General features: G+C 32.0%; 7 protein-coding genes and 1 non-coding gene across 12 annotated transcripts; 6 read left to right on the top strand and 2 right to left on the bottom strand.

The window, feature by feature from the left end:
• The first annotated feature begins 13227 nt into the window (after positions 1 to 13227).
• LOC133801450 (putative E3 ubiquitin-protein ligase XBAT31) lies at positions 13228 to 16385 on the top strand. 2 transcript variants are annotated; one of them, XM_062239660.1, is made up of 8 exons: positions 13228 to 13536; positions 13667 to 13726; positions 13841 to 13912; positions 14017 to 14138; positions 14230 to 14370; positions 14456 to 14563; positions 14867 to 15122; positions 15625 to 16385. In XM_062239660.1, the coding sequence occupies exons 1-8, from the start codon at positions 13357 to 13359 to the stop codon at positions 16006 to 16008; spliced, it is 1323 nt and encodes a 440-aa protein (XP_062095644.1). In that variant the 5' UTR covers positions 13228 to 13356; the 3' UTR covers positions 16009 to 16385. The 2 variants fall into 2 exon arrangements, with proteins under 2 accessions (XP_062095644.1, XP_062095645.1); XM_062239661.1 differs by having other exon boundaries at positions 13386 to 13536; positions 13663 to 13726.
• Positions 16386 to 16453: 68 nt separating this feature from the next.
• On the bottom strand, positions 16454 to 20313 carry LOC133801451 (uncharacterized). Its single transcript, XM_062239662.1, has 7 exons — positions 18523 to 20313; positions 18335 to 18425; positions 18101 to 18258; positions 17945 to 17996; positions 17757 to 17836; positions 17583 to 17676; positions 16454 to 17482 (listed from the first exon to the last, which is right to left on the bottom strand). The coding sequence occupies exons 1-7, from the start codon at positions 20191 to 20193 to the stop codon at positions 16743 to 16745; spliced, it is 2886 nt and encodes a 961-aa protein (XP_062095646.1). The 5' UTR covers positions 20194 to 20313; the 3' UTR covers positions 16454 to 16742.
• A 2508-nt stretch (positions 20314 to 22821) lies between these two features.
• LOC133801447 (dol-P-Glc:Glc(2)Man(9)GlcNAc(2)-PP-Dol alpha-1,2-glucosyltransferase) lies at positions 22822 to 27513 on the bottom strand. 2 transcript variants are annotated; one of them, XM_062239657.1, is made up of 10 exons: positions 27365 to 27513; positions 26366 to 26450; positions 25893 to 26072; positions 25681 to 25769; positions 24762 to 25095; positions 24325 to 24598; positions 24000 to 24137; positions 23716 to 23920; positions 23255 to 23397; positions 22822 to 23160 (listed from the first exon to the last, which is right to left on the bottom strand). In XM_062239657.1, exons 3-10 carry the CDS (start codon positions 25980 to 25982, stop codon positions 22901 to 22903), a joined length of 1533 nt encoding a protein of 510 aa, XP_062095641.1. In that variant the 5' UTR covers positions 25983 to 26072; positions 26366 to 26450; positions 27365 to 27513; the 3' UTR covers positions 22822 to 22900. The 2 variants fall into 2 exon arrangements, with proteins under 2 accessions (XP_062095641.1, XP_062095642.1); XM_062239658.1 differs by lacking the exon at positions 26366 to 26450 and having other exon boundaries at positions 27365 to 27510.
• A 44-nt stretch (positions 27514 to 27557) lies between these two features.
• Positions 27558 to 31214, top strand: LOC133801449 (pectin acetylesterase 5-like). The gene is made up of 12 exons (XM_062239659.1): positions 27558 to 27927; positions 28029 to 28111; positions 28199 to 28328; positions 28413 to 28492; positions 28572 to 28661; positions 28826 to 28950; positions 29360 to 29420; positions 29713 to 29769; positions 29898 to 29975; positions 30056 to 30161; positions 30604 to 30749; positions 30909 to 31214. The coding sequence occupies exons 1-12, from the start codon at positions 27702 to 27704 to the stop codon at positions 31014 to 31016; spliced, it is 1290 nt and encodes a 429-aa protein (XP_062095643.1). The 5' UTR covers positions 27558 to 27701; the 3' UTR covers positions 31017 to 31214.
• An 854-nt stretch (positions 31215 to 32068) lies between these two features.
• On the top strand, positions 32069 to 36015 carry LOC133801446 (uncharacterized). Of its 3 annotated transcripts, XM_062239654.1 has the most exons (6): positions 32073 to 32194; positions 32291 to 32379; positions 32708 to 32893; positions 33002 to 33075; positions 33194 to 34703; positions 34878 to 36014. In XM_062239654.1, exons 3-6 carry the CDS (start codon positions 32737 to 32739, stop codon positions 35558 to 35560), a joined length of 2424 nt encoding a protein of 807 aa, XP_062095638.1. In that variant the 5' UTR covers positions 32073 to 32194; positions 32291 to 32379; positions 32708 to 32736; the 3' UTR covers positions 35561 to 36014. The 3 variants fall into 3 exon arrangements, with proteins under 3 accessions (XP_062095639.1, XP_062095638.1, XP_062095640.1); XM_062239655.1 differs by having other exon boundaries at positions 32069 to 32379; positions 32713 to 32893; positions 34878 to 36015; XM_062239656.1 differs by lacking the exons at positions 32073 to 32194; positions 32291 to 32379; positions 32708 to 32893 and having other exon boundaries at positions 33004 to 33075; positions 33172 to 34703.
• TRNAK-CUU (transfer RNA lysine (anticodon CUU)) lies at positions 35904 to 35976 on the top strand. Its single transcript has one exon. It is a non-coding gene; the product is annotated as a tRNA-Lys (tRNA).
• A 5997-nt stretch (positions 36016 to 42012) lies between the features above and the next one.
• LOC133801445 (metallothionein-like protein type 2) lies at positions 42013 to 42871 on the top strand. Its single transcript, XM_062239653.1, has 3 exons — positions 42013 to 42195; positions 42345 to 42425; positions 42528 to 42871. The coding sequence occupies exons 1-3, from the start codon at positions 42131 to 42133 to the stop codon at positions 42616 to 42618; spliced, it is 237 nt and encodes a 78-aa protein (XP_062095637.1). The 5' UTR covers positions 42013 to 42130; the 3' UTR covers positions 42619 to 42871.
• A 19813-nt stretch (positions 42872 to 62684) lies between these two features.
• LOC133801444 (metallothionein-like protein 2) lies at positions 62685 to 63427 on the top strand. The gene is made up of 3 exons (XM_062239652.1): positions 62685 to 62851; positions 63002 to 63082; positions 63185 to 63427. Exons 1-3 carry the CDS (start codon positions 62787 to 62789, stop codon positions 63273 to 63275), a joined length of 237 nt encoding a protein of 78 aa, XP_062095636.1. The 5' UTR covers positions 62685 to 62786; the 3' UTR covers positions 63276 to 63427.
• The last annotated feature ends 7260 nt before the right edge of the window (positions 63428 to 70687 follow it).

The raw sequence follows: 70687 nt of genomic DNA, 5'->3' as shown, positions 1-70687 counted from the left end.
GATCACTGCTGCTGTGTTAGGGAAGCGGGTTAAGTAATAGAACACGTCGCCTCGCCCCCGCTGGTCCGGGCTGGCTTTGAGGCAGAAGAAATACAAGATATCAGCAGGAGTGGGGACCTCCCACTCATGCTTTTGGAACAAATACCTCAGTCCCGCCAGCAGACGGTAGGAATTGGGGGGGAGCTAAAATGGGGCCAACCCCACGTAGTTCAGAAAATCAGCAAAATACTGATCCAGGGGGAGGAAGGCCCCTGCCTTGAAGTGTTCCCCGCTCCAGGCCGCGAACGACTCGTCGAGCGGCGTGCAGCTCCTCTCCCCATCCGCAGCAGGTCGGGCGATCACGGAGGTCTTCCCCAGAGGAATGTTGTGGTTAAGGAAGATTTTGGTGATCTTTGCCTGGCTGGTTATCTTCGAGACGATTCTCTCCGCCTCGAAAAACGCGTCAGGAGCCACCTCGGCCTGCTTCTCCACCGCCGGTCCAAAGTGAGGAATTGGCGAGCTGGTCACCACCGCCTTTCCTTTATCCTTCTGGGAGGCCGAACTTCCCACATTCTTCTGTGGCAGATTTCTCTTTGGAGCCATCTGGTCGCCTATCGAACAAAAGAAAACACTTTAGAAAAGGCGACCCAAGCAGGAGAGTGAGGCAAGCATTAAGTACACGAGCTGGGGTAAGCCCAGCCCGTGGAGAGTGGTGCCACGCGTTCCAAGGAACACGCGCCTATGCCCTCAACAGATCCCAGATTACTCGGAATTCGTGTGTCAGATGGCTCAGAGTAAGAAAAAAATAAATTTTGCCTTGGGGGGAAAGTTTCAACAGGCAAGGCGTGGCAAAACCGCTTTTAAGGCGTATTCCCTAAGCTACCCGGTTTTTGCACCCAAAGTTCCTACGGATCCTACCAGAAATTGTTCCTAAGAAAGAATCATGGAACCCATGTTCTAAGGCGATGTCCCATGGCAAATGTGCCCTAATCAAAGAAGGGCCATCACCCTCCATATCCGCGCGACCCAGAAAACCTCTGCATGTGGCTACAGTAAAAAATTTTACCTAGGCTACAGTGGCATGCTTTCAAAAATAAATAGGGACAGAAGACTTACAGTATAGGGTTGGATGGTGAGCGAGGTTGCTGCGCGGGTAGGGGCTTCGTTGGCACAGTAGTCTCCAAGGCCTTGAAGGAACTCGCACGCTTAAGCTTCGTGAACGGAGAAGATGAGAGCAATGGAAATGAGGGTTTTGCTCTTCGGAAGGTCAGAGAGAAAAGAAGGAAATTTGAGAGGTTCTGAATGGTAAGATGGTCCGTGCGTGGGATGACCACCCCCTTTTTATACAAGGGGGGATCACGTGTAAAAGGCTCCTGGGAGACCCTCCACTCGAAATGTGAAACGACGGCTGGACAGTAGGCTAGGCCATTTAATGCGGTTCTCGTAGAATGTACCGTCGCCACCCGCGGCGTTCCACGTATCAGACGCATGCGAAAAGCATGGAATGCGAAGGGTTGTGGGAGAAGTCTAAAAGCTCCAACTGTGGTCTCCCATGTCTGACGTCATGGACCACGAGCAGGAGCTTGGGGGGCAGATGTACGCCCTGGATTTCCCACGGGCTGTTTAGCAGGACGATCCTCGGACTAAACATGATTTAGCCCGAGGCTCCCACAGGCCAGAGGCTTTATCTTCAGGACGGGCCCTTTCTAGCTCGAGGGGATGGAGTTTCCTGCTCCTTCTTGTTGTTCCAGGAGCTGGGAACAACATCCGACGACCACTGAAGGATCAGCTCGGGTTATGGATTGCTCTGGTAGCGAGCTTCTCAGGAAGCTCTGACCCTATGGAAGGTCAACACGCAAGATAAACGTGCATAATCCTGCCATCACGTGTCCGATATCCCCCTGACTTCTCGGACACGCCGCAGGAACGTGCGTATTCAGACACCCACGGATGGGTTGGGCCGTGCGGCCCATTATCTCCTTCCATACTGATTAGACCACACTTGTGTGTCAGGTTTAGGAAGTAATCATGAATATCACAGACTTGATATGACAAATGGTAAGGTCACGGGATGACCTCCCTACCAATTTCCAGGTGCCTTCTCCTATAAATATGGAGACCCTGGGAATTGATAGGGGTTGGAAAAAATAGTCTTGTAAGAACTATATATTTTGTAAACCAATTACCCAGAAAAGATCAATAATATTGACTAGTGGAGTAGAAGGATTTTAACCTTCGAACCACTTAAAAAACGTGTTTAGGGTCACCTAGTTCTTCTCACAAAGATTTCATATCTGCGGCGGTTCTACTTTTAAGTACTAATCTCTTTCTCTTCTTCTCTTAATTACCTGTTGCCGAAGAACCGCGTCAACACCGGTTTAGTAGAATTTGAGGTCCCGAAGACTAGAATTAAATTCTGATGTTTTTAATTGATTTAGACTATGATGAATATTTATTAATACATTGTGACTAGGTTTTAACGCTCAGGCTCAGGATTAGGAATCGTGCTTAGGATCGCTTTAGGTTGTCAGCTTGGGACACCAGGTAAGAAAAATGTTTGTACCCGTAGAGTTGTGGGGAGTATAGTGTTGTATGTATTGGTTATAGATGTTATGTCATACACGTGATTGTGACTGATCGGCAAAAGCCGGAAGCGGCAAGAGCCGGGAGCGGCAAGAGCCGGGAGCGGCAAGGGGCTGAGATCAACGTTAAGCATTGAATGCAGGCCGCCAGGGCGAGACCCTCTAAGGGTGTTGTACACACCCATTCGATTAAGGCCACGAACTTGGTACCTGATAGTGCACCTCAATCGGCGAAGGTCGCAGCTATGCTACTATGCTGCTATGTTACTGTGCAGCTGTGATATTGTGCTGTTATTGTATTACCGTGCTATTGTATTACTGTACTGTTGTGCTGCTGTACTATTAGGCTGTTATGCCATTGTGCTATTGTGCTGTTATACTGCTGTGTTGTTGTGCATTCCAATAGGAATTGGTAATTGTTTGTTGTTTGATTAAGTATGTATTTGTTGAAATATATTATTGTATGTTATGCTTGAAGTTCTCTTGCTGGGCCTCGGCTCACGGGTGCTCTGTGGTGCAGGTAAGGGCAAGGAAAAGTTCTAACAACCATGAGTTGGAGGGCATGGAGCAGTGTGTACATGTTTGGCCTACCTGGTCTCCACGACTGTGGTTGTTTTGAGGAACACGTGGTAAACATTCGATTTTGTCACTTAGGTCGATTGTACCATACCTTTGGGTTGTAAATATATTTCAAAATAGTATTTTGGGATCCCAATGTAACATTTTTTTGAAGTTTAATGAATGGCCAACTCTTTATATTTAATATTCATTAAATGAGTCTTTATTTTCATTTAATCACACTTTTTAACCTAAAATCTCGATTAGCGAGCTAATGTCACATTTATAAATCACTTGGTAACGACTTTAAGGTAGTAGGGCGTTACAGGTGTTACCCCTTGAAATGCTACAACAAGGCGGCAAGGTCTTAAGGATAATGGTCGTATGCTCGCATAAGGTTAGAAATTATCCAAAGAATGCATAGATTTCCTACTCATATATGTTGTGGGGACCATTACCTTTCTTGTCATCATGTTAAGCTGCTTGCGATGGCATAAATGGACCTTCTCGCTGTTGGGAATAGTGCCCTTAAAACGATTGTAGTTGACAATGATTTTAATGAAATGAATAAATGAATTGAATTATTGCGTATATGTAACTTATGTACTATATTATTGTTAATAATATTAAGTAAATATCATAAAATTCCCACGTTCGTCTATGTGGTCTCAATCTCATATTGATATAAGAGGATCGAGATTGAGATAATGGACTTTAATAGTTCGCAGTAAAATAAAGTTGTGGAATCTTTAGATTAATTACTGCTAGCACGGTCCACTAATATTATGAATACATGTGACCTAGATCCGAGTTACTAGTGTAGTAGGACACTTTAGTGGAGGTACTTTGCATGCTGAGAGTATGTAGAACTGGACCAGATGTGATTTGATAATACTTGTTTAAATATCATTTCGTAGTATTATAAAACACATCAACTGATGATCATATACAAACTGATCTTAATCCTGAAGTTACTATGAACTCCTATATATGTCATTTGATCCTTTGATTCATGCATTACAGTTTGTCAGAATGGTCAGGCTAACAACTATTGTTTTGGGGACTCAATGATGTATATGGCTGGGGACATAGTTTAACAGACATGGAATCTATACCTTCTTATAGATTGAATGATGGTTCCCTATTGGGTTGACTTTTGGAACTGAAAATGTTATTGACGCCAAATTCATAATCAGATTATGAATTAACATTCACTAGTAAAGTCAATGGTACACTAGGAAACAAGATATAATTAAAAGGGTAAGTAGGAAACAAGATATAATTAAAAGGGTAAGACAATAATTTTATTTCCACTTAATTATGAATCATTAATAAATGATTAATTTGTATGTAGTGATTATATCAATGGACACTTTATAGTTACAATAAAGTACTCAGTAAATATATGTCTTTAATTCTCAAGAGTGCAGTCTCATATTTATAGTGGAGTAATCACGAGATTAATAAATATGATTATTGAATCAAAGAGTTTTGGTTAATAATCTATTATTTATTGGAGCTTGAAATTATTGGTCCATAGGTCCCCGGGGCAACTCTATCAACACTATTCAAGGTAAGAGTTGATACAAGGGTCAAATTGTGAATGAGCTACTTGAGAGAATATTTATTCTTCGGAATAAATATACAATTATGTGATAACTGAAGTTGCACAATTTATTATTGCATTAATGCAATTTTTGAAATTGTATGAAAATAAAAGAAATTGATTTTAATCAATTAGTTTATTAAAGTGAGAGATGATAAATATGGATAATTAAAATTGGTTTTGATTATTATATTTATTTAATTAATAATAAAATTCAAATTCAAATTCAAATTTTGAAATTTGAGTTGTTGTCTTTTCCTTAAATAGATGATACCTTATTTGAATTTCTAATTATTGATTAATTAAAATAAATATGTATGAAATAAATTAAATCCCCTTATTTTAGGAAGTGTTACACGCATAGGGTATCCTGGATTGTCCTACGCGTGTACCACTACTGATGGTGATTAGTTATTGATTTTTTATATTATTTAATTAATTAATAAAACATTTTGAAAATGGTTTTAAAATGGAATGTAAGGCTTTATCTTCAATTATCATTTATTTTTATTTAAATGATCACTATTATTATTATTATGATGATGATATAATGCCTATATATTATAAATAATAGAAAATAGGTGTAGAAGTAGTTTTTGAAGTATTAGTCAAAGTGATCACCATTTTCTCACAAAAGAAAAACATCTCTTTCTCTCTAGCCTATAATCAAGAGTCTCATGTATTGAGAATATTTTTTATTCACAAATTTGATTCTTGTACTCTATGTGCCCACCTACATCTTGAGGTGTAGAGAACGTCTTGTAAGATCTTGGTGTGAGTACTCTAGTGAGTATAGGAAGATCGAATTATATACTAAAATATTTAAGGACTCTTGATAGGCTACAAGAGGTAAATCATTTCGTATCAATTTTACGTATACATATTTTGTTGATTAGCATTTTCCATATTAAAGGATTCACATATAAAGTTGTTTATATGAAAAAAAATTGTTGTAAACAATGCTACCATTACCGCAATTTCCGCTGTGCACTAGGAACAATTCCTTATACTTGCAAGCTTCGTAAGGCACATGTTAAGACGAGTTATTTGATTTGTGAGACCTCAGCTGATCGCTTTGGACTTTAATAGAATAATGGGATCGCTAAATGCTTGTGCTGACGAGAGCATGTAACTTAAGATGTGGCCTTAGCTAATTTCAGGGTTAACACCATAATATAAAATTTACATATACAATGCTCATCAAATAATTAAAATTCAATCATATACTTGAAGATAGGAGTGTAAATGAGGCGGTCAAGCTCGCCCTGCAAAAGATCCACCCCAACCCAATAAGACCTTGCCCCAACTCGATAATTATTTTGAAGCGGGTTGGGTCAAACCCACCTCGAATGAGTCGGGGCGGGTCATACCTGACCCGATTTACTTTTTTTTTTTTAAATGAATTTTTTCAAAAGATTTTTTTTAAGTTTTTATCATATATCTTTATAAATTGATTTAAAGTAATTGAGTTTTATATGAATGTTATTTTAAAACTTTATTTTAAATTTTATTCTATTATAAACTATGAGATTTATAATATTCAAATAATACTAGGCATAAATCAAATTTACATGTAAATTTATATTAGGCATACATGTATCATTATTTATTGATTGTAAAAATAAAATAAAAAATAGTAAACGGAGTGGGTCGAGTATCGCTTGAATCAATAGTGGGGCTGGGAGGGTCGGCGCCCTGCCCCGAACAAACCGGGGCAAAGCCACCTTGTCGAGTCGGGGCTCCGACCTGCCCTGACCCACCTCCCCATTTTGCCATCCCTGCTTGAGTATACATTGGAAGTAAAAAAAACCCAACATAGATACATCATTACACAAAAATAGTTGGATCATTTTATGTTAGAAATAATATAGTGGAGAAGAACAAAACATATATATTAATATATTTAATTGGAGAATAGAAATACAAAAATACAATACAAGGACTAATCCAAAGTCGAGGCACACAAAACACGATTTCCTTAAAGCAGATTTGCCCCCTCTATCTGAACGGTGCTAGAGGATTCGTGAGCAACTACTTCCTAGGATACAACAACTATCAAGTAGAATTAAAAGTACCACTACGTCTGCTTAGGCAAACTCGAAACAAACCTTTCTTCTATCACCAGAAAATACTACAAAGACTGAAGAGAGAAAGAGACTAAGACTATTGTGTGTGATCCTCTGTATATGTGTGTCCTAGAATGAGAGGAGAAACCTCCTTTTATAGGCTTCATGGAGAATTAAAAATGTGTGAGAATCAAGTGCATTAATGCCCAAATATCCAACAAATCTGGAATCTTAATTTATGAAAATCAATCATAATTAATCACATTTATTCTAGTAATATCAACAGTTACCTAAAGTAATTTTCTTAAAATCAATCAGAATTAATCACACTTATTATGGTAATATCAGTTGTTACTAAATGTGATTTTTTGACAATCAATCAGAATTAATCGCACAATATCCTGATATCTCAATTTTGACCAAAGTGATTTGCCAAAATCAATCAGAATAAATCACACAATATTAAGATAATCTCATCTTTAATCCTGAATCATTACTATTTTAGGCATCAATTTCTCATCCAATCAATTTTAATTGGAGACGTATACATACTTCAACCTAGCCATAACTATTTTGCTCGAACCCCCAAAAATATTAGGATTTTCTTTTTTGCCATTACTATTTACTATTTACCTAATCTTTATCAATAGTTTGATTTCTAGAAAGACAAAAATTGAATCGGTGAGATGGCTCACACATACATACCTTTTTCTTTTTCTTTTTTTCAAATATAACAAGCTATCCATAATTGTTGGTTCCTCCCAGCATCATCGTTAACCTTTTACTTTTTAGAGTTGTAATTACTTGACTAAAACAAAAGGAACATTTGCGTTAGTGCTCCACTGACGCAAACCTGATATTTATGGTAGTTCTCCACTGACACAAATGATATATTAAAAAATATATTTTAAAAACCACCAGTAAACAAAACTATATTTATTTATTTCAAAACCAAACTTATAATATAAAAAATACAATATCAAACTCAAAATTGATTGAATACAAAATACAAAACAAATTTACAAACTCTAAGCAAATGACAATTTATATAAAAATAAGATATTCCCATAGATATTACAAGTCTCAATACCTCATAATTTTTACATTTTTTTTCCATATATAAAGAGTTTACAAACAAAAAAAACATCAAACAAAACAGAAAAATTTCTCCACTAATTGCCTCCACCGAGCACCCACCACCACCACCCTAATCATGAGCCATAACCATGACCACCACCTGCAATGGAAAAGATTTAGAAAGAAAAAAAATGAAAATGAGAGAAATTGACCCACGAACCAAACTGTTGAGCCCAGCCCAACCTCGCGACCCAACCTTTGCGCGCACCCAGCCCGCACGCACTTGGCCCCACGAACCCTCCCCCCCCCACACACCTAGCCTTTGCATGCACCCAGCCCCTCAACCCCCTGCGCACACCCAACCCTCGCCCGCACCCAGCCTTGCGACCCGAGCCTCACAACCCCGAACCCAACCTTGTCCCTAGTCGAGCCTCTATTGAAACCCACCACCACCAAACCTAAAAAATCAAAGGAAAGAGTGAGATGAGATGAGAGAAATCAGCAAAGAGAGTGACCACAGAGAGAGACCATGAGAGGGTGAAGCTAAGAGAGAGAGAGAGAGAGATAGGGGAGAGAAAGAGAGAGATGGGTTGCGAGATTGAGATTGAGAGAGTGTGTGAGAAGGAGATGAGGGCGGCTGGTTGAGAAAGGGAGAGAAAAAAATGTTAGGGTTAAGGTTTTGGGCTGATAAGGTATGGGCCCATATTTAGTTAAACATTAAAAAAAAAATAGCATTACGCAAACAAGTTCATTTGTGTCAGTGCAAAACTGACACAAATGAACTGGTTTGCGTCAGTTACAAACTGACACAAATACTATTTTTAACAGCGTCAGTCTTATCAATGATGCAAATGCCCTTTTATTTGTGTCATTTGCCAGCTGACCCAAATGCTCAAATTGAGTCAACCACGCTCAATTTGAGTCAATCGCGTCAGTCAATGACTTTGACTGACATGTTTGACTGACACAAAATGAGGATTTTGTAGTAGTGGTTACACGTATAGGGTATCCTGGACTGCCCTATGCATATACCACTACTGATGGTGATCAGTTATTGCTTTTTTTATATTATTTAATTAATTAATAAAACATTTTGAAAAGAGTTTTAAAATGGAATGTAATTCTTTGTCTTCAATTATCATTTATTTTTATTATTATTAAAATGATCACTATTATTATTATTATTATTATTATGCCTATATATTCTATATGATAGAAAATAGGTGTAGAAGTAGTTTTTGAAGTATCAGTCAAAGTGATCACTATTTTCTCACAAAAGAAAAACCTCTATTTCTCTTTAGCCTATAATCAAGAGTCTCATGTGTTGAGAATACTTTTGATTCACAAATTTGATTCTTGTTCTCTATGTGTCCACCCACATCTTGAGGTGTAGAGAACGTATTGGAAGATCTTGGTGTGAGTACTCTAGCGAGGATAAGAATATCGAATTATACACGAAAAGATTAAAGGACTATTGATAGGCTACAAAAGGTAAATTATTTCATATCAATTTTACGTATACATATTTTGTTGATTAACATATTGCATATTAAATGATCCACATATAAAGTTTTTTATATGAAAAAAATTTGTTGTATATAATGCTACCATTACCGCAATTTCCACTGCGCATTAGGAACAATTCCTTACACTTACAAGCTTCGTAAGGCACATGTCAAGACGAGTTATTCGATTTGTGAGACCTCAGTTGATCGCTTTGGACTTTAATAGAATAATGGGATCACTAAATGCTTGTGCTCTCGAGACCTCGTAACTTAAGATGTGGCCTTAGCTAATTTCAGGGTTAACACTATAATATAAAATTTACATATACAATGCTCATCAGATAATTAAAATACAATCATATACTTGAAGATAGGAGTGTAAATGAGACGGGTTGGGCTCGCCCTGCAAGAGATACGCCCCAACCCAATAAGACCTCGCCTCGACTCGATAAGTATTTTGAAGCAGGTCGGGTCAGACCCGTCCCGAATGAGTCGAAGCAGGTCATACCTGACCCGATTATTTTTTTTAAATGAATTTTTTCAAAAGATGTTTTTAAGTTTTTATCATATATCTTTATAAATTGTTTTAAAGTAATTGAGTTTTTTTATAAATTTTATTTTAAAATTTATTCTATTATAAACTATGAGATTTATAATATTCAAATAATACTAGGCATAAATCAAATTTACATGTAAATTTATATCAAGCATACCTGTATCATTATTTATTGATTGTAAAAATAAAAAAAAGAGTAAATGGGGTGGGCCGGGTATCACTTGAATCAATAGCGGGGCTGGGCGGGTTGGCGCCCTGCCCCGAACAAGGGCAAAGCTACCTCGTCGAGTCGGGGCTCCGACCTGTCCTAACCCACCTCCCCATTTTGCCATCCCTACTTGAGATAAATTGGAAGTAAAAAAAATGTTTATACATTTTTTGACCCTGTATTTTTCCCAATTACCTAATTGGACCTTGTATTTTAAAAAAATTATTTTTGGACCCTATACTTTGTAAAATTGTTCAAATAGACCACTAAACTCAATTTTGATGAAGAAAAAATTGAATATAACAATACAGTTTTTAAGCAGAATGATTTATTTTTGTTCTGAATTGTTTGTTTGGTGAATTATTTGTGATTTCATTTGAGAAAACTTTGATCAAAACCAGATTTAAGGTTCTATTTGAATCATTTTACAAAATATATGGTCCAAAAATTAATTTGTCAAAACAAATAGTGTAAAAAATAATAAACCCTAAAAAAAAACCAACATAGATACATCCTTACACACAAAAAAGTTAGATCATTTTATTTATTGAAAATTGGGGACATATACATACTTCAACCTAGCCACAACTATTTTGCTCGAACCCCAAAACATATTAGGCTTTTCTTTTTTGCCATTGGTATTTACTATTTACCTAATCTTTATCAATAGTTTGATTTCTAGAAAGACAAAATTTGAATCGGTGAGATGGCTATACTATTCACAAAGACAAACCTTTTTCTTTTTTTCAAATATAACAAGCTATCCATAATTGTTTGTTCCTCCAAGCATCCTCGTTAACCTTTTTTTACTTTTATAGAGCTGTAATTACTTGACTAAAACAAAAGGAACATTCAATAATTTTGTGTTTGATAACTTAAATGGGAACATTAATAATAAGCATTGACCAAGTCTAGACACTTAAAGGTAAATGAACACGTCAAAATCAAAGACTAAAAAGGAAAATAAAAATCCCAAAATCTTAATGAGATAAATTTTCTTCTTTCGGCTCCAACAAACAATATTGCTCTATTTGGATTACTTTACCTTATTTATTAGAATAATGATACGTGCACACAAAATTTGTATTTAAATATTATACACAGTAATGTTACAGTAATTTTTAAAATATTAAGTCTCAATTTTAAAAAATATAATTTGTTAACCTAGTTTGTCATGTCACTTTATGTAATATTTAGTACATATTTTGGGCGCACGTATCATTACTCTATTTATATTTTAAAAAATATAATTGATTAAGTTAATATGTTATATTACTGTGTATAATATTAATATTTATGTATATATATTAATCTATTTACTATGTACGCATTTTCAACCAATTTGAATTCCTAGTTTTGTATTCCACTACAAATATCAGAAGTTTTTAAATGAAAATATCTTCATTATAGAAACAAATAATAAATAAAATAAGACTACAATGAAGACTTGGTCAATATATTAACCTTGATGATATACTGTACAGTCTGTCCTCAACTAACTTGACTTTGAATTATTCAGAGTAGTCTTAGAAAGAAAAAAATTTGACAAAAATATCATATTTGGATAAGTAATAACACAAAAATGGTATATTCTAGATGAGGAAAAGACAAAAAAAAAAGTATAAAAATTAGAAGCACAAAAAAGTTATAAATTAAAACCTTATTATGGTTTTTTTTAAAATGAATCTTTTTAGTAATCTATAATTATAAGTGTAGTTACAATTAAAAAATGAATTTTTAAACATGTGTTATTTTTTTAGTTTAAAAATATGTTATTTTTCCTTAAAAGGACATATAACTACTAATAAAGAAAATAAAACCTAATTATCAAATTAATTCCATGATCCTTTCAAAAAAAAAAAAAAAAATTAATTCCATGATTATGTGGCACCTCGAAAGGGAAAAATTAACTAAAGAAAAACACAAAAGTTGACTGCCAACTGTTTGAGAAAAATAAGTGTTTGAAAATTTGCTTTGAGAAAAATAAGTGTTTGAAAATTAAAAATAAAATAAGAGTATTTGAATCATGTGTGAAATGAACTCCATTTTTGACAATGAAAGAGACTCAAATAATAAATTAATATAAAAATAATATAAAGCCAATATGGATGGATCTGATTGGATGCTTTATTAATAGGATTTGACATTGACTACATAGCCTTTAATCTCTCTTCAGCCAAAATAAAAAAATTAAAATTAAAATTAAATGTTATGTTCGGAAATTTTTTTATTTTAAAAGTGTTGTTTGGTAGGACTTAAAATAATAGTTTTTTATTTAATTAATTAAAAATTTAATAATTAAACATAAAATGTGTTTAGTAATTATATTTTTATTTATTATTTTTTTAAATTTTAATTAAAATTTTGAAAATATAATTTTTTCACTTTCAAATATTTTTAATCAGTTTTTAATTTTTCTTTTTTTTTCTTCTCTTCTTCAAATCAACACATCATATTGTTAAACAAAAAAAATAAAAATAAAAATTATCAAACGTGTTTATTATTATTTTTTTTAAAAACAAAAAACAAAAATAGTTACCAAATATATTTTTATTTTTTAAAAATAAAGAAACAAAAATAAAATAATATTTTTATTTTTGTGTTTAAAAAATTTAAAAACAAAAATTTTACCAAACGGGCTCAAAAATTTTTAAACATAAAAATAGAAATATTATTTTTATTTTGTTTTTGATTTTTAAAAATAAAAATATGTTTGGTAATTATTTTTTGTTTTTAAAAACAAAAAATAATAAACTTATTTGATAATTTTTATTTTTATTTTTTTGTTTAACAATATAAAATAATATATTAATTTGAAGAATATAAGAAAAAATAAAAAAACGGTTTAAAAAAATTTTAAAAGTAAAAAATATTTATTTTTAAAATTTAATTAAAATTTTTAAAAATAATAAATAAAAATAGAGTTACTTTTAATTATTTAAATAAAAAATTATTTTTAAGGTGACCAAACAGATCCTAACAATTTCAAAAAAAAAAAAAAGGAATAGATTGGAGGTACGGTCAGCTGCCCGAAATCGCGGTGGGCAGGTCCAAACTCCAACCCGCTCTCGCTGCCCATTACTTAGATTGCCTTTTTCTCTCTCACTAGTCTCCCCTCAACCCAAGCCAAAGTCCTGACTCAACCACACCAGCGTCGACGGCGGCGCGTGGGGGAACTCTTCCATGTACTGCTGACTTCAGTTCAGACTACACAGCGAAATGGGTCAGGGCTTGAGTTGCAGAGAACGCCATGAAAATGCTCTATTTGGAGCTATCAGAGATGGTGAACTGGAGCTCGTCGAGACCCTGGCGGAGGCCAACCGATCCTCATTGGTGCAGACCATCGGTCGAGGCAAGCTGTCTCCACTGCATGTGGCGGCCGCCAACGGTCGATTGGAGGTGAGTGATGAGTTTTGGGTTCTTTTGTTTCATTTCTTCTCTTGACTGGCCATGATCGCAGATTTTTTTTCCGTGTTTGTTTCGCGGGAAAATAATGACATGGGTTGTGTTTGGTTCGTTGACAAGGTAGGTTCTTTCCATGATCTTGGATCGGTGTGGTAACCCAGACGTTCTGAATCGTCACAAACAGGTATGCTAGTGTATATAATTTTCACGCTATATGAAATCAAGGAATATACTTTTTTGTTTCTTTTTTTTTTTGCAACTTTTGTCATTATAAAGAGTTGTTCTATGCTTGGTTTAGACTCCATTAATGCTGGCTACTATGCATGGAAATATCGCTTGCGTACAAAGGCTTATAGAAGCAGGAGCTAATGTAAGTTCAAATATGATATCTATTTTTACCCTTTAAACGATTCTTTGGATCAATAACCATTGATCAAGTACTGATCATCATGGGTTGGGTGTATAATGTATTAGATATTGATGTTTGATTCCGTAAATGGAAGAACCTGTCTGCATTATGCTTCTTACTATGGTCATTCAGATTGCTTGAAAGTCATTCTCTCCGCTGCTCGCTCCAACACTGTTGCAAATTCGTGGTTAGTTCTCTCTCCCTCACACACTTTTTCTCCCATTTTTTTTCATTTTTTAAATGATTAACGTTTGACTTATGTTGTATGGTAATGGCAGGGGATATGCAAGATTTGTGAATATAAGAGATGGAGGTGGGGCTACCCCACTGCATTTAGCAGCACGTCACAGACGACCTGAGTGTGTTCATGTCCTTTTAGACCACGGAGCTCTTGTGTGTGCATCTACTGGTGGATATAGGTAATAGCCCATGTTGGTGTGTACTGATCTTTCATCTTAACTAGTGATGATCTGCCATTTAGATTGATGGAAGTTCCATTTGCAGCTATCCAGGAAGTACGCCACTTCACTTGGCTGCTCGTGGAGGTTCTTTGGAGTGTGTTCGCGAGTTGCTTGCATGGGGAGCAAATAGGCTTCAACTAGACTCATCTGGGTACCCTCTTTCACCCAAAATGCAAATATATAATTGCTTGCACCTTATGTTCTAAAATGGATGGAATCCCTACAAAAAAATTAATTACCATCTTAACATTGTGATAAAGTTGGTTATTTTAAAGGCATTTTAAAATAATTTTGTTTAATTGAATTTGAGACTTAGCCTTGATGTATAAAAAAAAAAAAATGAGAAGCTTTGTTTCCGTCCAATGGAGTTTCAAGCAGAAGAAATTGCTTTGTGAAGAGTGGACTAGTTTATGCAGGATGACTTGTATAGTAATGGACTATTGGACTATTGCAGGAGAATACCATTTACAATTGCTTTAAAGCATAAAAACAGGGCTTGTGCAGCTTTACTGAACCCCTCAGCCGCAGAGCCTCTTGTATGGCCATCTCCTTTGAAGTTCATCAGTGAGCTTAATCCAGATGCAAAAGCATTGTTAGAGAGGGCTTTAATGGAAGCAAATTTGGAGAGAGAGAAGGTTATATTGAAGGAGGCAGTCTCAGAATCATCTCCTTTGAATTCTGATGTTGAGATGGATGATAATGCCTCTGAGGTAATGTGTTCTCTTTCTGCTGTTGGCTTTCTGCTTTTATTTTATATAATCTACACCTTTTACTTGAAATTAAATTAAAATTTAATGCAAGTCTTATTTCAGTTTTGTTCAGGAGATGTGTGAACATAGAATGTAATTTTTTAGACTATTTTATCAAGGCATTTGTATACATTTGAATTCTTCATTTAGGCTCCCTGAGGACATCCATAGCAGAAAAGTTTACCCTTATATAAACAGTTACCAACACTCAAGCTAGACAGAATCTGCCAAAATATTATATCAACCAGAACTTTTTAAAGGATTTTAGTCCTGCGCATTGGGGTTTATGAATCTAATTGTTCTTTTTTTCTCATCTCATTTAACTAGTAAAATAAACAGAGGAAAAAAGTTTTTTCTCTTGACATGCTTGTCATAAGTGGAGAGTCCAAGAATTTTGTTCTTTTTTTTTTTTAAAAAAAAGTGATTTTGCCTTTGTATTTACTTGGGAAAATATTTGAAACAGGCCAGCGAGGATGAGCTATGCTGCATTTGTTTTGACCAGTTGTGCACCATTGAGGTCAGACCATGCGGTCATCAAATGTGTGCTCACTGCATTCTAGCCCTGTGCTGCCATAAGAAGCCCAATTCATTGACAACATGTGCTGCAGCCCCATTGTGCCCCTTCTGCCGAAGCAGTATTAGCCAACTAGTTGTTGCAAACATCAACACCAATAATGAGAGAGACATAGAAAGTAGTCTTTCAAAGCCAAGGAGATCAGGTTCAAATTTCAGTGAAGGTAGCAACAGCTTCAAGAGCTTATCAGCTATAGGCTCATTTGGGAGGATGAGTGGGCGTACTTCAGGAAAAGTTGCTGCTGAATCGAGTGAGGATGTTGACAAGCCTTAAATAAAGCTTATGATGTTTGCTTTTTTGAGAGTGGTGTTGACGATCCAGCCGATGGAGCTCTCTCGGACTTTCTTCCAAGGGCACTGCTAGGATCCTCTTGGGGGAAGTGAGTACGAGTCTTTGAATACAAGTTTAGCGTGATCTCGATGTGCTAAGCATATAAGAGGATTGTTGCATCTTGTTTCTTGCTTTTAATTTTAATTTTTTAATTTTATTTTATAGATTGAAACAGCAGCAATGCTTCTAGAGTTCTCTTTTCCAGATCCATATGTAATCCCGTATAATATATGGCAATCCTTACAATTAAGGCAATGTATTATCTTTTGAGAGAACAAGTCTATGAGCCCTGTTAAAAAAAATATTGTTTCTCTTCTCTAGCCATGGAAGGAAGAAATGAGCAATATTCTTATGTCTATAGTAGATTATGTTCCTTTCAGATTAGGAGGAACAGAAGTAAGAAGAAATTTATTTGCACAACTTAGCCAAGTTCAGGTCAGGAGAAGGGTATTTGGTTTTTACTTTTTAGTTTCTTGAGCTGTGGTCATAGGACATAACTCCAATGTTTTAGTCTCTGCTTTCTTCTCATTAGAATTAAAAAAATATATATTGAACTGAAATGCTGATTTACATTTATATAATTTTAATTGAACATCTAGCTCTACAATTGTTTTTGGCAAAAAACAAGAGTGTATTGTGTTGTGTATAATCCTAGAACTTGTTCCACAAGCTAATCACTATGCCTGGCTTCCAAAAAGACTGGTTTGCCGACCAACTTTCCGAGGCAACCCAAAATTCTGATAAGCTTTGATTTCACCACCTAGCCCTGCTGTCACGATAACCATCCCCCATGCGGTTGCTTGGATGCTCTGACTTCCATGGCTACCACCAATATCGAACCAAGGCCAAGATGAAGACCATGAAGATGATGGTGTTGCACCTGATGCCGATATAGATGGTGAGTCGCCATATCTTATTGTCTCTGCATCGGAACTGAAGGACTCTCCAACACAGCCGCATTCTGTTTGAGAAACTTGACCAAGCTCCTCTTCTGGCTGATAGTTCTCCAACGTCGGGGAGGCACTGGTAGTACCTTTCTTGGGCAATGGTGGTAAATGTCGCTTGCTATTTGTTGTCGTTGGTGGTGCAGCGGCAGAGACTTCATCTCGGGTGGGTGATTCCGGAGCAGAAGGTGTCTGCAAGGATGAGTAGCGTTTGGAGTGACGCTTTGAATGGTGTACTGGTACCAAAGGAGGTTCGCCTTTGATAGTACCGGGCCATGGACAGGCCACTGAAACGTCTCTGCATTGGAAGTGTTCGTATGATTTCGTGTTAATGATGGGTCTTCTTCCTGAGACTGGCTGCCTAGCCTCTTCACGCTTCCATACATACACTTGAGAGTCTTCACTTGCAGATACGACATATTTCCCATTCTCAGTGAATGCTGCTGTTATTTGGCTACTTGTATTTCGAAACCCTGTTTGTTGTTTATACATAAAATTTTCAATATCAAAACCAACTATAATCGCATTCTATTCTTTTATTCGGCCATAGATGACACTGAGTAATGGAGTTACCTTTGAACTTGTGAACTGGGGTTGCTCCATCCAATATTCGTACCCGAGAATCAGCAGAGGTGACAAGCAATTCACATGGATTTGTGGGAGAAAACTGGTTCATTATACCACTTTGGGTGTAAGATAACAAGTTTGAAACAAAAGAAATACATAGAAAAATATTACTGTAATTACCTGAAAACCAGTTATCTTTTTGGCCTGAGATTTCTTCTTGGATTGGAAATCAACTTGACTTGTTTGACTCAATTTGCAATCTGGGTCCACCAAAAGACCATTGAATGAATAATTGAAACAAAAAATAAATAATACAAATGTTTTAGGTGTTCAAGAACACCATGAGAGTGGCATTCTTTGTCACCTACCTTCTGTACTGTACATGCGACAGCTACCTTTGTGTGAACCAATGAAAGCACCCTGCAAATTACAAGAAAATGTTTCACAACATTTCAAAAAAAGACACCAAAGTTGTTAAAAAAAAACATTTTCTGAAAAGGTAAGTAGATGAAATGGAGGTGAACCTGGCCATCAGGGGTGTAGCAAGCTGCAGTAACCATCTCATGAAGATCAGTCCAATCAACAACTTGTCTATCGGGTATGTTCCAAATCCTAACCTTGGCATCAAGTGAGCCACTGATGAAGTAGTCATCGTTTATCGGATTAAACTGTATGCAAGTTACTGCCACAACAAAACACAAAATCAAAACCAGTAATCAACATGTTACACCCTGATTCACAACCAAACATTTCCATACCATAATCGTTGTGGGCAAACATTTTCAAACAGCTCTTGCTTTCTAAATCCCATAGTCTAACAGTTTTGTCCATGGATGATGAAAGAAGCAACTGTTAATCCACCACAAACAAAATCATATGTGCTTGTGTTAAACCAGGTTGAACACAAAAGAACAAGAAAACTTTGAAACCTTTACACATAACATACCTGATCTCGTGACCAAGACAAATCCAGAACATCATCCAAATGGCCATTGAGACAGCAGAATGGTTTGTCTGAGAGAGCAAACACAGTTTCAGGCACGTGAACATAGTCAGGAATAGTACTAGTGCCACCTCTTCTACTAGATGACCCTTTCCCTTTCTTCCTTCTCTCCGATGGCATCAACGGAGCATCAGCAAGAGATTGTGGCCTCTCCGGGGAGTTACAAATGGAGGGATGAAGCGGTGTCGTACCGTTCCCTTCCTCTCTCGATGACATCACCCCACACTCCTGCACTTCCCACACTCGAACTACCCTATCTTCCCCTGCACTCGCTAGATAACGAGCATCCATACTGAACTTGATACACCAAATTGAGCCTTCATGGGCTTGAATCTCTTGACAACAATGCAAAGCCGATAGCTCCTTGTAAGATTTTCCTGTCTGCCGGACTTTTATCCAATCAGAGCTCGCACTGTTAGAGTTCTTTGCAGGTTTATTATGCTCAGCCGCAGGAGCAGGAGGTGGTGGTGGCAGAGCCTCCCTTTCTTTTTCACAAATGAACCCGCTCATAGAAGAAGCAACACCCTTTATGCCATTTTTGAGCAGGGCAACACCCCTTCTCTTGCTCATCCTCAAGCTTCTCGAGATGTAAGAATTGGAAATACCCGATTTCCTCTGGCTCCCGCCATCTCTACCACCAACGTTTTCGCGACGCATTAACTCTTTAACGACGGGGGAATAACCAACGCACTTCTCGAACTCTTCCATCGTGAGTTGCTTCCCTGTTTGAAGGTCGCTAAGCCTGTTCCACATCCCGTCTTCACCGTACTCGTTGACGATGAACTCTGTCCCTGTATCTAAATTCTTGATAAGGAAGAAGGCCCCAAATCGGCTAGTGGACACCATCGAAGACAGAGCACCACCGTGTCTGTGCCTGATCGAACGCCCGACGATGGTGCTTTGATGATCCCTCGAAGAAACTCGGATCGCATCGGCGTAAGGGCATATACGAGCCCTTGGAGCCAAAATGGCTGAGTAAGTTCTAGTGAGCCTTTGTTTCGAATTCGTTCCGATCATATCGTGTTGCCGTTGTTTCTCGAGGGAAAAAGACTCAATATCTCCATCCGAACGAGACCGAACAAGCAAATCGGGAAATTGAGGAGACGGCGAAGACGGAGAAGAGGAAGCCGAAGGCGAAGGCTCTTGTTTAGGATCAACATCGGAGGCTGCAGCATTGTAATCCGGTTTAACCGCGACGATGCTGCTAACCCTCAAGAGATCCTTCTCGGAAGTCAACCCCATTCCCTGAAGCAACCGCTTACGACGCTCCTTGATGGAACCGGGAGCAGCCATCCACACATCGTAGTCGGCAGCGGCTGCAACAGAGACCACGGCGGAGGAAGGAGTATCAGGATCGGAGAAGTTGCGTAGGAAATCGGTGGAGCGAGCGGTGGAGACGGAGGAGGCGAAGGACATGCGGCAGTCGTCGAAACCATCATCATCGGAAGAAGAGAGGTCGAGGTCGAGTGCGAGGGCGGAGGAGATTCGGTCGAAGGACTCGAAGAAGCGGTCGTCGTCATCGTCGTCTTTGAGAGCGTCCCAGTTCATGGTCAAGGTCCTGAGCCGTTCCATGGTGGGGCATTGGGTCGGTGGCTGAGACGGCGGAGCAGACATGGAAGAAAGGAGCGAAAAGAAATGATTTTTGGTGAATGATATGAATTTTAGAGAGAGAAAGAGAGGTTAGTTTGTTAGTTAGTTAGTTAGTTATAAACGGTCTTAGCTTTTTGGAGGGAGGGAAAGGGAATATGATAAGAATTCCTTATATAATTAATTTAATTGAAAAATAAAAAAATAAAAAAATAAAAAAATTATAAATATTTTTTAATTTGATTCTCATTTACATCTCATCACGTCTTTTATCAGTTTTTGTCTCTCTTCTATTATTATTATTATTATTAGAAAAATAAATAAAAGTCAAATGAAAAATAATACAAAATATGTAGTACCTTTGCTAATAATGGCTACCCATTTTCTTAACTCTAATCACTTTTTACCTTAATATTTATTTGTCCTATTAAACTTTTTTTTTTTTGTTAATAATGTGTTTGGTAAAATTTTTGTTTTTGAATTTTTTAAACTCAAAAATAGAAATATTATTTTTATTTTTGTTTATTTATATTTAAAAAATAAAAATATGTTTGGTAACTATTTTTGTTTTTTTGTTTGTAAAACTAAAAAATAATAAATGTGTTTTTATAATTTTTATTTTTATTTTCGTTTAACAATATAAAATGAGATGTTGATTTGAAAAAGAGAAGAAAAAAAGAAATTAAAAGTCGATAAGGGTTTAAAATTTTTTTGAAAGTGAAATATTCTATTTTCAAATTTTAATGAATTTTAATTAAATTTTTTTAAAATAATAAATAAAAATAGAATTATTAAATACTATTTTATGTTTAATTGTCAAAATTTTAATTAATTAAATAAAGAATTATTTTTTTTAAGTGAAATATGATATTTTTAATTTTAAATATGATATTTTTTTTTATGAGGGTTTTGACATCTAATGAACAGATTTTTTTTTTATAAAAAAAAATTAGAGAAAAGAGAGGACTTGTTATCATTACAGATAAAGAAAAAATTGGAGTGGAATCCTCCAAATATAGATTATTTTCATTCAACCTTAAATGATTTTCTTTTTCTTTTTCTTTTGACAAAACCTTAAAGATGTTTACTCATAGATGTTTATATATATAGATATATATATATATATAATATGAATGTATTCAATAAAAACTTAATGATATCTTGTACAAAGGGTCAAAAAAGTTAAAAAGGATTAGGAGACTAAGTTATAAAAGATCTAGCCACACCTCACCATGATAACCCACTTAACTATTCTCTTCTTTTTTTTTTTTTTTTATAATTTTACATAATTTTATATACTAGACTCCCTTCAACTAAATATTTGAACACCATGAAATTATAACAACTATTACAATTTATATTCTCTTGCTATTATAGGTTTCAATAAGTTACCAAAAATTCTATTTTAAGAGTTTTATTTATAATTATATTTCTGAATATAAAAACTTAATTAACTATTTGCTAAAATGGCAATTGTGTGGTTGAGTTGAGTTGATAAAGTTTTGGATTATTAGATTAAAGATTTATATATTTTTGGATCATATGTTATATCATATTACTTTATTGGACCTGTATTTTAATAAATTATTTTTAGACCTTGTATTTTGTAAAATGATTCGAATAGACTCTTAAATTCGATTTTGATGTACAAAAAATTGAATATAATAACACAATTGTTAGTTTGGTGAATTATTTGCAATTTTAGTTCAAAAAAACTTTAATCGAAATCAGACTTCGGAGTTTATTTGAATTATTTTACAAAATAAAGAGTCCAAAAAATAATTTGTCAAAATATATAATCCAAACAAATAATAAGACGAAGATTACTCTATATTCTCAAACGCATTTATCAAATGATTAAATAAAAAAATCACTCTTTATTAAAAGTATTATTGTTTTATGAAACAATGGGTAAGGTCGTAAACCAATTAAAAAATAATTGTAAGAAAACTCTATTCAATACTTTAATTAATGATTTTAATTTTTAGAACTAATTAATACTTATAATAAAAAATATTTTTTAAATAAAATCTAATCTTAATTAACATTCTTTTTAAAGAAATAAATATTTTAAATAAATACTATGTACAATAATTTTTTTAGCTAATTATCAAATTAATCACAACCATTTAGTTATAATTCCATATATATAGTAGATATAAGCAATATGTAATATCATGTTTGCTTAGTTTTATTTATAAAATTTATTAATTACTTTTATTAAATTTATATTAACATTATATAAATTTTGAAATAAATATCATATTTTAATTAAATAATATTATATATTTAATATGATATTATTCTAATAAGTGAGTTTAAATTTAATTAAATATTTATTTCAGTTATAAAACATATGATTTTTTTATTTTTAAATAATTATCATTGTAAAACATCTCAAAAATACTATATTTTAATTTGTTTAATTATTTATTATTTAAAAATAATTATCATTATAAAATATCTTTAAAATATCTTATTTTTAATTTGTTTAATTATTAATTATTTTTAAATAATTATCATGGTAAAATATCTAAAAAATATCCTATTTTAATTCTTTATTTTACTTAAGTGTTTAGAAACTACTGTTAAATATAAAAATTTCTATTAAATATAAGAATATTATGTTGAAGTTAACTTTCAAAATAAAAAAAAAATCAAGAATTTCCGTTATCATAGAAGACATATAAATATAAATATAGAAAGAATTATGGAAACCATTATATTTGTACTTCTACCATATAAACCTTTGGGTCCCAAGGTCATGGTCCCAGTAGAATGGCCTACACAAGAACATGGCCATTGTGAATACATTGAGGGCCACATACAAAGAACCCATCAGAACCCAGCTTTGGATATCATTATTATGGGAATGAAGAATCAAGAAAAAGAATGGGATGGTGTAGTATCTGAACTCAATCAGTGGAGCAGGGATCAGAACTGCAGCAGTGGCCAAAAAATAACCCATCACCCAAATCTTCCTCTGATTTTTCCCTGCCATAGGAGAAACAATAACTGAGACACTGTATCCATGAATTGTACAATAACCCTATGAAAATTTTCAGTAAAACAAACTCCTTCTACCAACCCAATCTGGTGCAGATGGAAAGCCATGAATAAACATATAGCGGAACCAGGACGTATTTCATTGGCCAATAAGCTTTGATAATCTTCCGCCATAGATAGAAGGTGTAGTGCCGATTATCAGCAAGAAGATATGGATGCGCGATGCTGCGATAATCAAATTTTTGCATCACACTTGGTATGATAAACATAACATGAGTGCTTGAAATGAATAGCAGGTACAATAAAAACATCAGATGAGAAAGTTCCTTTCCTAGTTTAAATGGGAAACAATGCAATCCTGATTGGAACCGTGTACAATATTATCATAGTTTAGGTCTATATTTTCACATGAGAACACAATTTACAACTACAGGCAAGTATGAATCTTATGCAAGTATTCTATAAAAAAGTTGTGCTCAACTTGACTTTGAAAACAAATGAGTCAATACTGAAAAAGTGATCAGAGTGTAAAATGGGCCTGACCTGAAGAAATGAACAGAGATGAAGCCAGCAATAAGTGCCAAAATCACTTGAAAGAAACTATGGGGCCTATTCTTCCATATTGATTGGAAGAAATTTACAGTTTCTCCAAAACTGAAATAGAGGGGAGCCATAACAAGAGCAGAAAATATACCAAAGTACATGATCTGTGCAAAATGTAATGAAACTGCATGAGCTTCTTTTGCACCTGCAATACTGGACCAGAGTAAGAGAACAATGGAATTAACATGTGAAAATGTTATTAAAAGAAGTGGCAAGAGATTTACCAAGAACTACACTCCCATTCCAGCGGACAAAAGCAACAAATGCTACCAATACGATAATAAAGGGGGCAAAACCAACAAAAAGCTTCTTCTTCATACGCAAACTTGTTAAACATACAGCAATAATATCATCAACCAATCCTGCAATCAAAGTAACCAAAATATGCCAAGAACACCGTAATTAAAAAATCCAAGACATTTAACATGAAGTGTTAATTTGGCTAGTTACAAAGCAAGAATTCTGATTTTCCATTGCACAAAGAAAATGGTAAGACCGTCTATTGAGTGAATTGTGTTAACATGAAGGCTACAAAGACATAAATCAAACCTGAGGTGCTTATTCTTGAAGAGGCACTTGTAGTGTGAGTTGACTGTGCACTAGTATCTACTTTGCTACTGATCTTTCTCTTTCTCAGGTTTGAGCTCAAAATGGCATTATTTTCAGGAGCCTGCTGACCATTCTTCCTGATGGAGACACTGGCATCATCGATGTCTACTTTGTCTCTTTGTTGGCCTAAAGTAATATTTATAACCTCACTGCTCGCAACAAAAAGCATCCATATAATATTTGTTTGTCGAATGACCACTGCCAACGCACCAAGCTGCAGTAAGAGATGGAATACATCAGCACTTGATTACAAGAAGTCAAGGACAGTGCACGAAAAACGAATGAAGTAAATGGCTGCGGAAATAATAAATCTACCAACATTTCTAGAATATTTAGAAGTCAAATTTTGGGAGACAAATTTAATTTAATTTATTTACCAATCCGCTGAACCAGTAATTCTTCCTCAAACAAGCAAGATACATAGCAAGCACAGCAGTAAGTGATGCAACATCTGTATAATAGAGAAACGTGAAGAACCAATGGAGAGGGTACATGGAAAGGACGACAGCGTAAAATGTAGCTTTTCTATCATCAAGAGCTGGTCTCAACAGGGTTATAATCTCATACAGAAGAATACTACATATTACTGCCAAAACACCATTTACAGATCGAAGGATAACAGGGGAGCACACTTCAAAAATTGAGGAGGCTCCATTTAAGTATGACAAGCCTGGAAACAGAGAAGTAACATGGGCAAGTGAAAGATAGTACCTGCAATAGTATTAATATTTACATTCAAAATTCAAATCCCCACTGACACGATTAATCATTTGGGTGTTGAATTCAACATTGAAACTAGTTTTTCAACTTTGCAAGAGAATCAAAGACATGTACAAGCAAGTTGAAAAATAAAAAATAAAACAAAAGATCAGTGAAGCGGAAAACATGAAGTTATAATAATCCAATTCCAGTAGCACAAAACTCCCATTTTTGACACCAATGCTTGTTATATATGGTCACCCAAAATGCAGCAATTTGCCTTTCTACAATTACAGGACTCATTTGATTCCAATGTTTCTTATAGACAGTAATTCTCTTTCAGCATTTGTTACAAAGAAACCTAAAAGTTGACTACTTGGGTTTCTTAAATCCATTTTTCTACAGCTACACAAATTACTAGACCACAACTACTTAAAAAGCATTAAGGTATATAATTTAAAACTATCACTACACTAACTCTTACTCACGCATCTAGCTGAAGAGAGCAGTATATAAGCAAATAAACCAGAATTGAATTGGAACCAAAATTAAATTTTGAAAGAAAAAAAAAAGGCAAAAAGAAGATAAGAGTCTTACAGGCCAGGAGGAGTAGTAATCATGGGATCCCAGCTTCTGAAATTTCCTTTGCAGTACTGTTGAGCCTGAGGTATGTGGAATATCTCGTCCTACAAATTACAAATTATGGGGTCTAAAGTTTTTTCTGACAAAAAAAATTAGCATAAACACAAATAAATTCAATTAAACTTCAAGAACAGGTCACGGAAAGAATATATATAAATTAGGGTTACCATGTAGGGTTCAGGCACAATTCGATTGACGAGGATAGAAATGGGAATGACCCACAAGCTCACCATCACTGCAACTGCTACTCTTCCCATCTTTCTGATGACTCTTACCGATTGTCCCCTTCGTCAATTGGGCAAAACAATGATGAAAGAGAGCTTTTGAAATGCCGTGTTTTGGTCTCACTGATGAATGAACAAAACAAAGGCATTACAAACTCATGCCATGATTGTATTGCTTAAGGCTATGTTTCAAGCTTGGATTTTGGATTTTGAAACATTCGTAAATGTTATAACTAATCTTTGGAATCACCACTACAAATGTATTTGCGGTGGCACATATTCTTTTTTGAAAGGAGGTGGTACATATTCCATGATTGTAGATTTCGTACTCTACAATTTCTAAGGAAAATTACTATATCACAATCAAAACTTGACTTGAGAATAGAGCTAAGAACATAAGTGCAAAAGGTTCTTACCAAGTTGCAGCCTATTTTCTACCCCAAACAGATGGTATCTGGTTCATTTTCACAAGCTTTAGGATGATTAGAAGCTTACTTGATACTGAAATATAATTATAAACAAGCACAGCTTTATTATTTGAATAATAAATCACGGTTTAAGCAATATATATTATAATCAAAATAGTAAAGACACAATACAAGTACACTACATTACCTGTACTCCTATTTATATGTTAATGAATTCTATATCTATTTTTTTTTTGAAAAAGAGACAAAGGTCAAAAGACTGACCTTTACTCAAATAGTTGAAAACCCTCACTTATGGCGGAGGAAACCCGAGGAAAACCGTGGTTACAAAAGATTCTATATCTATTAAACAACAGATTAGGCGCATAAATGAGTTTATAAAAGTTAAGAAATTTATAAATGGGTTTCAATATGTTTTTATAAGTTCATCCAACTTATTACCCAATCTCTTTCTTTTCTTACACAAAATAATTCATGAAAAGATACTGAAAAACACAATGGAACAATCAAACAAACAGATAAGGCGCATAGCAGCAAAAATATAATAGCTATAATTAAATGTGAATTCTTTCAGTTCAGTTCAGTTCATTATTTATTTATTTTTTTCCTCAAAGTCAGTCAAATCATAGACTTCCAATCAAATAACAACTGGTCACTCTTTAATTTCTTAAGCCTTCAACCATTTACAAAGAATTAATTACAGTTCATCAAGATAGCTACCATAGTGGTCTAGATGCATACAAAATATATCAAAATGGACAAAACCATTAAATTCAACATTTGTATGCTAAAAAATCTAAAACACATAGCTTGAGTAAACTAAAAGTTCAACAAAATCATTCAAAACACACTTCTATTCAGCTAATCATTCCATCAAACATTTGGTATGCCATGCATTATTTAAAATGTTCTGAACTATTCAAAAGGCATCCATCCTAGGAATAACCTAGAATTATAGATTAGAAGATGAAATTGTTTGTATCTCACCATTGAAAGACTTCAAAATCAATGTTGAGGAATCGAAAACAGTGATTGTCAATCCATAGCTCGGCGTGACCAGTAGTAGGAGTCGAGGTCAGAGCAGAACTAGCGACGGTGGGTTAGGGCTCAGCAGTGGAGGGGGCGCCAGCAATGGTGGTACCGTCGAGCTCCAGATCGAGTTTGTGATCTTTTTTCATATCTTTACATATGGTATTTGGGCTTTCATTGGCCCATGGGCCCAAGGATGAGTTAGTGGGCTTCTGGCGCCAATATTTATAAAAGTTCGGTAATGGAAAGTCAAAGTGAGAACTGTACAGTGAAGCTCTAAACTCAGAGATCTTCAATGGCGACCAATCATAAAGTTCGAGTTCTGGTTTGGTTGAGAAGATGGTCAAAGAGGGATTGGGCAATTGCAATTTCCGTTTTCGCAGTCATCATCTTCGCTCTCACTCTCACTCTCTCCTTGAACTCTTTCTCCGACGATTCCTATTCTCCGTCTCCGGTCGATTCCACCGCCGACGATATCGTTGACTTGACCCTCTTGCGCAAAGCCAAGTCTAGAGGCGCCCGTACTTGACCCCTGCCCTATTCTATCTTCTTCTTCTTCTCCTTTCCTTCACTGTACGAACGAACAGACTCTGAAAATCTTCGCTTGCTTGTCGTTTTGCAGTTTGTTTAGATGGGAGTGTGCCTGGTTATCATTTCCGAAAGGGTTTTGGATCTGGGTCTGAAAAATGGCTTCTTCACGTCGAGGTTTGTATTCCGAATTCAATTTTCAACTTACTCCATTTATTGTTTGAATTTTTCTTTTCTCAATTTGGGATTGAGAATCGTGTGTAGGGTGGAGGTTGGTGCGATACTACAGAATCGTGTTCTTTCCGTGCGGGGACCCCATTGGGCTCTTCCAACTATATGGAACGTCGAATTTCCTTTTCTGGGATTTTGAGCAGTGACCCATTGCAGAATCCTGGTACTTGAAAAACTTTGCTTAAGCCACTCTTAACTACTATTGGTTTCTGTAGCTTTATGCTGTGTGTTTGTGTGCATTTTCTAGATTTTTTCAACTGGAATAAGGTCAAGTTACGATATTGTGATGGTGCATCCTTTGCTGGCCACCCCGAGACTGAGCTGAAAGTAAGTTTTAGGTTTATGAAGATAAATATTTAGTTATTGATACTGCTGTATTTATTTTTGGTGTACTGTTGTAATGTAGACTGGGAATAATCTTTTCTTTAGAGGCCAACTTATATGGGAAGCACTTATGGATGAACTGTTATCAGTTGGCATGTCTAGAGCAAAACAGGTCTTTCTCTTCTCTATAATTCGTCAGTTGTTTGTAGTGTGATTCTAATATGGTTAAACTAGTATTTGTCTTTAAAGTTACAACAGAACCATGCCTGCATGCATTTGAAGTTAAAAACTATACTGTGTATATATAAACCTGATATATGTGGAATCTTGTTTTAGGCTCTTCTTTCAGGATGTTCTGCTGGTGGGCTGGCTACTCTTATACATTGTGACGATTTTCGCCAACTTTTTCCAAAAGATGTAGCAGTGAAGTGTCTTGCTGATGCAGGTTTTTTCCTTGATGAGTATGTCTTATACTTTGTGCACCTGACTCTAGTTTATTCGCTGAGCAAGAAATTATTTATTTATTTATTTGTAATCTGCTAGGAGCATCTGGATCACACATTCTTATTAAATATCTTCTAATTGTGATATGTGGGGGTTGTGATTCGTTTAGCTTCATGTTTATTACCCTGCGCAAAAGGGCTATCATAATATTATCACTCATTCCAACTTTTTTATCTTTTAGAAACATTGGAAATGTTATTGTAGAAGTGACTTTATCAATCTCGCTACGCAAGGAATTGCATGACTTACATAGAAAATGACTACTTGTAACACGCATAATAACTTTTTCTGTACATCCTCTCTGCTCTTAAGTATAATTTACTGCAAATAAATATTTTGAGACATACAATGTTTCCTACATTTCAGGAAGGATGTTCTTGGAAACTATACCATGAGATCTTTTTATCATAATGTCTTCACCCTTCAGGTTATGCCCTAATTTTTTATAGCAATACTTTTACATAATTTGTAGTTTTCTTGAGTTGATACTTGTATGAGGCTGTTCTATGAATTTTATCATCTATATTTATACTCTACATGTTGTTCATATCTACCTTTGTTTATTTATTTTAGAAGGGTCTTTGTTCAAACGAATGTCTAGCCAAAAATTTATTACTCAGATCTCTCTTTCCATCTCCCCTCCATAGAAAAGAGTTTTGTTATTTAAAGGCAAAGCATTCTGATACAACTTTCTTATTTTAACTGAAATCAATCTTCAGAGTTTAGCAAAAAGCTTGCCGAAGGAATGTGTCGAAAAGATGGAGGAACCATCAGAAGTAGGTTCTTTTAACTCTTCTCCTCTTTGGTTTTCATATATTGCATCAAATTTGAGATGTAGCTCCCATATTTCTTCTCGGTCTTGATTTACAACATATACCTTTATTACCTTGTTTTGCAATGCCAGTGCCTCTTTCCACACGAAATTATCAAGAACATAAAAACACCAGTGTTCCTTGTCAGCCCAGCTTATGACTGGTGGCAGGTAATTTCCTCCACATCCAAACTTCATTATGGATTATAGTTCTCCATTAGTTTCTTTTTTACTAATTGGGTTATCATCAGATACAAAATGTCTTGATACCAGGTACATCAGATCCCCATGGCTACTGGAAGAAATGCAGACGAAGCATTCTTAAGTGTGATCCTAGCCAGATTGAAATACTAGACGGTAATAGCTGAACCAAGTTACACTGTTGAAGTGATTTCTAGTCAACTTTATTCATAAAACTGATGCTGGTTTGTAACTCATGTGTACTTACATGCAAGCAATTTCTGAATCCTCTATTGCAGGACTACAATCTCAAAAATCTCACAGTTGGTAATTGAAACAAGTGGATGATTAGAATTCATAATGATCAAGTAGATCCTGTGGAAATATAAAATAAATAAATAAAAGTTAAGAAGTTCTTACATAAAATTTGGTTCAGGAACAGGAGATACTTGGTCTAATTCTCCATTAGAATCCTCATATAGAGTTATTAGCTGAAGTCTCATTTAATTCTTTCTGAATCTCCACTATTAATTTTTCTGTCAACTTAGCATTTGCCAGGATCCTAAAATACTGCATGGCAATGTATGTGGTTTTAATGCAATTCACATATTCCATGCAGGTTTCAGAAAGTCATTTTTGAGGACCCTGAGTGATTTCCAGAAAAAAACGGATGGGGGAATGTTTATAAATTCCTGTTTTGCTCATTGCCAGACATGGTTGACTGAGACATGGCATTCATTTAATTCTCCTAGATTAAACAATAAGGTGAGGAAAATATTTGAGTCTTGTCTGTTCTATGAAAATCTGATGAAGCTTTCATGTTTGTTACAACCGCTCTTTCTCGGCTCTGTTAACTCCAGTTGGATTGTTCTTATTCATTGTTAAATTTCTAATATGCAATTGAATTTTATCACTGTGGAACAGACCATTGCGGAATCTGTTGGTGATTGGTACTTCAACAAAAGAGTGGTGAAACAAGTTGATTGTCCATATCCATGTGATCCCACCTGCATTCATGTGGACTTTTCATGAGCCAAGACCTTACCTTAATTAATCTACATGGGATCTTGTCTTCCTCTTTTTTTTTAAATGGAGAAATGCTTCTTTGTGGTGTTGAAATACTGTTTTATTACCATTCTTTACTTTGTCAATGTACATTATTGTCTACACCTTATTTGACTCTACAAACATTAGTTGGAAATAAAATATAGGGTTACTCATTTGGTATCTTATGTTTTTGCAAAGTATCATTTTGGTACTTTCTGTTTTCAATAATGCTCATATATTACCTTGTACTTTAAAATTATACATATTTAATACCCTAGACTCAGATTTAATAGATAAAATTTTGTTAATATGATCAAACTGTCATGAGTTATATGTAATTAAGTAATTAAATTTAAATTTAGAACTTACATAATTGACAGCAGTTTGATTAAATTGGTAAAATTTTATTAATTAAATTTGAGTTTATGGTACTAAATATGTACGATTTTAAAATACAGGGTATCATATAAGCATTATTGAAAACAGAGGGTACCAAAATGATACTTTGCAAAAACACAGGGTACAAATGGTTACCTTGTGAAATACTATGATTAGCAAGTTATTTGTCACAGAAAACTATACTTCTCTCTCTCTTTATAAATATATATATATATGATGTATACATATACATATCCATATATACATATCCATATATACATATATATGCATACAATACAGGTTCATCAATTTTTTTTATTTATATCAAAATCGAACTTTTCAACGCATGTCACAATTCAAACAAACATTTTGACTTCTTTTATTTATTTCATGGCTCGAACAATGTAAAATGGAAAGGTTTGAAGCAGTAAAAAAGGTAGGCCTACATTATCTTGACTCTGGAAAAATCAGAGTTTTTGTTGTGACTTCATGCATTTGTTAAGTTCATAGTTATAGTTGATAACTAATAATGTTAAACCACCACATGTAAAGCTTTGGAAATATGGTTTGGTCCATTCCATTCCATATCATAAAATTATTAATGAACAACCTTCATTCAATGTTATACTAGTGGTTGTGGTGTGTCCATTAGGACACTTAACAAATCCCTCATACAATCGACCTCATATTGTCCACCATTATAGACCCTTTCTTTTTATAAAAATAAAAATAAAAATAAAAATTAAATTAAAAAAATAATTTTTTGTGTTTTGTCTGAATCAATGGTAGTCTCCACATTCTACCATCATCAAATTGAAATTTCTGTATTAGCTTGAGTTGGTTCAGTTCTTTTTCTCACACATTTCTTTTTGTTTATGAAGGCTTTTTCCCCTTGTATTTCTCTGATAAAAAGAAAGGATTTTGAGGACTACTTTCTTCCAAAGGCCAAATTCTCATTGCCTTTTGTTCGGTAAGCATTGTCACTTTTTAGTTTTTATATTATATGAATATATATATATAAATAATTATTACCAACAAATGCACAATGATGAGAACTATTTAAATTTCTGGGGTTTTCCCTTTAGCTTCATATCTTCAATTTTGTTTATTATTTCCATTAAAATGTATCAAAAATGTGTCTTTCTAACTCTTAATTTTTCTGTAGAGAGTGTTTCTTAAGATTTAAGATCTCATATTATGTTATATATATATATATATTAATTTGAAAAAATCAACTACTTTGTTATTAATTTAATGTGTTTTCTCTACCCCGTGTAACATTTAAAAAAAAAAACAAGATCAGAAGCAATAATTTGGTAAAAAAGAAATGGGGAAGAACTTGAGACAAAAAGGTTCAATCATATCTTTAAGATCGAGTAACGAGAATGAAGGAGGACATGCATGGGGTTTACTTCATATCATCAAATATCATCACTGGCGTCGTGTTAAGAACAAGCTCACTCATAAAACCCCTTCTCCTGTTGGTAAGTATATTTTCGGATCCATTATGCTTTTTCAGATGTGTGTTTATGATCACTTTGAAAAAATCTGATATGGGTTTTCTTTTACATTACCTGTTTGTTGATGACCAGAAAATCATGTAGAGTTGCCAAGTTCTAATCCTAACAAGCAAGAACAAGATGATGGGCATGTGTATAAACCTATTGTAAGTTTTCAGATTAAAGAAAAACAAAACATGTTCTTAGTTTCTGCTTGGTATGTCAATAATGGATATTGAATGACTGAACCAAACCAACTGCAGTATCTGATTTCAAAATTATCAGGTTGAAGAGAGAAGTAGAGATTCCTCTCCAAGAAAGAGCAATTCTGTCAAATCTCGAATAAAGTCATTTCTTGCTGAAGAGATGAATCATAAAAAGGGCAGGCATCATAGGAGTTCATCCTGTCCTGTAAGATCACATTTGACAAGAACAGATTCCATTCACCATTCACAACTTCCTTATTTGGAACCACTTATCAAAAAGTTGGAGTTAGATGGTGAGCGAAATAGCGAAATCTATTCTGCTTCCAATGAGCTAAATCCAATGGCAATACAAAGTAGTGATTCCAGTGAAGAATTCAGTGCCAGGGTTGTTATTGATCAACCACAACATGGCCACTTTGATGAGAATCCAACTTTTCTCCAGGGAGAGTTGGAGAATGCCACAGCATTTATGTTGAAACAGAAGTCTACACATGAAAGAAAATGCAGTGTGGATGCTTTGGCTAGCCATCCCAAAGAGTATTTAGATGCCTTGGATATAATCAGTGTAAACAGGGAGTTGGTGATGAAAATTTTGCAGGATCCAGGGTCTCCTTTGGCTCACCACTTTAGTAATCACCAAGCACTGAGCGCGAAGCGAGGACTAGACAAGTGTGAGACATTCCCATCATCTGGATCATTAGGAAAAAGAGGTTTAGAACCTAGCAGACTCAAAAATATGCAGAAGGTTGATTGCACAACACAAGGAGTTGCCAAAAGGTCTCATAATCCTTCTCCAGCTTCTGCTGAACAGCGAAAGAACCATGGTGAGACTCATGCTGTTGTTAAGCATTTCAAGACTCTTAAACAGAAGATTAAGCATGTAATCAGAGAAGGAAGAAAAGAGAGACATATCATTAGTATGGACGCCATCATCCATAAGATTCCACATGGACAAAATGTGGAGGAGGAGATTGATAATAAACTTAATAGTTTGGCAAATTATGAAGAAGGTAAAGACATTGATGGTACTGGTTATGAAACTGATATTTCAGTTTCTTCCCTTGACAAAAATAAAGAAAGGCGGCGCCAAATGAGAAGAGCCTCATCTCTCACCGAATCATTGGATCGCTATTGCCAGTTGTATGAGACTAGTTTCAACCGAGAAGCTAAACACCAAACCGCTGAAGGATTGAAAATGAAATTAAAAGAAGAAGGTTCCCCTATTAGTGTGCCAAAGTACTTGGCCAGGATTTACTCCTTACCTGACCTAAATTCTTTTCTTGATCATGAGGAATCTTCTGATGCTTTGACCTCCTCAGAAGTGCAAGACAACAGTGCCATGGATCACAATGTTAGCACAAGTAGTTATGATGAACCAAAAAGTCTTGATGTTCCAATAGGCACTGAAGATCAGTTGCATCTGAATGATGATCATATGGCGAAGAGCGTTATTTCTAAATCTTCGGTTGAGACTGGTGCAGTAAATTTTGTTACAGATGATGAGCTGGGGTTAACATCAATATCAAATATTGAAGAATATAATCAGTTGTGTTCTCATATGCATGATTATGGAAGCTTGACATTAGAAGGTTTGCCTCTTAGTCTTTCCTTCTATGCTCTTTTGCAATACATTATATCAAACTAGTCTACTAAAATACCTCTTGCTTAAAAGGCTTAGTGGTTTACTCTTTCCATTAATGCACTTTTTGGCTGAACATGGATTTTTATTTTTATTTTTGGTCAATGATTTTATATTGAAGCAGAATCAGGAAAAGAGCCAATACTTGTTGATGAACCAGCTAACTTGGTCGAGGACAAGGAGCTTGACATGGTTGCACCTCAAGGGTCTGAAAGTGCAAAAACACAAGAAACACTTGACAAACAGGTAATGGAAGAAATTTCCCATCTTAAAGTGAATGCAAAAGACAAAGCTGAGTTCAGTTATGTGAGAGATGTACTTGAACTATCTGGGTTCAGTAGCAATGCATTGCTTGGAACTTGGCACTCTGATGATCAACCAGTTGATCCTTCAGTTTATGAAGAAGTAGAGGGTTCCTTGGTGGTTGATCCCAACACTTGTGCAAACGAAGATATTGAAAGTGATCACATGCTATTATTTGATATAATAAATGAGGTTTTGATTGAGACATATGCAAAGTCATACAGTTACTGTCCATTTCCACTGTCTTGTGTTTCACACATGAGTCCAATGCCAGCAGGGCCACATGTTCTGAGAGAAGTGTGGTCCCTTATAAGTTGGTACTTGAGCTTCAAGCCAGAGGTTGGCCAATCACTAGATTATGTTGTGGGACGTGACTTAGCAAAAAGTCATGGGTGGATGAACCTTCAATTTGACACAGAGTGTGTTGGTCTTGAGCTAGAAGACTTGATTTTTGAAGATCTCCTAGAGGAAGCCATATTGGGCTTCGACTTAGTTAGTCCATGACCATATATATGTTACTTCAAAGTGGTCTTCTAGGCCTACAAGCCAAAAGTATGGACCTATCTCAACCCTCTGTCTTGGTGGGATGAAGGGCTGAGATTGCATGGCTGCTTGAAGAGATAGTGCATAGCATTAGAAATTTTGTACATATATTGTGTTGTAGATTCTTAGAAAACTAAGAGAGATAAAGTATACACGTATATATATATATATATATTTATATGCATGTATTACACTGATTTTGTAGTGTTGAGTTGAGATTTTTGGCTACAAGGTAATGCTTAATTTTGTAGTGTTGTCAATACTTACATTTTTCATATAACTAAAACTCGATGTTGACAGGTAAGCCCGTCTAGCTCAGTTGGTAGAGCGCAAGGCTCTTAACCTTGTGGTCGTGGGTTCGAGCCCCACGGTGGGCGTAGTCATTTTTTTCCTTTTTTCTTTTTTTTTTTCTTTTCATTTACTTTTTTTTCTTAATCCACGTGTTTGGTTTGAGATTTTAATAGGTAAAAAGATGATATGAATAAGGGTTTATACATTTTTTTTTTTTTTTAGACTATGTGTTTTGCTACATTATCTGTTTGGACTATGTATTTGATAAATTATTTTTTTGACTCTGTGTTTTGTAAAATAGTTCAAATAGGATCCTAAAATTGATTTTGACGAACAAAAAATTGAATATAACAATACAGTTCTTAGGCATAATGATTGTATTTTTGTTCTGAGTTGTTAGTTTAATGAATTATTTATGATTTTAGTTCAAAAAAACTTTTATCAAAATCGGGTTTAGGGGTCTATTTGAACTATTTTAGAAAATACAGGATCCAGAAAGTAATTTGTCAAAACACATGATCCAAACAAGTAATGAGACAAAACATATAATCTAAAAAGACATAAACCTTAAGAATAAATAATAAAAGTAAAATAAGATAAAGCCATACTTTATATTAAAAAAACAGTACATGCAATGGTATTATATGTATATTAGTTTGTGGGATCTTGGCATGCAAAATTTGAGGTACTACTAAAAGAAAAGAATAAAAGAAAAAAAAACATGTGAAAAAAAGTCAAAAATCCTACTATAAGCACTTCTAATTTATAATCATCATTAAAGTTAGTAGATTGTGTAATATCTTTCACTATAATATATTTTTTAAATAGCTTTCAAAATATATAGTTGAAAGATGATGCTAGTTTATTTTAGTTTATTTTCACTGATGTGATTCATAATTTTTATCAATGAGCATATTAGTCTTTTTGTCAAAAAAAGAAAGATGATTCTTGTTGCAACTCGAAAATAAACTATGACATGAAAGTGGGTTTACAATTTCATAAATCAAAGAAAAAAAAACAACACCACAAATATCATCCCAATGACATAAAAATCTCATTATACAAACTATATATCTAATATTCTAAGAATAATTAATGAAAGCATGCATTTTAAAATATCATTTTGACATCATAATATATTAGGTGAAAGCAATGTGGAATACTAAGGCTTAGTTTTATTTAAAAATATCCTTTTAATTGTCATATAAATTTTAAGTAAATGAACAATGCCATATATTATAAAAGAAGTTGTTTAATATAATGTATAACGTTAACATATTAAAAAATAAATAAACCAATTTATTGTCTATAGTTTAAAAAAATTACACATTTGCAATTGACTTAACTCAGTTAGAATTAAAAAAGTTCTTCTTCCACATCACTAATCTTCTTTTCTTGGCATAAGGAAGTGATACTCGACACCACTTGTTATAGAATAAAAAAAAGTTAATTAAATTAAAAAATCTTAGCTCCAACTTTAAAAAGTGAAGCAATGGAATACAAAAGATAGAATTAGTAATAATATAATAAAAATGAGCACAAAGTCCTTAAAGATAAAGAAGATGATTGACTTTGTTTTTTGGAGTTTTGTTCTACTTCCACATCATCACATTGAAAGAAGTGGTGATTCTAACGGTGTATGCTCACTTTGGGCCCACCACAAAGGATCTTGGTGGGCCCAACTTGGGCCTAGTCCAGTCCTTGTTCAATGGACCCTCTTAAGCTGCTAAAGTATGGGGCCTTGATTGGTCTTAGCCCATGTGCTCAGAAGAAAAAAACCCTTTTTATTGTACAAAGTGAATGCAACCTTACAAACTAGAGAGGCTAAAAAGGCACTAATATTACTTTTTACAAAAGAAATATAAGAGAAGTTTTTATTTTTTCTTTTTTCTTTTTTCTTTTTTCTTCAATGATTAAGAAGAAAGAATTGTTAAGGGGCATCATTATTGTCCAACACTATAAGTAGGTTGCATACTGTTATTAGTGCAATCCAATATCAGGTCCCACTTATTTGAATTTAATAAACATTATGAGGTATAGTTAACCAATCATGACATACCACCCCATGTGTTGTTGGGCATCTTAAAGTTTCAAATAGTAATACTCTTAAAGCAACACTCTTAAGACAAGTGAAGTTGAACCACTCTTTTTAAGTTTTTTTTTTTAATTAATGCCTAGTAGTGGATGAAAGAATCTATATGAGAATATATTGATTTGTTTTCTCTCTTACTTTACCACTACTACATTTCACTCTCTTCTTGTACTAACACATGTTTTTATATTAAATTTAGGTGTTATTAAAAAAAGATTGAATAATTTCTATCTTTATAATTTAATTATATAGTAAGTGCATCAGAAAACTTAACCTCACAACCATTAGATAATTTAATCTTTGAAAAAAGATAATTTTACATAATATGTAGGGTCGGCCCTGAAAAAAAGTGAGCCTAAGACGGTTTTAATAAATTTGAAAAAAATGGGCCCTTTTGTATATATAATTTTTTTTATGTAATTTTAAATAAAATTAAACTAATATTTAGTAATTTTAAAAAATGGGCCTTGGGTAGGGGTGGGCCCTAGGCACGGGCCTAGCCCGTCTATGCCCAGGGCCGGCCCTGATAATATGTAAAATAATTACAATAATATTTTAGTTATGAAAGTAAGGTAACCATTACCGAAAAGTACAATAAATGGATACTTAAAATGGGAAACAACGTTGACAGTTGAATTTTTCCAACTAAATCCCACAACTATATATACAAAAAATTCAAGCTAAAAAAACAATAATTGTGGATTTTTCTGTATTTTATCGAAATATAGATTTTGTACCCTATGTTTTTAATAATGCTCTTCTCATATTCTGTAATTTGAAACTATACATGTTTGTTACCCTATTCAAATTTGAACATTAAACTTTTATCAATATAATAAAAATGTCATCAATTATATGTAATTAAGTAATTAAATTTGAATTTGAAATTTATATTCTTGAAAACAGTTTGGTCATATTGATAAGATTTTATTTATAAAATTTATTATTTATTTTTATTAAATTTGTATCATTATCATATAAATAATAATATTATATATAAAAGAATGACATAAACATATTAAATAAATAATTAAACCAAAATATTATATATGATTTTTTTAAATATATATATAAAATATGATAACCTTTTTAAATAATTTTTTTTAATAAAAATTAAGATTATGTATTATATATTATTATAATAATATTTTATAATATTTAAATTTATATTAATGTAAGTATTAAATATTTAATCTTGTATTAAATATTATTATCATAATAATATTTTATAATATTTTAATTCATATTAATATAATTAGTAAAATATTATGATTATATATTATTATCATAATAATATTTTATAACATTTAAATTTATATTAATATAATTGTCAAATATCTAATCTTATATTATATATTATTATAATAATGATATTTTATAACATTTGAATTTGAATTTATATTCTCATAATTAAATTTATATTAATATAATTCATAAATATCTATTTTTAATTAGTTTTAAAGGTATATTCTGTTAAATATTTTGAATATTCCGTCAAAGTTAACAAAAGAAACTGTTAAAACAAAAAATTTCCGTTATCTACACACTTTTTATATAGAAAAGATATAAAAAAATGTGTAGATAATAGACCGCATTAGGGGCCCTGAAATGCTGATTTTTTGAATTTTAAGGGCTAGGCTCGGGGGCTCGGGAATCTGACTTAGGAGCCCGCTTGGGGGCTCGGGGGACAATTTTAGCTCCCCATTAACTGGGAACCATGGTTTTAAGAGTTATAGTTCGATTTGGAACTCGGGTTTCAGGGTTAAGTCATGATGAACAGATACCTGTGGTGTGACTAGGGTTTCCGCCAGGCTTGGGTCAAGATTAGCGCTCGGGGTCGTTACATTACTCGCACGATGATCGAGGTAAGAAAACTGCACCCGATGCATGAGATATGTGATTAGGGCTTGGTCCCGTTGTTAAATGTAATATGATTGGGGCTTTACTCAGCTGTTAAATGTAATATGATTGAGGCTTGACCCAACTGTTAAATGTAATATGATTGGGGCTTAGCCCAACTATTAAATGTAAAGTCCAGCTAATGAGCATGATTGTAATTATGCATGTGTATACCCGTGTAAGTACATTGTAATATGTTGTATCTGTGGATGATGAATGTATTATATGTATGTATGTTCTCGGCTGGGAGGCTCGGCTTATAAGTCGGGAGTATGATGAATGTATTATATGTATGTTTGTTCCCGATTGGGAGGCTCGGCTTATAAGTCGGGAGTATGATGAATGTATTATATGTATGTTTGTTCCCGAGTGGGAGGCTCAGCTTATAAGTCAAGGGATTGCAAGGTCTGACTTATAAGTCAAGAAATTACAAGGCCAGCCTTATAAGTCGAGAGATTACAAGGTCTGGTTTATAAGTCGAGAAATTACAAGGCCCGACTTATAAGTCGAGGGTTTACAAGGCTCGACTTATGAGTCGAGGGTTTACAAGGCTCAACTTATGAGTTGAGGGTTTCCAAGGCTCGACTTATAAGTCGTGGTCGGCATTATGTACGCTGAGCGCAGGCCGATATGGCTAGGCCACCCTGGGAGTGCATCATGCACTTGACTGGCTCGGATGCCACTTGAATAAAAGGGAGTGTGACACACACTTGTGTGACCCTATGGTCACTTACATGTATAGTGTGTATGCTTGGTTTCTTTTATTACTGTTAAACATGTTGTCAGATTCTGTTGACTATATGAGTCTATTAATATGTTTTCTTGCTGAGTTTTTTGGCTCACAGGTGCTTTGTGGTGCACGTAAGGGTAAGGGTAAGGAGAAGCTTGGCCAGACATGAGTTGGAGAGCGTTAGGGGAGATGTGTACATATGCAGTCTGCTCGATCGCCACAGTCGATGTATCGCAGGGGAACTAGGGTTGGACCCTGTTTTGCTGCTTAGGTCGGCTTATTTTGTAATCCCTGAGTTGTAAACAAAATTTTAAACTTGTATTTTGGGATACCATGTAAATACTAAAGTTTTCTTTTAATGAAAATGTTTATTCCTTGATCAAGATTTTTAATACATGAACCCACATTAGCTTAGTCATATGTTTTAGTCCAAATGACTCGTTTAGCGAGTCCCACACTAATTTAAACAAACGTGGTAACAGACCATAATTAGAAGGACATTACATATATAAGTACTACTATAGTAGTGATTGTATTTAATTACTACCTATAGATATTTTTGATATTTTCGGTACATGGATAAGTTGCAACTCTTATTTTTTTATATGATGCTGTATAATGTAGTTGCAAGAGACGTTGTACAAAATTTCTGAAAATTCTGGATAATTTAGGATGTGAAAATAATGATTCAAACAATCTGTGATACGTGTGCATAAATATCAAAACAAATACATTTGCAACAACAGTTTAAATCCTAATTTTAACATTTTAAATTATTTGAAATTTTTTAAAAATTTATAGAAGGAAAAAAAAATGAAGTTGCAATTTATTAATATAAAAAAAATACTAAAAATAAATACTTATAGATAGATAGTAATTACCCTACAATTTTTCAATTGTTCTATGTATATATATTATTTATAGGAGGACTACAACTTCTTCTTATCACATTAATATATAGGATGACTTCAATTTCTACGTAACACTTAACATACCACAAATAATAGCTTTGGTTTGAGCATACTGACCGCAAAGCAATTATTATTGGTCAATTTACAATAAATAAACATAGATAAGGTTAAAAAATACTAATAATTATTATCATACTAAAATAAGACTGTCCTTTCCACCCAAAAAAAATCTTTATTTAATGAATTTGACCTAGTGAGATAGATATTATTTTACAAGAACTTATCTTAATCACAACCGTTGATTATCCCTAGGATCAAAACAATATCAATCTAACGGTTGGTACCTTAAAGAAAAAAGTATCTAGAAAACACTAGACACCATCATCTGAGATAAAATCAGCAGCCACGTGGGAGTTAGATCACCGTGCATGAATAGACACGTGGACGGTGTAGATCACTCACCCTTGTTCTATAAATAGAGGCGTAGTTTTATTCTTAACTTACTTCACACACAAAACTCGCTCTATCTTTAATCATCGAACCGAAACGAACCAAACCTTCTGATCTCTGAAGAAAATTTCCTCTTTCAATCCAATCTCAACTCAAACATGTCTTGCTGTGGAGGAAACTGTGGCTGTGGATCTGGTTGCCAGTGCGGAAGCGGCTGTGGAGGGTGAGTTTTTTCTTTTCTCTTTTGTTTTTTGGTTCTTCTTCATTGCATTGCATGGTGTTGTTTTGGTCCTGTGATTTTCCGGGAAAATCTGTTCATCGCGATTTATGTTAGGGTTCAATGACGAGTGTTGGTGGTTGTTTTTTTCTCAGGTGCAAGATGTACCCCGACTTCAGTTACATGGAGAAAACCACGTCCGAGACTCTCATCATCGGTGTTGCACCGGCGAAGCCGTGAGTATATATTATACAAAAGTATATTGGTCTGTTATGACATGTTTGTTTCCCGGGAAAATTTACAGAAAAATGGTTTTTTTTGTGTGTGTGTGTGTGCAGACAATTGGAGGGGTCTGAGATGAGCGAGGGAGCAGAGAACGGATGCAAGTGCGGAGACAACTGCAAGTGCGATCCATGCACTTGTAAATGAGATCAACTGCTCATCAGTTCTTGAAGAAGATCGATGAGTTTAGTATTATATTATGTTAAGATTTAAAAGGGTCTGTTTTTTTGGTTTCGTACTGTTGTTTTTGGACTCTCTTTATGAGTTAGAATAAAGTAGCCATGGCTTTTTTCAGTACTAAAAGTGATTAAGCTAGGTTGGTTTGTCAATCTCATCTGATCCTGATCTTGTTCTTGTTTCGGATATCTAATACATAAATGTTTAACAACTAGCTAAATAATATGATGTATAAATATATATATAAATTATAACATAAAATCGTGAATATATGGCTTTTTTCAGTACTAAAAGTGATTAAGCTAGGTTGGTTTGTCAATCTCATCTGATCCTTACAAACTAGATGGACTAAAATGGTACTAATATTACTTTTTACAAAAGAAATATAAGAGAAGTTTTTCTTTTTTCTTCAATGATTAAGAAAAGATAATGCTGAGGGTCATCATTGTTGCTCAAGTTTTTTTTTGCAATCTAATATGGGTTCTATTTATTTGAATTTAATAAGTATTATGAGGTATGGCTAACTAATTATAGAGTATTAATTCATGTGGTGTTGAATATCTTAAATTGTCAAATAGCAACATTCTTAAAACAAATGAAGTTGAACCACTCTTTTTAAGTTTTTTTTTAATTAATGCCTAGTAGTGGATGAAAGAATCTATATGAGAATATATTGATTTGTTTTCTCTCTTACTTTACCACTACTACATTGCACTCTCTTCTTGTACTAACACATGTTTTTATATTTAATTTAGGTGTTATTAAAAAAAAGATTGAATAATTTCTATCTTTATAATTTAATTATATAGTAAGTGCATCAGAAAACTTAACCTCACAACCATTAGATAATTTAATCTTTGAAGAAAGATAATTTTACATAATATATAAAATAATTACAATAATATTTTAGTTATGAAAGTAAGGTAACCATTACCGAAAAGTACAATAACTGGATACTTAAAATGGGAAACAAACGTTGACAGTTGAATTTTTCCAACTAAATCCCACAACTATATATACAAAAAAATTCAAGCTAAAAAAACAATAATTGTGGATTTTTCGTTATCTGTATTTTATCGATCTGTATTTTATCGAAATATATATTTGGTATCCTATGTTTTTAATAATGTTCTTATGATACTCTGTAATTTAAAATTGTACATATTTAGTAGCCTACTCAAATTTGAAAAATAAAATTTTATCAATATAATCAAATTGTCATCAATTATATATAATTAAGTAATTAAATTTGAATTTAAAATTTATATTCTTGAAAACAGTTTGGTCACATAAGATTTTATTGATAAAATTTAAGTGTATAGAATATGTACGATTTCAAATTACAAAGTACCCAATAAGTATTATTGAAAACATAATGTACCAAGTATATATTTCGATAAAACCCAAAGTGACAAATGAGTATTTACTTTTTTTTTTTCCTAATACCATTTAAGATTTTGGGGACTTCCTCGTAGATCCCAACAACACAAATACTAATTCTCACATTTGGAAATTTTTAGTCAGTATTTAGTAGCCTTTTTAAATTATCTTAGTTGCACATTGGTTATAAACTAAAAAGTTACATATTAATTTCACTTACATTTTCGTAACTTATTGCTTTAATTACCAAAAACTAAAGCATGACTAATTTTTATTATTATTATATTTTGGTAACTTATTATTTTAATTGTTTTTTTTTTGGTAATTTAATATTTTAGTTACTTTCCAGTAACATATTGTTTTGGACACATTTTAAAACATCTTATAATTTTGGTTAGTTTAAGTAGAAAAAAAAACTTTTTATTTTGGTTACTCTTTAGTAATTTATTATATTAGTTACTTTTGAAACGTGTTTTATTTTTGATACTTTCAAGTAACTTTAAGATTGAAAATAACTTATCAAACCAAAGTTATCAACATAAGAATTTGGTTAATTTTTTGGAATTTATTTTTTGGAAAAACTGCAAGAACAACATCGAGATAGAGAAGAAGAGAAAGGAAAAGCTTGGTATTATTATAAATAAATAAAAAAATCTGTTTAGTTTTGTAAATAAAATTGAAATTTAGTCTCCTCACGTAATTTTTTTTATATTAAAAAAAAAGATTATATTATCTAATCTCTTTCTTCATATAAATATTGTTGGAAAAGTGATTTAGCCACTTAAGTAAGCTGGTACACGTGTGCACTCTCCAAGACTTTTATGTTTTAGTTATAGCCTTTTAATTGTATATATATATACTGTAAGGTTTAGTTTATTGAGATCAACTTTGTAAAGCTGAGAAAAGGAGTTCTTGGAGAGCTGAGTTTAGTGAGAGAGTTTGGTGAGAATTTTGTTCTTTTTTGAGAGAAGAAAACAGGGTTTGTAACTCAGGTGTTTGTGAGCTTGTCTCTGGTGTAATCTCTCTCTTTTGTAACACTCATATTGAATAAAGTATATCAGCCATTTTTTGGCTGTTCAGACCCTTGGAGTAGGTTCATGAGAATGAACCGAACCAAGTAAATTCTTGCTGTTATCTTGTTTTTATTATCTTGCTTATTACTGATTCTTTTGTTTAGTTCTTGTTTGTTTGTTGTTTCACAACAAGTGGTACCAGAAGCCAGGTTACAAAGATTGAATCAAGAACTTCTTGGTGGTCATCTCGGGTAATCAAGAATTAGAGCAAGAATGGCTTCAGCGAAATTTGAAGTAGATAAATTCACTGGAGAAAATGATTTCAGTTTGTGGAGGATCAAAATGAAAGCCTTACTGGTGCATCAAGGTATCTCAGAGGCTATTGATGAAGATAAAATGAAGGAACTCAAAGATGAGAAGGTGAAAAGAGATGCAGAAACTAAAGCACACAGTGCCATATTGCTGAGTCTTGGTGATGAGGTCTTGAGGGAAGTGTCAAATGAAGAAACAGCAATTGGTCTTTGGAAAAAGTTAGCAACAATTTATCTAAAGAAATCTCTGGCCAATAAGCTTTATCTCAAAAAGAAGCTATACACAATTCGAATGGATGATGAAAAGGAACTAAGGAAACATCTTGATGATTTCAACAAAATTGTCTTGGAGCTGAACAACATAGGAGTAAGTATTGATGAACAAGATCAATGTATTATTCTTCTCAGTTCATTGCCTAAATCTTATGAGCATTTTGTTGACACTATATTGTATGGAAAAGATTCTTTAACCATGTCTGAAGTGAAGGCAGCTTTAAATTCAAAAGAAATCCAGAAGAAGTCTGAAGGAAAAGGAGACTTTAATGGAGAGGGCCTTATGGTCAGAGGAAGAAGTGACAAAAGGACTTTCAAGAACCACAGAAACTCAAATGGTCACAGAAGTCAAAGCAGCCATCGAACAAAATCAAAGTTCAAATCTGGGAAAATTTGCAATTACTGCAAGAAAGAGGGACATTACAAAAGTGATTGTTATTTCCTCAAAAACAAGCAAAATCGTGAGAAGAAAAATGAAAAGAGGGAAGCAAGTGTTGTCTCTGACAGTGAAGGATATGATTCAGCTGATGTACTAGTGGTGTCTAAAACTGATTTTGGCCAAGATTGGATATTGGACTCTGGTTGTTCTTTTCATATGACTCCGAACAAGGATCTGTTTTGCTGTTTTAAAGAGATATCAGGAGGGACTGTTCTTCTAGGTGACAATAAAGCTTGTAAAGTTCATGGAGTTGGCTCTATAATCATAAAGATGCATGATGGCATTCAAAGGACCATTCAAAATGTCAAATATGTTCCAGACCTTAGAAGGAATCTATTATCTATTGGAACACTTGCAGCAGGTGGTTGTGTTGTAAAAATTGATGGAACTTCAATGAAAGTTATGAAAGGATCTCTTGTTTTAATTAAAGGAGAATACAGAAATGGACTCTATTTCTTGAATGGTAAAACGATCACTGGTGTAGCTGCAAATGTAACAAGCAAAAATACTGATATGACAAAGTTATGGCATTATAGGCTGGGACATGTCAGTGAGAGGGGGATCTCAGAATTGAAAAAGCAAGGTCTACTCAGTGGCAATGTTTGTAACAAGTTAGATTTTTGTGAAGAGTGTGTATATGGGAAGACTTGTAGAGTAAAGTTTGACACTGGAAAACACATTTCAGAAGGGCCATTAGACTATTTACACTCAAATCTTTGGGGGCCATCAAAAGTACAAACTCTAGGTGGAGCTAACTATTTTATGAGTATAATAGATGATTTCTCTAGGAAAGTGTGGGTGATACTCTTAAAATCTAAAGATCAAGCATTGGATAGCTTCAAGAATTGGAAAAGACTGACAGAAAATCAGATTGGCAGAAAAGTGAAGAAGCTTCGAACAGATAATGGATTGGAATATTGCTCAGGTGATTTCAATGAATTCTGTAAAAATGAAGGCATAGCTAGACACCATACAGTAAGGAAAACTCCTCAACAAAACGGTTTGGCAGAGAGAATGAACAGAACCCTTCTTGAGAGAGTAAGATGCATGTTAAAAGGAGCTGGATTAGAAAAGAATTTATGGGGAGAGGCAGTCAAAACAGCAGGGTACTTAATAAACAGATGTCCATCTGTTGCTCTCAAGTTTAAAACACCACAAGAAGTATGGACAAAAAGAAAACCTGCATATAATCATTTGAGGGTGTTCGGATGCACAGCCTTTGCTCACATTAGACAAGATAAATTACAGCCAAGGGCTGTAAAATGCATGTTTATTGACTATCCAGATGGAGTAAAAGGTTACAAACGGTGGTGTCTTGAACCTGGTTTTAAAAGATGCATAATAAGTAGGGATGTTGTGTTTAGAGAAGAAGAAATGCCAATGAAAAAGGATAAGATTTCTGACCAAGAACAAGACAGTAGTATTGCCAGAATTGAGGTGGAAAACATCAATAAAATTATATCTGAAGAATCTGCTACAAGGTCAGAGGAAGGTGAGAGTTATACTAGTACTCAATTTGATCTAAACAATTATCAGCTGGCTAAGGACAGAGAGAGAAGAGATGTTAGACCACCAGATAAGTTTGGCTATGCAGATTTCATAGCATATGCTCTTGCTGCAGCTGAAGAGATTGATAACTCAGAACCTACAAGTGTTAATGAGGCTATAAACAGTAAAAATGGTACAGAATGGAGACTAGCAATGGAGGATGAAATGAAATCTCTTATGAAAAACAACACCTGGGATATTGTAGACAAAATTAATGGACAGAAGCTTGTAGATTGCAAATGGATTTTCAAGAAAAAGGATGGCATACCAGGAATAGAAAAGGGAAGGTTTAAAGCAAGATTGGTTGCAAAAGGTTTTACTCAAAAAGAAGGTTTGGATTTCAATGAAATTTTTTCTCCTGTGGTAAAACAAACATCAATTCGAGTTATAATAGCTAAGGCAGCTAAGTATGATCTTGAGGTGGACCAAATGGATGTAAAAACAGCTTTTTTACATGGAAAACTTGATGAGAAAATATTCATGAAACAACCTGAAGGCTTTGACAATGGGAATCCAAACCAGGTATGTTTGCTTAAAAGATCTCTTTATGGATTAAAACAGGCTCCTAGACAATGGAATATTAGGTTTGATGAATTTATTACTAGTATTGGTTTTGTTAAAAGCTCATATGATCCATGTGTCTATTCTAATAGCCAATTGTTCTTGCTACTCTATGTTGATGACATTTTGATTGTTGGGAAAAGTAGAACAGAAATAGATAAGCTCAAAGCAAAGCTGAATAGTGAATTTGAAATGAAAGATCTAGGTCCAGCAAGCAAGATCCTCAGGATTGAAATAATCAGACATAGACCAAAAGTGATCAAATTATCTCAGAGAAGTTATCTTGAGAAAGTGTTGAACCGATTTGCCTTAAATCATGTTAAGCCAGTGACTACACCTCTTGCAAATCACTTCAAGCTCTCCCAATCTCAAGCTCCTAAAACAGAGGAAGAAAGGAAGTATATGTCTAAGGTACCCTATACTAATATTGTTGGCTGTCTTATGTATGCTATGGTTTGTACAAGACCAGATTTAGGCCATGCTATGAGCATTGTGAGCAGATTTATGGCTGATCCTGGGGAAGAGCATTAGGCAGCTTTGAAATGGATTCTAAGATATCTAAAGGGTTCATTAAATCAACGTTTGATCTATGGAAATGTTAATGACTCTCAAGAGACTGTAGTTGGCTACGTTGACTCAGATTATGCAGCCAATGTTGATACAAGGAGATCATTAACAGGGTTTGTTTTCAAGGTACTTGGTGGCTGTGTTAGCTGGAATTCAAACCTTCAGAAAGTTGTTGCCTTATCAACAACTGAAGCTGAGTATATGGCAGCAACTGAGGCATTCAAAGAAGCTCTATGGTTGAGAGGTTTGACTCAAGAATTTGGAATAGATTCAGAAAATACTACAGTCTACTATGATAATCAAAGTGCTTTGCACTTGATTAAAAATCCTATGCTACATGAAAGATCTAAACACATAGACATAAAGTTCCATTTTATTAGAGACATTGTATCACAGAAGCAAGTTTTGGCAAAGAAAGTCAGTACTGAAGACAATCCAGCTGACATTTTGACAAAGAGTGTGACAGTAAACAAGTTTAGGCATTGCCTAAACTTGATTGGATTTGGAAGTTGTTAAGTGAGCCTCATCGGCTCTGGTCTGTTCAGTTTAAATTTGTGTTACTTAATGTGACTAAATCAAGGTGGATTTGTTGGAAAAGTGATTCAGCCACTTAAGTAAGCTGGTACACGTGTGCACTCTCTAAGACTGTTATGTTTTAGTTATAGCCTTTTAATTGTATATATATATATATATACTGTAAGGTTTAGTTTATTGAGATCAACTTTGTAAAGCTGAGAAAAGGAGTTCTTGGAGAGCTTAGTTTAGTGAGAGAGTTTGGTGAGAATTTTGTTCTGTTTTGAGAGAAGAAAACAGGGTTTGTAACTCAGGTGTTTGTGAGCTTGTCTCTGGTGTAATCTCTCTCTTTTGTAACACTCAGATTGAATAAAGTATATCAGCCATTTCTTGGCTGTTCAGACCCTTGGAGTAGGTTCATGAGAATGAACCGAACCAACTAAATTCTTGCTATTATCTTGCTTATTACTGATTCTTTTGTTTAGTTCTTGTTTGTTTGTTGTTTCACAACAAATATATACATACATCATTATCATTTACAATAAAAATAATTATAATTTTATATATAACTTTTTTTTAATTCAATCTAATACTATCATATTCTACTTACCAAACAACAAATTAAGCATTAGTATGAGAGCAACAAAAGTAAGTACAAAAGTAAGTGTTGAGAAAATGAAACTTTAGTATAAAGAGTAACAAAAGTAATAGTCTTGAGAGGTTTTTTTTTTTTTTTTTTTTTTTTTTTTTTTGTGAAAAAGTGTTTGAGAGGTTTTTTTGACATATTATCTACCACTTTTTTTAATTTTATTTTTAATTACAACAATTAAAAATAAGAAAATCAAATATGGCATCATATTAAAGCAATTAAAGTTGCAGTTTGTATAGACTAATTAAGTTGGTTAGGTAAAAAGTGTGTTATTGATTTTTTATCTAATATTTTATATTTATTAATTTAGTGGTTATATATAATTGCCTACTTCATATATATATATACTAGGTAGAAATAATGTGCAATACACATTTATTTAGTTTTATTTTTAAGAAATTATTAAATATATTTATTAAGTTTTTATCATAAATTTTAAATAAATAAACGGTATATTATATATACAAAAGAATGACATAATAACATAGTAAAAGAAAAATTAAATATAAACATTGTTTATGCTTTTTTTTTAAAAAACAATAAATGATAACATTTTAGATCATAAACTGTAATGACCCAACTACTCTAGACTTTTGGACCATTAACGAAAACTATACATAAACACTAATCCTTAATAAAACTTACAAGTGAAAATACCATAACTTTATTAAGAAACTTGTAAAAATAAAAGTTTAACTCACATAAAATTCAAGTTAGGATATGGGATCCCATTGTTTTAAAATCAAAACATGACATAATTAAAAAGAGATTTACATAACAAAATGCGGAAAAATACATGTAAAAACCATAAGAAACAAAACTACATCCTCGAATCGAAACGCTCGGTTCTTGAATCCATTCCGCCTCAATACACATTCTCCAAGCTACCAAGAACCTTTCCCGCCACTAAGACTATTTTCCTGCACATATAAACAAAAATGAGTGAGCCTAATGCCCAGCAAAGAAAAATCTAACACATAGTCCATACACATAAATTTCATAAAAACATAAAAACATAACATAACACTTATATCACATACATACTATAATGGCCATTATTACTTGGGGTCCCATAAACTAAACAAGTCATATGCCCAAAAGATTAGTGGGGTCTTGCTAGCTAAGCAAGTCATATGCCCATAATCTATTTGGGGCTTGTTAGTCATATGGGTCATATGCCCAAGTCTACAATCATACATATTATAACATATTGCATAACATAAAATCATAAGATAACATATAAAAGCATATAACATATAAATTCTATCCTATTTTCCTTACCAAAGTTACCGGGATATGAGGACAGAGTTGGGACTTTGGAACACTCCTAAAAACCATTTATGAAAGGGTGAGTCTATTGAAGAAAAAAAGATGAAAGAGATGAAGGAACTATACTATCAAAATATACTTACCAAAACCTTGTGCTCAAGAACTTAGATTTCCTAACCAAAATAAGATTAAGGTTAGAAGGCTGAGTAGAAGACTATGAGAACTTAAATAAAATAATACCAATGAACTAGAGTGTGGAAATACCTTGAAGACTTGTAAGATCAATCTAAACCTTGAACAGAAATGCTATAAAACCTTACTTCCCAAGTGTTTGATAAGCTTATGATGATCAAACTTATGATTCCCAACCCAAGTGTTTACACTCTCACACTCACCTAGCAACTTGCAGCTCTGAACTTAGAGTAAAAGATGAATAATGGCTGGGTACTAGGTCCTATTTATAGAGTTTAGGAATGAAGAGATCTTCATTTAACTTGAATAAAAATAATGGCTTTTAAAGTGAAAATAATTTGAATTATCGTTTAGCAGAGGCTGAAGACTCGTTCAAAAAGATGCTGGACTTATCAAGAGGTTGAAGGTTTGAATGGGAAATGATTTTGAAAACTTTCAAAATGTGTTGAGAGGGGCGATATATCGCCCCCTGTAGGCGATATATCGCCCCCTGTAGGCGATATATCGCCTGGGCCATTATGCCCGAGGCAATCGTGCAACATTTCGTGTTTTCCGTATCTTCGTACTGCGATATATCGCCCCTTATAGCTGCGATATATCGACATACGCTGATTATTTAAACACGAAATTACACATTTTTAGCTTAATTTGAAATGAGTAAACAGTCTTGACTAAGCCCTCAAACGTTTTCAAAGCTGCTGACTGACCTTAGAGGATTCAAACTTTACCCTTAATAAATTTAATCCTCAAAATACTTAATCATTAATAACTCATACATAACATGTGCTATAATCCTATTGGTTCTTATTTAAACCTTATAGTATACTAAATATTATCCTCAATATCAGTCATATTAATCAATCCTTAGGTTAAAATTAATATTCTTAAACTATAAGTTAAACTTAGAAAATCTACAAGTACTACTACGAGTGTCCAAATAAATCCCGGTCTGAACCAAAAATCCACAGTTACAAAGATAATACTATTATTACTATTATACTACTATCTACTTAACTAAGTAAAGTTCTTGGACTCTACATAAACTACACTATTTAACGTATAAAACATTCATGATATTATTCAAATCACACATTTATAATTAAATAAAAAGTTTGTTTATTCTTGATAGAAGATAAATGTTATTATAATTTCTTATGTAGTTACCCAATCATACTATTTGTATACATACGACACTTATATATAATATATTTATAATATTTGTTGTTATTTAAAATGAATTTATATTTAGTTAAGTTACATTAGGTATAAAAAAATATTTTCTTTATAAATATAAATGATAACAATTTTAATAAAAACAATAAGATTATATATTAATATAATTAGTAAATATCTAATTTTGTATTAAATGTTATTATAATGATGATATTTTATAATATTTGAATTTATATTAATATAATTAATAAATATTTATTTTTAATAACTTTTAAATGTATATTCCATTAAATATTTGTAATATTCAATTAAAGTTAACAAAATAAATCATTAAAAACAAGAAAATCTTGTCTACACAAGAGATATATACACATATTAGTGATGGTAGGCACATGCAAGCCATGTGCTGCCATTATTTTATTTTTTTTAGAAAAGTAATTATTTTGATCTTCAAATATTTGTCATTAGAAATTAATTAATTTATTTTAAAAGTAATTTCTTGACAACAACGGAAAGAGTAAAGATATTGTCTACAAGAAAGAAGAGTAAAGATATTATGATTGAACTATTTCAATTGTTTATAGCAATAAATTGCTTTTATGTGTTTTATTAAGTTTGTCGTTATTTACAAAAAAAACTTTATTTTTATAACACAATATTAGGCTCATTTTATTTTCAAATAACATAAAATAATTTTTTGTCCATTAAATAATGAACATGCTCACTCTACCAAATAATATGATGTATAGATATATATATATAAATTATAACATAAAATCGTGAATATACATTTTCTTTTTATGAATTAAGGTGTGTAATTTCATATATATTTATATACTAGATATAAGTAACGTGCAATGTAAATTTGTTTAGTTTTATTTATAAAATTTATTATTTATTTTTATTGAATTTGTATCATTATCATATAAATTTCAAATAAATAATAATATTATATATAAAAAAAAGGACATAAACATATTAAATAAATAATTAAACCAACATATTATTTATAAATTTTTTAAATATATATAATATGATAACCTTTTTAAACATAAATGATAATTTTTTTAATAAACATTAAGATTATGTATTATATATTATTATAATGATATTTTATAATATTTAAATTTATATTAATATAAGTATTAAATATCTAATTTTGTATTAAATATTATTATCATAATAATATTTTATAATATGGGAATTCAAATTAATATAATTAATAAAAAATTATGATTATATATTATTATCATAGTAATATTTTATAACATTTAAATTTATATTAATATAATTATCAAATAATATTATATATTATTATAATAATGATATTTTATAACATTTGAATTTGAATTTATCTTATAATAATTAAATTTATATTAATATAATTCATAAATATTTATTTTTAATTAATTTTAAAGGTATATTTTGTTAAATATTTTGAATATTCCGTTAAAGCTAACAAAAGAAACCGTTAAAATAAAAAAAAAAATTTGTTATCTACACACTTTTTATATAAAAGAGATATAAAAAGTATGTAAATAATAGAAATTATTAGTTTTAACAGATTTTTTGTTAACTTTAACATAATATTGTAAATATTTAACGGAATCTACTTTTAAAATAAATATTTATTAATTATATTAATATAAATTCAAATATTATTATTATAACTAGATATTTATTAATTATATTAATATAAATTTAAATGTTATAAATTATTATAATAATATTTAATACTATACTAGATATTTATTAATTAATTCAAATATTATAAAATATCATTAGACTAGATATTTAAAAATTATATTAATATAAATTTAAATGCTATAAATGTTATTATTTTATATATAATAATGTTTATTTATTTAAAATTTATATGACAATCATAAAAACTTAATAAAAATAATTAGTAAGTTTTCTAAATAAAACTAAGCAAATGTGCATTGCACCTAGTATATATATCTTCTATATAAAAAGTGTGTACATAACATAAATTATTAGTTTTAACAGTTTTTTTTTAACTTTAACAAAATATTACAAATATGTAATGGAATGTACCTTTAAAAATTATTAAAAAAAGATATTTATTAATTATAGGGTTTATACATTTTTGGACCCTGTGTTTTTTTCCATTACCTGTTTGAACCCTGTGTTTTTGACAAATTACTTTTTGGACCCTATGTTTTGTAAAATGGTTAAAATAGAATCCTAAACCCGATTTTGGTCAATGTTTTCTCAACTAAAATCACAAATAATTTACCAAACTAACAATTCAGAACAAAAATAAAATCATTCTGCTTAAAAAATGTGTTGTTATATTCAATTTTTTCTTCATAAAAATTGAGTTTAGGGTTCTATTTTAACCATTTTACAAAACATAGGGTCCAAAAAGTAATTTGTCAAAACACAGGATCCAAACAGGTAATGGGAAAAAACACAGGATCCAAAAAGGTATAAACCCTTAATTATATTAATATAAAGAGAAATTTATGAAAATGACATCTTTTTATAGTGATTTTGCACTCTAGCCTATTTTTGATAATTTTTTTGCAAAATGACATCTGTCTAAAATTCGACCTGTTGTCTAATATAAATTCACATATTATAAAATATCATTATTATAATAATATTTAATACAAAACTAGATATTTAATAGGGAAAATACTAGTTTCATCCCTGTGTTTTGCCTGAATACTCGATCAACCCCTGTGTTTTGTTAAATGACAAATTAGACCTGTGTTTTGCAAAACAGATCAATTTAATAACATGAGCCCGATTTTGGTCAAACTATTTTCAAATATAACCAAAATACCCTTCAATCTTATTAAATATTGAATTTTAAATTATATCAAATTTAATATTTAAAATTAAAACCAAATTTAAAAAATGTAACATTTAATTTTTAGAAAAAATTAAAAATTAAATCAAAATTATATTTTTAATCTCTATACTACACTTAATTAAATGAACTAAAAATCTTAAACAAAATTGATTAAAACTAAAACTAAATATAATTAAAAACAAACAAAAACCCTAAAATTAAATCACTTTCCCCCTCCCATTCTTCTTCTTCTTCATCATCATCTTTTGTTCTTCAATTCTTCTTCTTCTTCATTTCCTCTTGCTCCATCTGCAACAGATTTGGGCTGCTGGGCGACGAAGGTCGGTCAAAGGTAGCTGCGTTGCAGGGAGGGAGCTTCATAGTCGGTGAGGGACAAAGGTTGGTGTGCAAGGGAGCGCGAAGGTATGGAATGGTCAAGAGAAGTATGGGGCAATCATAGATTGTAAGAAAATGATGGTAACCTTTGAGCTTGAAGGTGAGGACCCCTTTGTATTTGTTGGCACTATGCATGGACCCCGAGTACCGATGATTTCAGCATTGAGAGCTAGAGACCTATTGCAAGGAGGTTGCATAGGATTCCTGGCCAGTGTGGTGAATACCACTCAGGTCGTGCCAGTGGGACCAGAAGAGACTAGGTTAGTTTGTGAATTCCTAGATGTGTTTCTAGAGGAATTACCAGGGTTGCCGCCACACAGAGAGACATAATTTGTTATTAAACTGGCACCTGGGAGCGTTTATGGCATCTTACAGAATGGCCCCAATAGAGTTAAAAGAAATGAAGATACAATTACAGGAGTTGTTAGACTTGGGTTTTATCAGACCCAGTTTCTCACCATTACAGGAGTTGTTAAAAGAAATGAAGATACAATTGATGGACCCAAAACGGGTATGTTTAAAAATTTATATATCGCAAGCGCACGAATCGTCCATATAGAATAGTGATCGTAAGCAAGGATGTCGAACCCAAAGGAGTTGTCTAAAATCGAAAATGAAACTATTTTAAATCAAAAGTAATAAATTCTAACCTAGTTCCAAAGATTGATAAGTTTTAATATTATGAACATAAAATAAAAGATTGAAAAATAAAGCTATTTAAGATAATGAAAATAAACCAATAATGAGTTGAAAATAAGTGTTAAAAGAAAAGATTATTAAGATACTAGAATCCACAAAATGTAAGTTTAATAATATTTATTAGTATATTGATTCCCAAGTTTTAGTGATAGTTAAAATAATTTAAACTATCCTTTTCCAAAAGATTTATAATTTTAAACATAAATTTCTTATAAAAAGTTAGGATTTTTTTTCACTTTTCAAAATTATAATTTCAAAGCATTTAGTGTAAATCAATCTAATGAAATAACAAATAAATCAATGAACATTATTTATAAGGCAAAACATAATATTTTTGTTCTAAGCATGGATGTGTACAATTTAATGACACATCTTACACAAAGAATATTATGTTTATGCACTAATGAAGAACAAAGTGCAAATATGTTCTAACAATCTAAAATACAAGATATTTAAGATGAAAGAAATATATGTAGAAGAAAAATCCATAAACTTTGTTGTATTACAAGGGAAATCAACATACAACATAAATATTACCTAGTTACAAGTTGCTTCATCATGATCTTAATAATCTTATGAAAAAGATTAGAAGCACATAACTAGAGTAGAAATTACAAAATAAAAGACATACATACTTGCAAAATGCTCTTGAAAAACCCAAATGGAAGAGAGAATGGTAGATAGAAAATGAGAGAAAAAGATGGTAACCAAAACATTAAGCACCCCAAAAATGGTCTTCAAAACCCTTATTTATAGCCAAAATGAGATTATTAAAATAATCAATTTAAATTAAGTAAATTGATTAAATTAATAATAATATGGTAAGTAGGGGTAAATTGTAGGAGTGATGATGATTTTGGGGTAAAAATTGTGTAGAAAATGGGTAAAAATGTGGCATTTTAGACAAGGGGACAATGAGTAAATTTATGGGCTCAAGAGGTGTTTGGGGAGCAGTGACAGGCGGCTGGGGCGCCTAGGGGCCTGCTGGGCCGTACGGACGGGCTGGGGCAAGGCTGGGGCTGGAGGAGCTGGGAGTCACGGGATGGGCCTGGAGTGGGCCTTGGGGCAGGCGGACTGGGCCTGGGCGCTGGCTGCTTGGGCTGGCGAAGGAATGAAGTTGATGATGGAGTGAAGTGGAGACCTTGCTGCTTGGTCACGTGGAAGCTCTGCTGGGAGGCTGATTGAAGGCTGGGTGATTGAAGGATGGCAGGCGTGGATGGCTGAGGAGAAGCTTGGGTGACAGCTGGCGTGGGCTTGGGCCTTGGGCCAGGCTTGGGCCGAATGAAGGAGATGGCTTTTTGCCACAATTTGCTTAATTTCTCTTCATAAATGCCACATTTATTTTCTTTTCTCTTCTTTCTTTCAAGCATGCAATATAATTCCTACAAGATAAAAATAAATTAAATAACAATCAAATATTTTCAATTATAAATAAATCATATTAATTATTTGAAAATATTGATTATAACTTAATTTAATAAAGCATTTAAGTTCAAAAGAATTACATTTTTAACTTCTAACTTAACAATACAAATTTCATATAATTAAATTACAACATATTATAATAGAATATCTATAAAAACATATATAAAAATCTATAAAACTACACTAAGACTAATAAATTAAAAATTACATAAAAACTTAATAAGTTAATTAAAAACTCAAGAACTAAGCAACAATTAGCATATAAAATATGGTAAAATAACTCTATTTTGTAGAGTTATCAACAATTACAGGAGTTGTTAAAAGAAATGAAGATACAATTACAGGAGTTGTTAGAAGTATGTGTCAGACGTGACTCATGTATTGAGTTACGAGGGTCTGGAGCTTCAGGAAAATATCTCCTATGAGAAACAGTCAGTCCAGACACTAAACAGGAAGGACAAGGTCTTGAGAAACAAAGCCATATCTTTAGTTAAGATATTATGGAGGAACAACAACGTCGAGGAGATGACCTAGGAGTCAGAGCCCAGCAGGCGAGATCAGTATCCCAAGATGTTCAGGTAAAATTTCGATGACGAAATTTCTGTAAGGAGGGGATAATTGTAACGCCATAATTTCCCTAATATGACTTAGTGCCTGGATTAGGAGACCGAGAGGCAATAATTGAGTTAATTAGATGCTTATGTATTATAAGCATGCTATTATGTGAATTGTATTATGATATGATTATGCTTGCATGTTTAAGTGTATTAAATATGCATGTGGGCCCGTTTCTTATTAGAATGGTATTTTCATAATTTTGACTCATTGAGGGTATAATTATAAATATGTGTGATATATGATTGCGACCACATTATTATGTGGATATATTTAAGTTACACAGCTCGAGGCAATCCTAGGGAGCTAGTTAGTGGAAAAGTCACAACGGGGTAAAATACCCGGCTCGGGCGAGCTTAGGGGTATTGTGGTAATTTAGTAAATTACAAAAAATTATAGAATAAAGGGAATTAAATGATTTCTCTAGGAATCAAGCTAAGTACAATCTTGGGTGCAGATTGAAGGGAAGTCTTGTAGAGTAGCAGTTTTGGACTGGGAATAAAGGCTACTAAGGTCATCATCAACCTCAGAGAATTTGGAATTCAGAGGTGAGACCATTGTTTTTGGTGTTCTTAAATTTCTTTTGAGTTTGGTTCCTAATTTGAGTTTCTATGGGTGTTTATGATGGTTTGAGTAGTGGGTATTGTTGGTTAGGTCTAGTGTAATGTTTTTGTGGATGGAATCCTATTAAAATCACTTGGTTGGGTCAAATTCAGGGTCTGAATTTGTAGGAAAATCGCAGAAGTTGCATTTGGGGAAGAACACCTTGTTCTGGGTCATTTTTGAGTTTCTGTTGACCTAGCGCGACTGCGCTAGTGTCCCAGAAAGAGTGAGATTTGGTTTGATTTGGGTGCTCGAGTTGAGGGGTGCGACCGCGCCAATGGCCCAGAATCCCCAAATTTTTTGTGGGAACAATCGCGCCAGGGGCCCCGGAATGCTGATTTTCTGAATATTAAGGGCTATGCCCAGGGGCTCAGAATCTGACTTAGGAGCCCGCTTGGGGGCTCAGGGGACCTTTTTAGCACCCCATTAACTGGGAACCATGGTTTTAAGAGTTATAGTTCGGTTTGGAACTCAGGTTCTAGGGTTAAGTCCTGATGAACATATACTTGTGTTGTGACTAGGGTTTTCGCCAGGCTCGGGTCAGGATTAGCGCTCGGGGTCGTTACATTACTCGCACAAGGATCGAGGTAAGAAAAATGCACCCGATGCATGAGATACGTGATTAGGGCTTGGCCCCGTTGTTAATTGTAATATGATTGGGGCTTTGCCTAGCTGTTAAATGTAATATGATTGAGGCTTGGCCCAACTGTTAAATGTAATATGATTGGGGCTTAGCCCAACTGTTAAATGTAAAGCCCAGCTAACGAGCATGATTATAATTATGCATGTGTACCTGTGTAAGTACATTGTAAGTGTTATATGTGTGGATGATGAATGTATTATATATATGTATGTTCTCGACTGGGAGGCTTGATTTATACGCCGGGAGTATGATTAATGTATTTTATGTATGTATGTTCCCAATTGGGAGGCTCGGCTTATAAGTCGGGAGTATGATGAATATATTATATGTATGTTTGTTCCCGACTGGGAGGCTCGACTTATAAGTCGAGGGATTACAAGGTCCAGCTTATAAGTCAAGAAATTACAAGGCCCGACTTATAATTTGAGAGATTGCAAGGTCCGACTTATAATTCGAGAAATTACAAGGCCCGACTTATAAGTTGATGGTTTACAAGGCTCGAGTTATGAGTCGAGGGTTTACAAGGCTCAACTTATGAGTTAAGGGTTTCCAAGGCTCAACTTATGAGTTGAGGGTTTCCAAGGCTCGACTTATAAGTCATGGTTGGCATTATGCTCGTTGAGCACAAGCCGTTATGGCTAGGCCATCCTGGGAGTGCATCATGCACTTGACTGGCACATATGCCACTTGAATAAATGGGAGTGCGACACACACTTGCGTGACCCTATGGTCACTTACCTATACAGTGTGTATGCTTGGTTTATTTTATTACTGTTAAGCATACTGTCATATTATGTTGACTATCTGAGTCTATTAATATGCTTTCTTGCTGAGTCTTTTGGCTCACATGTTCTTTGAGGTGCAGGTAAGGGTAAGGGGAAACTTGGTCAGACATGAGTTGGAGAGCGTTAGGGGAGATGTGTATATATGCAGTCTGCTTGACCGCCACAGTCGAGGTATCGCAGGGGAACTAGGGTTGGACCCTGTTTTGCCGCTTAGGTCGGCTTATTTTGTAATCCCTGAGTTGTAAACAAAATTTTAAACTTGTATTTTGGGATACCATGTAAAGATTAAAGTTTTCTTTTAATGAAAATGTTTATTCCTTGATCAAGATTTTTAATACATGAACCCACAGTAGGTTAGTCACATGTTTTAGTCCAAATGACTCGTTTAGCGAGTCCCACACTAATTTAAACAAATGTGGTAACATACCATAATTAGAAGGACATTACATATATGGGTACTACTGTAGTAGTGATTGTATTTGTGACAGTCATAATCTCGTGATCCGTAAGGGGAAAGACCGGGTAAGCTGTTCAATCCCACATCGCCTGGGGAAGGTCAAGTGTGATGATTCTAAGACTGTGTAGGTATGAGACTACACAGTTGAAGAGGGCTTAAATGGATTGATGGGTACTACCTATATCAACAAGATGCATCTTCTTTTCGGTAGCCCATCACTTGAGAACTCCAAAGTTAAGTGTGCTTGACCTAGGGTAATCTAGGGATGGGTGACCTCCTGGGAAATTTTCCTAGGAAACATGTGAGTGAGGACAAAGCACGCTGAAAAGACTCGTGTTGGTTTGTAGGGCCATTCGTCATTCCAGAAAGGAGCCATAGTCACAAATGGTATCAGAGCCTTGACCCAGCCGGAAGTGTGGCCAATGGGGACGTCGGGCCCGTAAGGGGGGGTGATTGTGACAGTCATAATCCCGTGATCCGTAAGGGGAAAGGCCGGGTAAGCTGTGCAATCCCACACTGCCTGGGGAAGGTCAAGTGTGATGATTCTAAGACTGTGTAGGTATGGGACTACACAGTTGAAGATGACTTAAATGGATTGATGGTGCCTACTTATATCAACAAGATGCATCTTTTTTTCAGTAGCCCATCACTTGAGAACTCCAAAGTTAAGTGTGCTTGACCTGGGGTAATCTAGGGATGGGTGACCTCCTGGGAAGTTTTCCTAGGAAGCATGTGAGTGAGGACAAAGCACGCTGAAAAGACTCGTGTTGGTTTGTAGGGCTAGTCGTCATTCCAGAAAGCAGTCATAGTGACGTGGAGCGTCACAGTATTTAATCACTACCTATAGTTATTTTTGATATTTTTGGTACATGGATAAGTTGCAACTCTTATTTTTTTTATATGATGTTGTATAATGTAGTTGCAAGAGACGTCATACAAAATTTCATGAAATTATAATTTAGGATGTGAAAATAATGATTCAAACAATTACACGTGTGCATAAATATCAAAACAAACATACTTGTAATAACGGTTTAAATCCTGATTTTAGTATTTTAAATTATTTGAAATTTTTTAAAAATTTATTGAAAGAAAAAAAATGAAGTTACAATTTATTAATATACAAAAAAAAAATACTAATAAAAATAAATACTTATAGATAGATAGTAATTACCCTACAATTTTTTAATTTTTCTATATATATGTATTATTTATAGGATGACTACAACTTCTTCTTATCACATTAATATATAGGATGACTTCAATTTCTCCGTAACACTTACATACCACAAATAATATCTTTGGTTTGAGCAACTGACAGCAAAGCAATTATTATTGGTCAATTAACAATAAATAACATAGATAAGGTTAAAAAATACTAATCATTCTTACCATACTAAAATAAGACTGTGCTTTCCACAAAAAAGAGATCATTATTTAATGAATTTGACCTAGTGAGATAGATATTATTTTACAAGAACTTATCTTAATCACAACCGTTGATTATCCCTCTGATCAAATCAATGTCAATCTAACGGTTGTACCTTAAAGAAAACGTATCTTGAAAACACTAGACACCATCATCTGAGATAAAAGCAGCAGCCACGTGGGAGTTAGATCACCGTGCATGAATAGACACGTGGACGGTGTAGATCAATCACCCATGTTCTATAAATAGAGGCGTAGTTTTATTTATTCTTAACTTACTTCACACACAAAACTCTCTCTTTCTTTAATCATCGAACCGAACCAAACCTTCTGATCTCTGAAGAAAATTTCCTCTTTCAATCCAATCTCAACTCAAACATGTCTTGCTGTGGAGGAAACTGTGGCTGTGGATCTGCTTGCAAGTGCGGAAGCGGCTGTGGAGGGTGAGTTCTTTTCTTTTCTTTTTTGTTTTTTGGTTCTTCATCATCGCATTGCATGGTGTTGTTTTGGTCCTGTGATTTTCCGGGAAAATCTCATCATCGTGATTTATGTTAGGGTTCAATGACGAGTGTTGGTGGTTGTTTTTTTCTCAGGTGCAAGATGTACCCCGACTTCAGTTACATGGAGAAAACCACGTCCGAGACTCTCATCATCGGTGTTGCACCGGCGAAGCCGTGAGTATATATTATACAAAAGTATATTGATCTATTTATGACATGTTTGTTTCCCGGGAAAATTTACAGAAAAATGGTTTTTTTTTTTATGTGTGTGTGCAGACAATTGGAGGGGTCTGAGATGAGCGAGGGAGCAGAGAACGGATGCAAGTGCGGAGACAACTGCAAGTGCGATCCATGCACTTGTAAATGAGGTCAATTGCTCACCAGCTCTTGAAGAAGATCGATGAGTTTATTTAGTATTATATTATGTTAAGATTTTAAAGGGTCTGTTTTTTTTGGTTTCGTACTGTTGTTTTTGGACTCTCTTTATGAGTTAGAATAAAGTAGCCATGGCTTTTTTCAGTACTAAAAGTGATTAAGCAATTCAAGAGACTAAAAAGGTACTAATATTACTTTTACAAAAGAAATATAAGAGAATTTTTTCTTTTTTCTTCAGTGATTAAGAAAAGATAATCGCTAAGGGCATCATTGTTGGGTGTTATTTGTGTAATTTAATATTGGATAGCATTATGAGGTATCAGTTTATGTGGTATTGAGCATCTTATTAAATTAAAGTGTCAAATAGCAACATTCTTAAAGTGAAGTTGAACCACTCTTATTAAGTATTTTTTTTAATTAATAATGCCTAGTAGTGGATGAAAGAATCTATATGAGAATATATTGATTTGTTTTCTCTCTTACTTTACCACTCTTTTCTTGTACTAATACATGTTTTTATATTAAATTTAGGTGTTATTAAAAAAAGATTGAATAATTTCTATCTTTATAATTTAATTATATAGTAAGTGCATCAGAAAACTTAACATCACAACCATTAGATAATTTAATCTTTGAAAAAAGATAATTTTACATAATATGTAAAATAATTACAATAATATTTTAGTTATGAAAGTAAGGTAACCATTACCGAAAAGTACAATTAATGGATACTTAAAATGGGAAACAGCGTTGACAGTCGAATTTTTCCAACTAAATCCCACAACAATATATACAAAATATTCAAGCTAAAAAAACAATAATTGTAGATTTTTTGGTATTTGTATTTTATCGAAATATATATTTGATATTCTATGTTTGTAATAATGTTCTTATGATGTTTTAAAATTGTACGTATTTAGTACCTTACTCAAATTTAAATAATAAAATTTTATCAATATAATCAAATTGTCATCAATTATATATAATTAAGTAATTAAATTTGAATTTAAAATTTATATTCTTGAAAACAATTTGGTTATATTGATAAGATTTTATTGATAAAATTTGAGTCCGTATAAAATATGTACGATTTCAAATTACAAAGTACTCGATAAGTATTATTGAAAACATAAAATACCAAATATATATTTCGATAAAACTCAAGGTGACAAATGAGTATTTACCCTTTTTTGTCCTAATACCATTTAAGATTTTGGGGACTTCCTCGTAGATCCCAACAACACAAATACTAATTCTCACATTTGGAAATTTTTAGTCACTATTTAGTAGCCTTTTTAAATTATCTTAGTTGCACATTGGTTATAAACTAAAAAGTTACATATTAATTTCACTTACATTTTCGTAACTTATTGCTTTAATTACCAAAAACTAAAGCATGACTAATTTTTATTATTATTATATTTTGGTAACTTATTATTTTAATTGTTTTTTTTTTGGTAATTTAATATTTTAGTTACTTTCCGGTAACATATTGTTTTGGACACATTTTAAAACATCTTATAATTTTGGTTAGTTTAAGTAGAAAAAAAAACTTTTTATTTTGGTTACTCTTTAGTAATTTATTATATTAGTTACTTTTGAAACGTGTTTTGTTTTTGATACTTTCAAGTAACTTTAAGATTGAAAATAACTTATCAATCTAAAGTTATCAACATAAGAATTTGGTTAATTTTTTGGAATTTATTTTTTGGAAAAACTGCAAGAACAACATCGAGGTAGAGAAGAAGAGAAAGGAAAAGCTTGGTATTATTATAAATAAATAAAAAAATCTGTTTAGTTTTGTAAATAAAATTGAAATTTAGTCTCCTCACGTAATTTTTTCTATATTAAAAAAAAGATTACATTATCTAATCTCTTTCTTCATATAAATATATACATACATCATACATCATTATCATTATCATTTACAATAAAAATAATTATAATTTTATATATAACTTTTTTTTAATTCAATCTAATACTATCATATTCTACTTACCAAACAACAAATTAAGCATTAGTATGAGAGCAACAAAAGTAAGTGTTGAGAAAATGAAACTTTAGTATAAAGAGTAACAAAAGTAATAGTCTTGAGAGGTTTTTTTTTGTTTTTTGTTTTTTTTTTGTGAAAAAGTGTTTGAGAGGTTTTTTTGACATATTATCTACCACCTTTTTTATTTTTATTTTTAATTACAACAATTAAAAATAAGAAAATCAAATATGGCATCATATTAAAGCAATTGAAGTTGTAGTTTGTATAGCCTAATTAAGTTGGTTAGGTAAAAAGTGAGTTATTGATTTTTTTATCTAATATTTAATATTTATTAATTTAGTGGTTATACATAATTGCCTACTTCATATATATATTTATACTAGGTACAATACAATACACATTTGCTTAGTTTTATTTTTTTTAAATTATCGAATATATTTATTAAGTTTTTATCATAAATTTTAAATAAATAAACTATATATTATATATACAAAAGAATGACATAATAACAGAAAAAATAAACATAAACATTGTTTATTTTTTTTTCAAAAAAACAATAAATGATAACATTTTAGATCATAAATTACACTATTTAACGTATAAAACATTCATGATATTATTCAAATCACACATTTATGATTGAATAAAAAGTTTGTTTATTCCTGATAGAAGATAAATATTATTATAATTTTTTATGTAGTTACTCAGTCATATTATTTGTACACACACGATACTTATATATAATGTATTTATAATATTTGTCGTTATTTAAAATGATTTTATGTTTAGTTAAGTTATATTAAGTATAAAAAAATATTTTCTTTATAAATATAAATGATAAATGATAAATTTTTTTAATAAAAATAAGATTATATATTATTATAATAAATATATTTTATAATATTTGAATTTATATTAATATAATTATTAAATATCTAATTTTGTATTAAATATTATTATAATGATATATTTTAAAATATTTGAATTTATATTAATATAATTAATAAATATTTATTTTTAATAGCTTTTAAATATATATTTCATTAAATATTTGTAATATTCAATTAAAGTTAACAAAATAAATCATTAAAAGCAAGAATATCTATTATCAACACAAGAAATATATACACATATTAGTGATGGTAGGCACATGCAAGACATGTGATGCCATTATTTTAATTTTTTTAGAAAAGTAATTATTTTGATCTTCAAATATTTGTCATTAGAAATTAATTAATTTATTTTAAAAGTAATTTATTGACAACAACGGAAAGAGTAAAGATATTGTCTACAAGAAAGAAGAGTAAAGATATTATGATTGAACTATTTCAATTGTTTATAGCAATAAATTGCTTTTATGTGTTTTATTAAGTTTGTCGTTATTTACAAAAAAAAAAAAAAACTTTATTTTTATAACACAATATTAGGCTCATTTTATTTTCATATAACATAAAAAAAATTTTTGTCGATTAAATAATGAACATGCTCACTCTACCAAATAATATGATGTATAAATATATATAAATTATAACATAAAATCGTGAATATACATTTTTTTTTATGAATTAAGGTTTGTAATTTCATATATATCTATATACTAAATGCAAATAATGTTCAATGCAAATTTGCTTAGTTTTATTTATAAAATTTATTATTTATTTTTATTAAATTTGTATGATTATCATATAAATTTTAAATAAATAATAATATTATATATAAAAAAAGGATATAAACATATTAAATAAATAATTAAACCAAAATATTATTTATAATTTTTTTAAAAAATATATATATAATATGATAACCTTTTTAAACATAAATGATAATTCTTTTAATAAAAATTAAGATTATGTATTATATATTCTTATAATAATATTTTATAATATTTAAATTTATATTAATATAAGTATTAAATATCTAATTTTGTATTAAATATTATTATCATAATAATATTTTATAATATTTGAATTCAAATTAATATAATTAGTAAAAAATTATGATTATATATTATTATCATAATAATATTTTATAACATTTAAATTTATATTAATATAATTATCAAATATCTAGTTTTATATTATATATTATTATAATAATGATATTTTATAACATTTGAATTTGAATTTATCCTCTCATAATTAGATATATATTAATATAATTCATAAATATCTATTTTTAATTAGTTTTAAATGTATATTTCGTTAAATATTTTGAATATTCCGTTAAAACTAAAAAAGAAACCGTTAAAATAAAAAAAAAAATTGTTATCTACACACTTTTTATATAGAAGAGATATAAAAAGTGGGTAGATAATAGAAATTCTTGGTTTTAACGGTTTTTTTTGTTAAAACATAATATTGTAAATATTTAACGGAATGTACTTTTAAAACAAATATTTATTAATTATATTAATATAAATTCAATAATATTTAATACTATACTAGATATCATTAATTCAAATGTTATAAAATATCATTAATAATATATAATATAAGACTAGATATTTAAAAATTATATTAATATAAATTCAAATGTTATAAGTGTTATTATTAATATGTTTATGTTATTTTTTTATATATAATATTGTTTATTTATTTAAAATTTATATGACAATCATAAAAACTTAATAAAAATAATTAGTAAGTTTTCTAAATAAAATTAACCAAATGTGCATTGCACCTAGTATATATATCTATTATATATAAAAAGTGTGTCGATAACGGAAATTCTTGGTTTTAACGGTTTTTTATTTTTTTTTATGTTAACTTTAATGGAATATTCTTATATCTAACATAATATTCTTATATTTAACGGTAGTTTGTAAACATCTCTTAAACAAAAATTAAATTAGATAAATAATTAAAAAAATTAAGATAAGATATTTTTTTAGATATTTTACAATGATAATTATTTAAAAATAATAAATAATTAAACAAATTAAAATATGATATTTTTGAGATATTTTACAATGATAATTATTTAAAAATAATAAATGATTAAATAAATTAAAATATAATATTTTTTAGATATTCTACAACGATAATTATTTAAAAATAATAAAATCATACATTTTATAACTTAAATAAAATTTAATTAAACTTAAACTCACTTATTAGAATAATATCATATTAAATATATAATATAATTTAATGTGAATTAGTAACAAATTTCTTTTTTTTTTTTTAAAAAAAACTAGCTAGAAACTTAAATTTAAAATACACGTATAATATCTAATATTACATTAAACATATAATATATAATCTCTTGTTGTCACTCTCAAATTCAAAAACTAAAACAAACATAAACTTAGACAAAAATAAATAAATTATTTAATTAAAATAAAATATTTATTTCAAAATTTATATGACATTAATATAAATTTAATAAAAATAATTAATAAATTCTATAAATAAAACTAAGCAAACGTGCATATTGCACGTTGCTTGTATCTAGTATATAGATATGTGTGTGGCTTTGACTTAGGCGCACACGGAAGAGTTCCATTGCGGATTGACTTATTAGGCACCCAAATTTGAGATTAAGTTATATATAACAGATTTCATTAATTTGCCGTTATCTTTAACGTTTTTTATAAAAAATTTAAAAAAAGTTGACCAACGATTTGAAAATTAATTCTATCAACTTTATAGATTTCAATATTATTAATATGAGTTAACTTTAACGTTTTTTGATCAAATAAATTAAAAACAATGATCAATGATTTAAAAATTGCGTGCTTCATTTTTTAAATTAAAAAAAATTAAAGTACATTAAAAAAATTGAATTCGTTATAAAATCTTGATTTGAATTGCGCTATTTTTTATCAATAAAAAATCTGGCCATCGTATAATTGGGGAAATCAATAAATTAACCAATTTAAATTTAATTCATTCTGTTAAGAACTTTTTAGTATATTTACGTCAATTGGAAATCTCGCCATTTAATTATTTTAATTAAAACATCTTTTATTTTAACTTTTAAATGAAGTGTTTTAAATTGTATTTTTAGAAGGAAAAAAATAAACAATATTGATCACAGTGTATGTAGGGCATTCAATACAATCAACCTAAATTTAATTCATTCGGTTAAGATTTTTTCAGAGAAAATTAAGTTTAAATTTTTTTTAAAATATCTACAATATAACATCCCTATATATATATAACAAAGTTACAATATCAATAATTTTTATTAAGATAGAATTTTCTCTGTGAGTCTCTAACCATCATCAAAACATTGAGGTAAGTCATATTGCCATAAAAAATTACATCAAACTCAATTTCATTATAACCACACATCATTCATTGATTGCTATATTGATTAAATTGATTTACTAACCATTTTTAATTCAGGTGGCGAGTCAGAATCCAGTTTATCAAATAAAGTTTACACAAACACAAAGTATCATCTTATTTTAATTATATTGACAGGTAAGTAATTATTGTCACAAAAAATATTGTGATTTCAAGTTTTTTTATAACCACATCATTGAATGCTATATTGATTTTCTAGTCATATTTAATTTATCTCAAATCAGGCAGTGAGTCACAAATAAGTACAATCAGATATATAAGATAAAGTTCAAGGAAATACAAGATAACATCTTATACAAACAGTTATGAATTATTTTATTATGCTATGTTCAGTTAATACATTTAGTAATTAGTAAATAGTAAAACAATAAAATAGTACTTAGAGAATTAGAACCATCAATTGCTATTCAATTACTATGATAATAAATGTTAAAACTAATAACAAACTGTGGAAAAACCTATAAGCATTAATGATATTTTCATAAACCATAAATATTTGTTCAACGAGGCTAGAAGATGCAGATAGAAAATCAACCTATAGAATTTAGGATTGATTAGATTAAGCTTAACTATGAGGTTTGAAATATATACATATACCAAAGAATAACTTAATCTTAAACTGCAACCATTAAAAAAGAAAAAAAAAACTTATGAATCATCCGATAAATCTAAAGTAAAAATATCATTACTTGAAAAAAAACAACCCTAACCTAACAAAATTAAAATAAATCCATTATCCATAAACAAATTTAAGAAATCAACAAAAGCAAAATCCTTTTTTTTACCACTATATGAATCAATCAAACGAAACAAAAATAAATCCAAATCCAAACCCAAAGCATAAATTTATTCAATAAAAATTAAGACTTTGAGTTTTAAATGAAATAAACAATCAGCTAATGATAATCTCATTGGGATTTGGTCCTGTTCATTTTATAAACCAAGGATCTATTGGGCATCAAAACTAAAAAATAAGCGTACCTATGTTTACAATAATGCTCATTTGGTACCATGTATTTTGAAATCGTACATATTTGGTAACCTGTATTTTGAAATCGTGCATATTTGATAACCTAAACTCAAATATAATTGATACAATTT

The sequence above is a fragment of the Humulus lupulus genome, chromosome 9 (assembly GCF_963169125.1).
Source record: "Humulus lupulus chromosome 9, drHumLupu1.1, whole genome shotgun sequence".
Lineage (NCBI taxonomy): Eukaryota > Viridiplantae > Streptophyta > Magnoliopsida > Rosales > Cannabaceae > Humulus > Humulus lupulus.
Note: the sequence above shows the minus strand (reverse complement) of the source record. Positions and strands in the feature narration are given on the sequence as shown.

What these genes read in the sequence shown, in the direction of transcription:
- LOC133801450 (XM_062239660.1), top strand. Translation starts at nt 13,357, where the DNA reads ATGGGTCAGGGCTTGAGTTGCAGAGAACGCCATGAAAATGCTCTATTT. An exon ending in CCGCCAACGGTCGATTGGAG is followed by an intron (nt 13,537 to 13,666) that starts GTGAGTGATGAG and finishes TTGACAAGGTAG; the next exon opens with GTTCTTTCCATGATCTTGGA. An exon ending in TGGATGATAATGCCTCTGAG is followed by an intron (nt 15,123 to 15,624) that starts GTAATGTGTTCT and finishes TATTTGAAACAG; the next exon opens with GCCAGCGAGGATGAGCTATG.
- LOC133801451 (XM_062239662.1), bottom strand. Translation starts at nt 20,193, where the DNA reads ATGTCTGCTCCGCCGTCTCAGCCACCGACCCAATGCCCCACCATGGAA. An exon ending in GTTTGCCCACAACGATTATG is followed by an intron (nt 18,259 to 18,334) that starts GTATGGAAATGT and finishes TTGTTGTGGCAG; the next exon opens with TAACTTGCATACAGTTTAAT. An exon ending in CCCAGTTCACAAGTTCAAAG is followed by an intron (nt 17,483 to 17,582) that starts GTAACTCCATTA and finishes AACAACAAACAG; the next exon opens with GGTTTCGAAATACAAGTAGC.
- LOC133801447 (XM_062239657.1), bottom strand. Translation starts at nt 25,982, where the DNA reads ATGGGAAGAGTAGCAGTTGCAGTGATGGTGAGCTTGTGGGTCATTCCC. An exon ending in ATTACTACTCCTCCTGGCCT is followed by an intron (nt 25,096 to 25,680) that starts GTAAGACTCTTA and finishes ATACTATTGCAG; the next exon opens with GTACTATCTTTCACTTGCCC. An exon ending in TTCCATCTGCACCAGATTGG is followed by an intron (nt 23,161 to 23,254) that starts GTTGGTAGAAGG and finishes CTCCTATGGCAG; the next exon opens with GGAAAAATCAGAGGAAGATT.
- LOC133801449 (XM_062239659.1), top strand. Translation starts at nt 27,702, where the DNA reads ATGGCGACCAATCATAAAGTTCGAGTTCTGGTTTGGTTGAGAAGATGG. An exon ending in GCAGGTTTTTTCCTTGATGA is followed by an intron (nt 28,951 to 29,359) that starts GTATGTCTTATA and finishes CCTACATTTCAG; the next exon opens with GAAGGATGTTCTTGGAAACT. An exon ending in CTCCTAGATTAAACAATAAG is followed by an intron (nt 30,750 to 30,908) that starts GTGAGGAAAATA and finishes ACTGTGGAACAG; the next exon opens with ACCATTGCGGAATCTGTTGG.
- LOC133801446 (XM_062239655.1), top strand. Translation starts at nt 32,737, where the DNA reads ATGGGGAAGAACTTGAGACAAAAAGGTTCAATCATATCTTTAAGATCG. An exon ending in GGCATGTGTATAAACCTATT is followed by an intron (nt 33,076 to 33,193) that starts GTAAGTTTTCAG and finishes CAAAATTATCAG; the next exon opens with GTTGAAGAGAGAAGTAGAGA. An exon ending in TGGAAGCTTGACATTAGAAG is followed by an intron (nt 34,704 to 34,877) that starts GTTTGCCTCTTA and finishes ATATTGAAGCAG; the next exon opens with AATCAGGAAAAGAGCCAATA.
- LOC133801445 (XM_062239653.1), top strand. Translation starts at nt 42,131, where the DNA reads ATGTCTTGCTGTGGAGGAAACTGTGGCTGTGGATCTGGTTGCCAGTGC. An exon ending in TGCGGAAGCGGCTGTGGAGG is followed by an intron (nt 42,196 to 42,344) that starts GTGAGTTTTTTC and finishes TTTTTTTCTCAG; the next exon opens with GTGCAAGATGTACCCCGACT. An exon ending in GGTGTTGCACCGGCGAAGCC is followed by an intron (nt 42,426 to 42,527) that starts GTGAGTATATAT and finishes GTGTGTGTGCAG; the next exon opens with ACAATTGGAGGGGTCTGAGA.
- LOC133801444 (XM_062239652.1), top strand. Translation starts at nt 62,787, where the DNA reads ATGTCTTGCTGTGGAGGAAACTGTGGCTGTGGATCTGCTTGCAAGTGC. An exon ending in TGCGGAAGCGGCTGTGGAGG is followed by an intron (nt 62,852 to 63,001) that starts GTGAGTTCTTTT and finishes TTTTTTTCTCAG; the next exon opens with GTGCAAGATGTACCCCGACT. An exon ending in GGTGTTGCACCGGCGAAGCC is followed by an intron (nt 63,083 to 63,184) that starts GTGAGTATATAT and finishes GTGTGTGTGCAG; the next exon opens with ACAATTGGAGGGGTCTGAGA.